At 42.8% G+C, this 72,089-nt stretch overlaps 2 long non-coding RNA genes across 2 annotated transcripts in view; both read right to left on the bottom strand.

Annotated features, from left to right (window-relative positions):
* Positions 1-1,226, bottom strand: part of LOC148147152 (uncharacterized) — an 8,883-nt gene extending 7,657 nt beyond the window's left edge. Inside the window, exon 1 of the long non-coding RNA XR_015760068.1 lies at positions 1,131-1,226. This is a non-coding gene — a long non-coding RNA (uncharacterized LOC148147152). The remainder of the gene's footprint in view (positions 1-1,130) is intronic.
* Positions 1,227-34,133: 32,907 nt separating this feature from the next.
* LOC148147151 (uncharacterized) lies at positions 34,134-68,554 on the bottom strand. The gene is made up of 5 exons (XR_015760067.1): positions 68,446-68,554; positions 54,664-54,771; positions 51,216-51,324; positions 45,840-45,946; positions 34,134-36,138 (listed from the first exon to the last, which is right to left on the bottom strand). It is a non-coding gene; the product is annotated as an uncharacterized LOC148147151 (long non-coding RNA).
* Between the last annotated feature and the right edge of the window lie 3,535 nt (positions 68,555-72,089).

Genomic DNA, 72,089 nt, shown 5'->3' with positions numbered 1-72,089 from the left:
GCTGATGGTGGCATCGGAATTCAATACAATCTAGAATGAAAAGGTGAATGATGACCATGAAACTATTGTCGATTGTTAGAAACCCACCTGGTTCACTAATGTCCTGTCGGGAAGGAAACTGTCATCCTCACCTGGTCTGGCCAACATGTGACTCCACACCCACAGCAATGTGGTTAACTCTCAACTGCCCTCAGGCAAAATACTTTAAAAACTGTTAACAAATATTCCGCAGGTATCACTTATAAACTGGCTGTTCACATTGGGACCATGTGAATATCGAGGAGAAAGTGAGGTCTGCAGATGCTGGAGATCAAAGTTGAAACTTTATTGCTGGAACAGCACAGCAGGTCAGGCAGCATCCAGGGAACAGGAGATTTGACGTTTCGGGCACAGGCCCTTCTTCAGGCCCTTCTTCATTCCCGAAGAAGGGCCTGTGCCCGAAACGTCGAATCTCCAGTTCCCTGGATGCTGCCTGACCTGCGGTGCTGTTCCAGCAATAAAGTTTCAACCATGTGAATATCTGAAGGGCCTGAACTAAAACTGAGTTTCAGCTTCACCTTCTCCCTGTCTCACATCAGTCTGTTTACACCCAACTCCAGAACACTCTCATTGAGCCAAGCAGCCCTCACAGTTGCAGCCCTGTCATCTTCATTGTCTGCTCATACCTACATTGCCCTCAGCCTCCTGTACTGTTCGAATGCATCTCAATGGGAGCTCAGGAACAGCACTTCATCTTTCAATTCAGCCCTTTGTAACCCCAGAGTCAACATGGACGTCAGCAGTTTCTGAATGAACAGACAGTTGTCAGAAGCTGGAACATTCCACCTGAAAAGGTACTGGAATTTGAGTCCAAAAGGATTTTTAATGGGAAGTTTGCAGGTAATTGAAAACATGAAGTTTACATGTTAGCTTCATGAAGTGGGTGGTTGGGTCTAAATCTGAGAGTTCTTACAAAGAGACGAGGTGTAATTTGGATAAATCTGTGCTCCCTCTCAGGCCAATATCTCCTTCCTCAGCTGCAGCGCCCAGAACAGAGCACACACCCATAGGGTGATCCAACCACGAATTTGTACATCTTTCTGCTCAACAAAAATATTGGAGATATCTTCCCACAAACAGAACAGACAAACCTTTCTCCTTCCACAGTTAAATGCCAATGATATTCAGATCCTGATGACTCTATTGACTGTAAAAACTTGCTTTTGAGATCCCAGCCTCAATTATTCTGATTTAATATCCTATGAAATGAATTCACAAAACAAAACTCACAGTCAGTACAGGAAGAATATAAAGACATACTTTTTTTCTTGGTATGTGCTTGATGTGTAAATGCCTCTCTTCAAGTTGCACGCCCCACCCCCTCCATCCTCGGCACATGCGCCTCACTGTACCTTACCCCCAATAAAAATGGCGGCCATATCCCAGGACCTTTCACCGCCTGAGGGCCGCAGCCATTTTCCCATCTGCTGCAAACGCGGGATTAAGAGTTTCTAATTCAGACTTACAAACCGCACAGAGTGTAATTAAAACTTCCCATTCTAAAGTGACTCATTATCTCCCTGTCTCTGAGGCCACTCTCCCCTTCCCTGTTTGCGTCTCCCACATTCACCAATGGCCGAGTCACGTGGCACAGCATCGGCTGAGTTACTGGTGACGTGTCATCCCACTGGCCACGCCCCACATTCACTCCCATTGTTTGGATGACCAGCTGGTTCCACTTGGTCCACCAGTCCCACCACCTTTTCCTATTGGCCCGAAGCTGCCATCAATCAGCTGGACCCCATTGTGAGGTCAGTGGTGGTATCCTCCCCCTGTCTGAATCACACCCAGAAGGTGTATGGATGATGTCAAATCAGGAACAACAAGCAGAAGGTGCTGGGAAAGCTCAGCAGGTCTGGCAGCATCTGGGAACAGAAATCTGTCCAGTGGCCCTTCCTCAGAACAGATGGGAGCAGGGAAAATTAGAATCTTGACAGCATGGCCCAAAATGTCCACAGAGTCCCTCCGAAGGGTATCCCACCCAGACCCATTCCCCTACCCTACTACTGTATATTTCTCCTAACTAATGCACCTAACCTACACATCCCTGAATATTATGGGAAATTTAGCTTGGCCAATTCAACTAACCTGCATATCTTTGTATTGCAGGAGATAGGGGTTAAAGTGTAAATAACAGGGAGGGACAGAACCCTAAGAGAGACTGGAACATTTGGAAAGAAAAATGAGTGGATTACGATCTGGCTGGGAGGGTGCATAGCTGTTAATGGAGGGGACAGAAACCTGTGTCTGGCAGCATCTCAGTGGAGGTGGCCGAAATGACAACTGATGATCTACGTTCTGCTGCAAAAACAGACCCCGAGCTTCCAGCTGCCTGCCACTTTAAACACACGAGCCTGTTCCCTGGCCAACATCTCTATCTCATGCTTAGTGCTGTTTCCCAGTGAAGCCAGAACATACCAAATGGCCCCATATTTCGAGGACTGCAATTTCCCCTCCCATGTGGTCAATACCATCCAATGTACCTCCTCCACTTCCTGCACCTCTGCCTTTGAAACCCACATCTCCAACTGCAACAAGGAGAGAACCCCCCCCCCCCCTCCACCAAGTCCTTACCTTCCACCCAGATACAACACATCATCTTCTATCATTTCCACCAGCTACAATCAGACTGCACCACCAGATTCTTCAGGGGTTTGACCGAATAAATACTGATGTGTCTGAGGGTAAATACTGAGGGGGGGGGGGGGGGGGATCTGAAACCAGATTCTGAGCCAGACACAGAATCAATGGTTCTGCTTTGGGTTCGTCAAGTTTAAGCAACACAGACACGGGTAAGGGGTTTCAGTAGCAATGGAGCCGAGATGAGGAGGAGATAAGCAACGGTTTAAAGATTGGAATTCCTGGTGTTTGGGATTGTGTAGATGTCTAATCAGAAGGTCAGCTTCGCGTCAGAGACAACAGCAGTATTGTGATGAGTCTAGTTCTGCTGCATAGTTCCCAGTGAGAGGGAGGCGCTCAGCAGTAAGGGAAAGGAACTTGTTAGGCAACGGGTTTAACCATTACAATGTTTTATTGGAGGAAACTGCACCTAATCGAGTAGTGGGAGCATGGTAAGCAGTTTGATAACTGAGTAACAGTGGAGTAATGGAGAGGGATGATGGGGAGGGAGAGCTGGGCATCGTCAGTGTACATGTGAAACCCAACATGGTACTTTTGCACAATGTCACCTCATGGCAGTATGTAGGTGTGATACAGGAGGGGCCAAGGATAGATCCACGGGGGACACCAAATGCAAGGAATTCAGAAAGGAAAGGCAGAGTGGAGATGAAGCAGCATTTTCCAACAACCGTGAGGTCAAATGTCAGTTTTTCACAGAATGGGTGAGAAGGACCATAACCAGAAAAGATAGAACAAGAAACAATATCTGTGAATCGATGAGGGGGACTGATGAGGAGGAGGAGAAAAGAGAGTTGGAAAGTCTATGGTTTAGTGAGATTAGGGTAAAGGGTCAAGATGAGCTCTGATAAGGCTTGACATGAGATGAGATTGGAGAAAGATGTAGGTTTGGACAAAAACCGGGAACACCACATGAAGCAGTTTGGCTCAGTGGGCTAGTGGGAGGGAGGGAAGCAGCAGATCGGATTATCTCAGTCTTAGTGACAGAGAAACTCCATGTGCTCCAAACTCTTGTTGTTAGAGGGGAGAGTGGAGGAGACAGGAGGATGGACAGTGTTTACAAAGAAACAAAACCTGGGTAAATGATATTTAAAGTGAGTGAACAAACCTAATGTATTTAAATTTTATCCAAAATATTAAAACAAACGACTGAAGTCCTGGTTCGAATCCCATCTTGGCAGATGGTGGAATCTGAATTCAAGAAAAAATAACTGGAATTAGGAATCTCCTGATCCATGAAATCATTGTCAATGGCGAAAAACATCCTGCCAACCTGACAGTGACCCAGCCAGCTACTCACTGAAATAATCACTGCAAAGTTTCAGCACAGGAATGAAACTGGATGGACCACTCTGCATCTAACAAGGCACCAGAAAATACAACCACAGAATCAGCCCTCTCGATGGTGCAATGTCTTCCAGACGAACATCTGGATTTTGGTACCAAAATGTCCAGAGCTGTCTCACAGACCAATCAAGGTACAGCCTGACATAGTCATACTCATGAAATCAACCCTTACAGACAATGACCAGACACCACCATTACCATCCCAAGATATTGAAATTGTGGTGATGGAAAAGCGCAACAGTCAGGCAGCATCCGAGGAGCAGGAGAATCGACGTTTCGAGCCTAAGCCCTTCATCAGCCTGACCTGCTGTGCTTTTCCTGCACCAGACTCTTGACTCTGATCTCCAGCATCCACAGTGTTCCCTTTCTCCTGAAATCTCTGGATATGTCCTGTCCCACCGGCAGGACAGACCAGGCAGAGGTGGTGGCACATTGGTGTACAGACAGGGAGGATTTGCCCTGGGAGTACACAGCATTGACTCCGGCGACCAGGAAATCTCATGGCTCCTGGTGATTACCACGTCCCGTCCTCCCTTGGCTGATGGATCAGTTCTACTTCATGTTGAACAACATTTGAAGGAAGCACTGAGGAAGTAAAATGGTGTCAAACGTACTCTGGGTACAGGATTTCAATGTCCACAATCGAGACTACCTCTGCAACAGAATTACTGACTGAACTGGCCAGGTCCAAAAGGATATAACTGTTCATCTAAGTCTGCAGCGGGTGGTGAGGGAACCAACAATAGAGAAAAACATACTTGATCTCATTGATATGAATTGACCAGCTACAGATACATCTGGCCATGACAGTTTCAGTAAGAGTGATTCCTGAAGAAGGGCCTGTGCCCGAAACGTCGAATCTCCTGTTCCCTGGATGCTGCCTGAGCTGCTGTGCTGTTCCAGCAATAAAGTTTCAACTGTTTCCCTGATAGCAGCTGTGGAAGTTAGCTGGGCTCTATCCGACATCTGGTGTTTATTCATTCAGTGGGACAATTATTCTTTCATTAAGAAAGTCAATGTTGGTCATTTTTCTGTATGCTGGCATTCTCTTATCACTGTCTGGAATATGACTGTCTGGAATGGCGTACTTCTGGACTTGGAGTAGGATTGGACAAAATGTTCTCTTTTTTACTTAAGACTGAAACAGACTGCTGGTCTTATTTATCTCCCATCCACCATTTGTGTTTTAATTCCAAGGCAGGCTGTTCGGGGCATCCCTACAGCAGCAAATCAATAAGGATTTCAGCACTAAAATAAAAATCAGCATTCGCTACCATTAGGAAACAGTACCATGCAATATGCTTTCGTCACTGTGTCTTAATTCCACACTTAAAGCCAACTATATTGGATTTGATCAATGATTATATATTAGATATAAGTCACAATTAGTGTTAAAACTGGTCACTGTAAACTTAAAATGATTAGAAATGTCATATTACTATCCGTAACATGTAGAATTGAACATTAATTATTGGAGTCTGAAACAATCAGACGTATCTTCATTTGCAAGACCGAATGTTAATCCAATGATTTCTGTGAACATTCAAATGAGAAGATATCAGATATTTCCTGTCAGTGTTGGATGAGGAATCATTGCTTGGTTTGTGGATATGTTGACATGGAAAAAAAGATCCGTTTCACTTTGTGAAATTGGCACTAAGAAATAATGATTTAAATTGAACTGTGAATCTCACGATTTTTGTTACAAAACCTAAACTGAATTACTGTGTGATTGTTGGACTAACAATGAATTGGTAATGTATTTTAGAACACTGACACATTAAGTGATTCAATATTTCCAAACGGGTTTGCTGTGATATTGATTACTTAATGATTGGTATCAGTAAAGTGAGAATTAGAATGCTGGCATGATGTTTTGGAAAATACATTCGATATGCAGTCATTATTGATCATTCAACATTCTCAGATACACTTTCAATCTGTACTTGGTGTCTCAGCTTTTCTTCTGTAGAAATACAATATATAATCCATGCAACTTTTCATGTCATCAATATTCAGACTTTTGTGTCAGCATTACAAAGAAAATAAATCGACAAGGAACATGGGTATCGTAGCAAAAAACAGTCAACAGCATTTATAGAGGAAATTCTTAAACATTGTCTCTGAGTAGATACATGGAAAAGTTTAATGGGGATCTGTTACAATGTACTGAGCCGCAATTACATTTTTGTCATGATGACTGGGGGAAACCTATCAGAAAACTCGCCTATACTTAGGAATTCCTTTGTCTCAAAACATGTTACTATCAGCATCCTTAGTCGCAAATAATGAAGTGTGATTATTGGTGTGGGAAAGATGTAGTGTGTAAATTATAAGAAGGCATCTGTTGCATACACTTGGGATGGTGTGAAAGCGTGATGTTTGCTCTGGTTATTCATCTTGAGAACAATACAATTCTACCAAAATGTTTTGCACTGAACAGTAATCCGGTGCCCTTGAATACCATCGTGTGGCTTTATGTGCAGTGATTACTTTAATTTCAAGAGTTTTTAGATAATTTCCATGATTTGTAAAATGATTAATAATTTTGTGGCAAACGTCCACATGTGGTCATGAGCTGGATTTAAAGAATCCAATGTGTTGGTGTGAAAACCCTTCATTGTTGACATTTGCAAGCGAGGTATTTCATGCTCAGGCACTGGCTGGAATTCAAGGTGTAAGAAAATCTGATTCATCTTGGAGCTGATTGATTCTAGCTGCTGTTTGACTTAGTTTGGTTAATTTTGTACTTGTCCCAATTTCTCTGCCTGTAGGTGAATTTAGAACGTTCAATTTCTGTCACTTCACATCACTGGAGAGTTAAAATATAATTCGCATATTGTGTTAACAATGAATTTTCAATTAAAGTTTGTGTTTTAACAAACAAAACAATTTGATGTTTTCCAGAAATTTACACTGACATTGATTAGATATTTATTAAGATAGATAAACTGAGCATTACAATCCAGTTGCAGGATTGTTGAATTGTTAAACCACAGACTTAAGACATTTTTTGGAATGATTTGGAGGCGCCAGTGTTGGACTGGGCTGTACAAAGTTAAAAATCAAACACCACCAGTCCATAGTCCAACAGGTTTATTTTGAAAAAGTAGCTTTCAGACCGCTGCTCCGTCATCAGGTGGTTGAAGGAGCAGTGCACCGAAAGCTAGTGCTTCCAAATAAACCTGTTGGACTATTTTTGAATTTGTGTTGTTGGAAGGAATGTTTTCTTTTATTCAAATATACAGACTGCTCAAGAATTCTATCTAGCCTTCTGTGATTTTCTTTTAGAGACCACTCATGTATAATTCATACAATTTTCACTGTAATCAGTGTTTCAAATTTTCATCAGATTTAAGATGAAAATGAGTACCAATTAATGAGTGCTTCCACGAATGGAAATACAAAAAAAATCAATTTACAGAGGCAAGATTCAAGTTTGATCTGAATAAGCAAATAAACACTTTGAATGGAAAATATCTGAAAATGATTACAGTTAAATTTGAACTAAGTCAAATTACATTTTTTTTTAAAATACATGGCCTAAAAACCTGTTTGAAAACATGAACAAATCAGGACTATCGATATGTCTTGCTGTCAGTGTCCTCGGCCAATTGTCATAAAGAATAAATACCACTTTCATCAACAAGTATCATGTGTAATTACTGAACTGAAAAGTAAGAGGATACCTCTTGTATTTATTGGCAAGAATGATAACCAGATGTTTCCTGTGGTTATTGCACTCAGTAAAAATAAGATCAAGATCAATGGCTGTTAGAATCATTGGCCACTCGTAATGAAGAATAGACACTGCTTTGAGCAACAAGTATCATGGATAATTACTGAAAAGAAATTTCAGATGACAACCATTGTATTTATTGGAGGGAATGATGACCAGATGCTTACTGTGGTGATTAATCTCAGAAACAATAAGACAATTACTCAGATTATGTCCTAACTGTAATTAGATGGTCATGAAGACCATTGTGTGGCTTTATGTATTGTGTTTTGTGTGAGCATTGCTTCGATTAGATTAGATTAGATTACTTACAGTGTGGAAACAGGCCCTTTGGCCCAACAAGTCCACACCGACCCACAGAAGCGCAACCCACCCATACCCCTACATTTACCCCTTACCTAACACTACGGGCAATTTAGCATGGCGAATTCACCTGTCCTGCACATCTGTGGACAGTGGGAGGAAACCGGAGCACCCGGAGGAAACCCACGCAGACACGGAGACAATGTGCAAACATTGATTTCAATAACATTTTGATAGTATACAAGTGTGCAGCTGAGGTGAGTTGGGCATGCTAAATTGCCCATAATGTTCATTGATGTTTAGGTTAGGTGCATTAGTTTTTGTTAGAGTGGTGCTGGAAAAGCACAGCAATTTATGCAGCATCCGAGGAGGAGAAAAATAGACGTTTCAGGCAAAAGCCCTTCATTCGGAATACAGCCTGTCTTCCTGATGAAGAGCTTTTGCCCGAAACATAGATTTTACTGCTCCTTGGATGCTGCCTGAACTGCTGTGTTTTTCCAGCACCACTCCAATCTAAACAATGGTTTCCAGTATCTGAAACCAGATCATTGTTTTTGCGTGGGTTAGGTGTGTTAATCAGGGGAAATGTTGAGTAATAGAGCAAGGGAGTGTCTGGGTGGGTTGCTCTTTGGAGGGTCAGTGTGGGCTGTTGGACCAAATGGCCTGTTTCAACACTGTAGGGATTCTATGACTCTATGATTCTATGATTTTGGAACGGTGAGTGCTAATGATACTACTTAAAATCAACAAAATCTTTACGTTTAGCAAAATGCATTGAAGCCATCATGCATGAAGTGAGATAAGTGAGAGAGAGACAAATTAAATATTCAAATGAAACATGTCAATTGTTTCACAGCATTTCAATCTTACATTCAATATGAATAGGTGAATGGAAAATAACAATTTCCTGACAATTCATGAATGACTAATAATTAGAAATTTAATTTGATCAATGCACGTACCAGTATTTAGATGAATTGCAATATTTAGTTACAAATGTAGGTGATCTGCTGACCAATGAATAACATGAAGTTGCATTTGGTTATTTTGCCGAAGAGGAATTTCGACTGTTAATATTTTCATCTTTATAATACCAGAGAATAAGGAATAATGTGCTTGAAATGTTTGAACTCCACAAGGAAACTTTATAATGTTCCCATCCGGGAAGGGCAGGACCATAGTCACATGCTTACGTTGGCAACTCAAATGAAAATTACTCAAATGTTTCTTGTAATTATTTGAATGTGAATTAATTACGCATTTCCTGTGTGTAATGAACTGACAAAACGAATTAGTAATTTACAGTAATGATGTAACAAAGCAATAATGATTTTAATTAAATATAAATCTCGTGATTATTCATGATAAGAAAAAACCTAATCATTTGATCACTGTACATTAATGAACGAAACTCAATCAATAAAATAGTTCCATATGTTCAATGCAGCTTGTCACAAAATGTAAAGAAATTTCCTATGCATTTGCAACATAAATGATTAGGAAAATAAATGAATTAGTCACTCAGTGTGTCTATTCATCTGAAGACAACTTCCCTTTTTTCCAGAAATGTTCAACTTCCCAAAGTTTAAAATGTACTGTGACTATTTCATGAAACAATAAAGATGTTCGTTCCTTTTGTTGTACTTCAAACAGTCTCAAAAATTTTAAATGATTTTGTTCCATGAAAAGTGATTAACTTGTATTGTGTTTATAAATACAGTAAATGTTAACATTGAAGTTAAACATAATTAAATCAATGCAACTGTTTCCACGTTTAAAATAAAAATTGATATTCAGAATGCCCACTGCAACATCTATACATTATTTAACTTATGAGCCGTAATTTCGTAGTCATACCCTGAACTATATTGAGCAATGAATAGAAAATAGCAACAATTGAATTGTCAAAATTATATGATTTCATTTCAGAATACAGAGAAATCTATTAATTATTTCACTGAGCATTGTGGAGAAACGACCAGGAATTATTCAAATGAAAAGTAATTACAGTTCTCTGAATGCTTCAGGCTGAGATTGCCGCGATCATTCAAATAAGCAATCATCAGATATTTACAATGAGGCATCGAATGGGAAGTCATTGGTTCCATTATGGGATCGTTCACCTGAACAGTAAATTGATTTTTATGTTGTTGCGTTCGAACTAAGAAACAACCGATGCAATTACAATGCGAATAGCACTGTATTTGTTAGAACGACTAACTCCAATAATTGTGCAATTATTGTCATGGCAGTGACTGGAAAATTACGTTGTAATCTAAAAAAGAGATTCAATATTTTAAAAGCACTTTGTTGTGATGATGATTGGATATTCATTAAGATCGGTAAACTGAGAAATATAATATGGTGGCTAGCTTTATGATTCACAAAAATGAGCAATTCGGGGATTATTCAGCAGAATTGCTTTTGATTCAAAAATGCAGGATTACAAGAATTACATGTTTCCATCCATTGGTTTGCTTATTGAGATGTCCCTTTAATTTACAACTTTTTTTTCATGACCAATGTTTAGACATATATGTCAGACGTAGGAAGTAAATAAGTAGATCGTGCAAGTGCATATTGCGGTGAACATAAAATACAGGGATCTTCCATAATTGTGATTATTGCACATCGACAAATAACTCGGGAGTAAAAAAAAAAATAGAAATCAACATGGAAAGCAGTTTTTTTCTTATAACAAATTGAAAGAAATCCTTATGCGTTGCACATGGTTTGAAAACACATCAGTCACAAAAACACCAGTCAGAAATAAAATCAAGGTTATAAAAAGCATCGGTTGAAGACAATAAGACGCTTATGAAGAGTATTCTGCTGAACAGTAATTAGAGGAGCTTGAACATCTTCATGTCGTTCTTGCAGAGAAAACTATTCATAAAGAGTTAATATCGTAAACATTTTGACATGTGTATCAGAACTAGGAAGAAAATGAGAAGCAATTCACATAATTGTTTGCGTGAAAGAAACTCACAAATAAATTAAAGTTACAGTGCTACCTTTCATTATTTTCTCTGAATAAGCAGATAAAGGTTTTTAATGCGCGAAATCAACATGTTTTCACCTACAGTTGTACTAAGCCGAAATTAAATTATTTTATTTTGCAATAATTCAACTGGAACCTTGATTGGCAAGCTGCTACATATGTTGATGTTAGCATCCTCGGGCATTTGTATTAAAGCATGGTTTTTGGTTACAGCTAAATATTTTGTGTGCAATTACTGAACTAAAATGTAAGAAATCAAATGCATTTATTAGATGGAACTGCTCACCAAATGCTTATTGTGGCTCTTGTTCTCAGGAACGAGAAGAGACTTACTGCGGTTTTTCTCCTGAGCAGTAATTAGATGACCAGGAAGATATTTGTGTGGCCGTGTGTGCACTATTGTGTGGGCATTGATTTCACTTACATTGAGATATTTTGCTTATACAGGAAGGGATTAATAATCGCGTTAAAGTTCTTAATTAAAGTCATATTTTCCTTTTGAAAATTAAGAGAATTACTTTGTGAAACCACGATTTAGAGATGCCGGAGTTGGACTGGGGTGAGCAAAGTTAAAAATCACAGGACACCAGGTTATATTCCAACAGGTTTATTGGGAAACACTAACTTTCAAGGTGCTGCCTCTTCATCAGGCGATCTTCATCTCTTCATCTGCTCGGCCAAGAGATTAAGGATTGGTGCCCGTGAGGTGTTGAAATGCACAATAATGAGGTGTTAAATGTTTATTGAAACTCTTCTGCAGAATGAATTTCACAGAATAAACAATATTTGAACAGTCTTGAGCTGACTGGAACTAAAATCCTGTTGCCCTCCATATGGATAACACTTGCATGCATTTTGATTAAATAAAATGATTTTCATTACTTAGATACTTTAAAATGTTAAAAACCGCAGTGTTCTCAAATCTAAAATTTAGATATAATGTAATATGATAAATAGTGTTATTAATGACTTGAAGATAATAAATTGCAGATTGAGAGATTGTTGGAATGAACAACAGGCAGAAGCAGATCCAAAACTGGATTGAAAATGAATTCAAACTCTACCTAGATATTTTCTAATCACCATTCTAAACTGCTCTGGCGTATCTCTGTTGGAGAAGGGAACTGAACCCACACCTCCTAGTCTCATTGGAGAGACACTACTAGAGCTCCACAAGTGTCTTTCATTATGTTCCTAACAAGGAAGTTCGTATTATAATCAATTGTGATTACTCAAATGTAGCTAATCAATATTCATTCCGATAATTCGGCTGGGAATTAATTCGACTGTTTCTGAGTGTAATGGAGTGAGAATGAAATGGTAATTCACAATAATGATGGTACTAAGCACATATGCTATACTTAAAAATTAAAGTCATGGCAATTGAAAGAAAGATAAATACACACATCATACACTTATTGTAAATTCATGAAAAATACAACTGCGGAATATGATTAAAGCAGTTTTTCTTATAATGAAATGATAACTGGAATGATTAGCAGCAGGATTTAATCGCAAAAAAAATCATTCAATGTGACTATTCTGCTGCAGGCAGCTCCCCTTCCTTACGCACATGTAAAACTTCCAACAATTCAAACTTTACTCTGATAAAGGAAAGAACGTGCGCATGTAAATTCTTTTTTATGTTGGCAAAAAAATCACAAATTTGAATTTGTTTTAGCTATAAAATATTTAAATATTACTGTGATCAGAAATACAATAAATCTTCACATTGAAGAAAAATATAATCAAATCAAATCGAATCAATATTCACAATAATTGGCAGAGTGAACACAACAATATCTTTCCATCAGTTAATGTACTGAGCCATAATTGCACTGTTATATCCCTTAATGGATTGATCAATTTTAGATGTTAACAATAACTAAATTATTAATATGCTGTCAGTGAACTGAAAATTAATGAGAAATCTCATTATTGTTTGAACGAGCAATGTGTCAACATAAACAGTAATTATTAGTGAAATGTCTTAGATATCTCTTAATCGATGAGGCGGTGATTACTTTGATTGATGGAACGAGTAGCATTCAGATATTTATAATGAGCATTGGTTGGAAAATCAATGTTTTTTTTGGTGTATACCTGAAATATTTTGTTATTGCAGCATAGGCAGTAAGAAATAATGGATTAAATTATGATGTGCATCTCACCTTACTAAATATTTTCGAGTTTTCTAACAGGTTTCTGGTCCAGTCTTCAGTTTAACAAGGGTAATTTTGGGTCAGAACATCAGTAACTGCAAACATTTTCAACACATCTCCATCGAAGTTGCTAATCTGATAACTCAGAACAAATATCAAAAAATTACCTCTGTAAATTTAATTGACTATATTTTTAGATTATAGTCAAGTTCGTTCGCTACTTATTTCCTTCCTATTTCTGACACCAGTAGCTAAATATTGATTAGATTAAGTGTCATATGAGTTCGATATTAGTTTTCTCTCAAAGACCTGTGCAGCACAGAAATAGGCCATTTGGCCCATAACGTTGTGCTGAACGTAATGCAAAAGAAACTCATCCCTTCTGCCTACTCTTGGTCCATATCCTTCCAAATTATCGAAACGAACATTAAAGAGCCTTAATATATCTGATTCCACCACCACCCTTGGAAGTTCATTCTAGACACCTACCTGTGTACAAAACAAATTGCCCCTCACATGCCCCATGAACTTTCCTTCTAACCTTAAACGCATGCCACATAGTTTTTGACGCTTCAACTCTGGGAAAAACATTCTGACCGTCAACCATATCTATGTATCTCATGATTGTACAGACTTCCATCACGTCTTCGCCCAATCTCCACCACTCCATAAAAAAAGCAATCTGAGATTTTCTCGCCTCTCCGAATCCAGGCAGCGTCCTGGTAAACGCTTTGTGTACCCTCTCCAAAGCCTCCATACCCTTCCTGGAACATGGTGAACAAAAGTGAATACAATAGTTTAAGCATGCCTTAACCAATGTCTTATAAATTTACAACATTACTTCCTGACTCTTGTAAACAGTTCCCTGACCAATAAAGGCAAGAATGCCATTTGCCTCCTTACCACCTAATTACTTGCATGGTCACTTTCAGGGAGCCACGGTCTTTATCACCAAGATCCCTTTGAACAATAAAGCTGTTCAGGGTCCTGCCATTAACTATCTACTTTTCCTTAACATTTGAGCTTCCAAAGTGAGACACCTCACACTTGCATGAATTAAGCGTCACCTTTAATTTCTCTGCCCATATCTGCAATTTATCTTTTTTCCTGCTGCATTATTTGACAACCCTCTAGATTGTCCCCAACTGCAATGAACGCTATATCATCTACAAACTTATTAACTCACCCAATTAGATTTTAATCCATGTCACTTCTATATATTTGTATCGCAAACAGAAGAGTTCCAGTAAAGGTCCCTGTGGAAAAAAGTCAGAAAATGGGGGAAATGCAGAATTCTTGAAGAAATGAGTTTTTTTTCAATGACAGAACGATTCCGATGAATAATCTTGTAAGGTGTGATTTTTGTTTTTAAATTAACCCAATATTATAATTCTCAGTTTACTGATCTTAATACATACCCAGTACAAACTGCTTTGAAAATGTTGAATCATGTGAAGTGTTGAGTTTTAACATTAATTATTATTTAATTGTCATTTCAATTCACACACCATCATGAAATTTACATTTTAGTTCAATCCATTATTTATGAGAGTCAGGATCATAATGAAATACTAACATTCTTTTCAGATCAACACACCTGCAATCAACCAAAGTTTTCTCACCCAACACTCATTATAACTATCTCATTCTCTTTCATTTGAATTCTCGAATTAATGGAAGGATCATTAATCAGTCTTATCAATTAAGAGATGGCTAACTATTTTTCACATAAATATTTCAGTTTTTTCCAACATATTGCACAATTACATTGCAATAAGAGTTTTCTTACCATTCTTAAATTTGTTATCAGCAATTTTAAAACTAATTATTGGCAAAATCTAACCGGTAATCATTGTTGAAATCCAATATCTCCAGCTGTATATGTGGAACTATATCTCAGTACATCAATATTGCACTCTACAATCTCTTAATGTTAGCAAAAATAATTCTAAGTGTGAAAGTTTAGCTGGATTGAATTGGTTGTGAGCAAAAATACATTCTGAGGACGGGTTTTCTCCACAGATGCTGCCAGACCTGCTGAGTTGTTTTCCAGCCATTACTGATTTTGTTTGTGATTTCCAGCATCCACAGTTTTGTTTACATTCTTATATTGATTGTATTTCACTTCAATTCTAACATTTCTATATTTCTGATTATTACAATAGGAGATAAGTATTTTCATGTGAAGCATTATTTAAATTTCACGTGTTTCTTGTGTAAATAAACCAGAATTAACAAATGTTTGTTCTATGCTATTAAAATAAATCTTTAATTCTTAGAAATCACAAATTTTTGAAAATGAGAGAAGTTGTCTTTCGCTGAGTAGTCGCATTGAATGACTAATGCTTTCGTTCCAACTCATGTGCATTACAAAGCAGGTTAATTTTAATTTATGCAGACGAATAACTGCTTCAAACATGTTGACTTACTTGATTATCATGAGATTTATTTTTGTTTAAGATCACTGTTGCTTCGTTCCATCATTATTAGAAATTACTAATTCTTTTTTATCAGTCCATTACACACTGGAACTGTCTAATACAATCCCAGTCCAATTATAACAATAAATTATAACAATAAATTTCTGAGCAGTTTTTCCTGTGAATAAACACAGTAAGTATGCGATTATAGTCCTGCCATTCCTGCATGGGAATATTATGGAGGTAATGTCTATACTCGTAGACCAGGAGCCATGGGTTCAATTCCCACCTTCATCAGAGATGTGTCAAAACACCTCAGAGTTGATTAGAAAATATCTAAGTGTCTATTGAATTGCTTTTCAACCAACATTGTCCCGCCTTGTAACTGTTGTTCATTATAATGATCACAACATCTTGAATTTATTTGCTTCACATTAGTTAATAAAGTATGAATGTTATTACGCTGCTTCTAAATAGCTCTCAACTTTTAATAACTTTGCAGTCTTAATGATTCTACGATGTAAATAATATTTAAGGTGAGGGGGAAATATTTAAAAGGGTTCAGAAGGGCAACTTTTCCACACAGTCTGTTTCACATATTGGGATGAGCTGTGAGAGGAAGGGCAGTGCCTGGTACAATTACAACATCTAAAATACTTTTGGACAATTTATTGGATAGAAAACGTCCAAAGGGGTTTGGGACAAACACAAGGAAATGGGACTAATTTAGTTTAGGAAACCTGGCCGGAATGCCAAGTTAGGCTGAATGGCCTTTTTCCGTGCTGTATCAGTCTAGCATTCTACAATTCAAACTTCACTGTGATTGGTAAAGGAAAGAACAAACGGGTGTTAATTCTATTTTGAGTCCATAAAAAAGTGACAGGAATTTTAAATAATTTTGTCACATGAAATAGTTTACTATTATTGTAATTAGAAATACAATGAAAGTGAGCATTGAAGTGAAATATAAGAAAATCAATTCAACTGTGTTTCCATGGTTAAAATAAAAATTGATATTCACAATCATTGTGACTTTGTACATTGCAATATCTTCACATTACATCATGTACTGAGTCATTAGTACACATTTATACCCCCTACTGAACTGAATAATAAGTAGATATTAGCAACACTTAGATTTTCGAAAATCTATCAGTTCACTTAGAAGAAGGAGAAATTTAATTTTGTTACATTACTGTGCAGTGTGCAGACATGAACAGGAATTATTGCAGTGAAAAGTAGTTATAGTTCTTTGAATTCATAAGGCTGAGATTACTGTGATTATTCAAATGAGCAAAAGTCAGTTTGCAAAGCGTGTTGGATGCAAAATGATTGGTTCCATTGTGTGATAGTTGACCTGAAAACAATAGCATTGTTGCAATGGATTAAATTCAAATATGGATTAAAATAATATATGGATCTGACGATACACGTTAGAAAGACAAACAAATTATTCTACAATTATTATAAGGATAATGAATTCCTAATAAATGTTGTATTCTGAACAAATAAATTGACTCAATATTTTAAAAACACTTTGCAGACAATACAGAAGTAATGTATTTCATTCAATTAGTTTACTTGTAGAAACATGTGTTTTTAATTTATGACATTTTATTCTGATCGATGTTCAAACATTTGTGTCTGAATTAAGAAGAAAATAAAAAGATAATGAACGTGAATATGAGAGTCACCACAAGATACAGTCCATGACATTTGATAGTAAAAGGAATTTGCATAATCCCATGACTATTTAATATTAATAAATAATTGACTCCTCAGGTACTGAAACAGTCCAAGTCCAAGTACAACACGATCTGGACAATCTCCAGGCTTGGGCTTACAGGAGACAAGTAACATACATGGCACACAAATGCAGGCTATCACGTATAAGACATAACCTAACCACCATCCCTTGACATTCGATGGTGTTACCATGACTGAACACCCACTATCAACATTATCCTGTGGATAATCATTGATCAGGAACTGAATTAGTCTCACCACATAAACACAGTGGCTACAAGAGTAATTTAGCTCCTGGCTCCTGAAATCCTGTCCAAACGCTACCAGGCACAAGTCAGGAGTGTGATGGAATACTCCCCACTTGCCTGGATGATTGCAGCCCTAACAACACTCAAGAAACTTGATACCATCCGGAATAAAGCAGCCCGCTTGATTGGCACTGCTGCTACTGAGCATCAGTGGTGGTGAGGGTGGATGCCTGTGGATGTCCTAGCTTCAATCTCTGCCTCTTCTTATTAACAAAGATAAACCAATCTTACATTGCTCAACTTTCTCATCAAAACCGAGTACAGTATTCACCCCAGCCCTCTGTTATACCAACCAGCAGCACTTCCACCACCAATAGCAGTTCCTCTTAAAATATTTTGTCAGGAACTTGTAAATAACTGGTTACTACAATTACAGCTGAAAATGGGTTGCTAGAAAAGCGCAGCAGGTCAGGCAGCATCAAACGAGCAGGAGAATCGACGTATCGGGCATGAAGGTCCTGAAGAAGCAGTGAACCAAATTTTGAAATGATCTTTCTGAACATAATATAGATCATGTTAAAGCTGAAGTAGATGTCTTTCACAATTGCTGCAAGGACACAGACAGTAGAATCTGAGGTGATCATGAGTATGTGGAGGTAGAATGTGGGAGACAAGCTGGGACTGTATTGGATTAGTCATGGTGAGACAGAACAAATGATGGATGCAGGGTTTCAGCAGCTGATGGACTGACGCTCAGGTAAGCCATCGGAAATTGAGCAAGTGACCACCATCTAATAGGACAGAGAAACTGATCCATCAGCCTGAAACTGACTGACCACGTGGCTGTCAGTGACTCCAACACAAGTGAATGAAAACATTGCTCAGAGCCTGTTACTGTAACATTCAACACAACCAGGAAATGGAAAGTGAATAATTAGCTGAATACAAGGCAACTGCTCTGTTAGAGTCTAAACCATTCAATGTTCAGTTATTGAACATTACTGACTCTCAGAATATTCCAACCTGCAGAATCACAGTAAAAGGGGAAAGTAAACAACATTCTTGGCAAAGACATAATGAACCAACTGCTTGTATAAAAACAGCTCAGCACAAAGGGGCTGAATCCTCCACAAACTGACAAACACAGATACCATCAGATTTATAGATAGAGATTGGAATTCTTTAGAAAAACACTTTCCTGCGTTTGGTGTGTGGTAGAAACCATTCTCAGAGTGAACTGCCACTTATTTCCTTTGAAAAGAGTCTCTGTTTCCCCTCAGAAAGGCAGGTGTGTCGCGCACTTAGAGACTGACTTACAGACAAAAGAAACCTGATCAGGGACTCGCAGCTTAATTAAGCTATTAGTGACAGTCCATTGCACACAACAAGAGCTTATATCACAACAGATTCTCGTGAAACCAACAATGCAATGAAAAAGGTGAATTAATCTTTATAATCATGCAGCCTCTCTCAATCAAATAATTCCAGTCAACTTCCAAACATTTTAAAACTATTAATACCAATGTATACATATTTATTTCCTTTCCTAATTTCCTCAAAACATATATCTGATTAGTCTCTTCAAAATATATTTTAAATGGTTAATTCATAATCACAATTCATTTCCAATTATTCTTCGTACAAAACAACTTGCAAACTAAAATAGTTTTCATGCTAATAATGACACTGGAAACTTTGTTATGTAGTTTAACCATATGTCCAAATATTGTTTTGGTTCATTATTGCTGTGAAGCTAAAATTAAAGTCTATTTATTTTCTCTGATATCCTTCCATTACTTTATTCCCTAATAACAATGCCCATGACTATTTAATATTAATAAATAATTGACTCCTCAGGTACTGAAACAGTCCAAGTCCAAGTACAACACGATCTGGACAATATCCAGGCTTGGGCTTACAGGAGATAAGTAACATACATGGCACACAAATGCAGGCTATCACGTATAAGACATAACCTAACCACCATCCCTTGACATTCGATGGTGTTACCATGACTGAACACCCACTATCAACATTATCCTGTGGATAATCATTGATCAGGAACTGAATTGGTCTCACCACATAAACACAGTGGCTACAAGAGTAATTTAGCTCCTGGCTCCTGAAATCCTGTCCAAACGCTTTAAATAAAGCTTGAAATAAAAATGAATTTTCATTGCAAGAACTTGGACAAATAATCACATATTATTCAGTTCATTCATTGTCGTTGATTATCAGTTATTTCCACTGTATGATCACGTTAAATTCACTTAAATAATCACTGTAGAATTTTCACCTCTATATATATGTAAAGTGAATGTCAAATTATTAATGTTTCAACTCAAACCAAATTCACATTTTGCTCTGTTTTATTCCAGGAATGACAGGATGGGTTACATTATTATGGGAAACAGGGACAAGTGAAGGTGGTGGCTTTCAGGCGTGAGGCCTTAAAGCCAAAGGGCCAGGTGGTAGTTACAGTGGGGGAGGTACCTTGTGCCCCGCTCTCCTCAGAAGGCAGTGAGGATGGTGACACTGACTGGAACAAGTTAGATGACAAAGCGCCCACGTATGGACAGAGGGATGGCAATGGGTGGGATGACCCACCGCCCTGTAAGGCCCAGAAGGCCGTGTCTATGGCACCGCAGTGCATCAAAGCTCAAACTTGGACAGACAGAAGGGGGGCACGAAAGGGAACTGACGGAAACCAAACTGAACTGTTTACCCGGCTGTTGGTGAATGAATACCCAGCCTGATAGAGAAATGGTAATAATGGGCCTTATTGGGAGAATACATAAATTAGTTGAGGTACCGATGATGGTGTCAGGCTAAAATCTTTTCGGCCAAGATGCCCCGACGTGTACAGCAGAACCTGTCTCTGCAATGAGAGGGTGAGGGTGTGAGCCGGTACCCCCCCCCCCCCCACCCCCCCCCAGTGCACAGCCGATCAATGTCTCCAGGCATTTACAGATATTACAGGGATACACTGGGGAGGGGACAGGCTGAATGGGCTAAAATAACCTTGGTTACTCAGGGAGCCAAGGGTAGTATCGAGGATCATACAGAGAGGAGGCCTGAGGTGTGTAAGGACCACGGGGGATTACCAAACCCCAACCTGTGATGATGGAATAGGTTTGATGTATTTTAAAGATGACATGAGACCCTATTTAACTGTAATTATAAACATGGGATTCCCAGTGGGAGATAATTCTAACCATATTCTGAATTGGGCCATGAGAACTTAGGCAAACTCAGAAACACAGGGGAATAGCTGCAGTACAGGGAGGGTAACCAGACCCACAATGTTACAAGTGAAGCATGAAAGGGCACATAGCCAAGGAACGTAGGCAGAGAGAGGGAGATAGATGTTCACATTGTGTGTGTGTGCATGAGTTCACGTAGGCACATGAATATTCATTGATGCTGTGTTTGGGAACCAGCATAACATAATATTAATACAGGAGCATCTATATCAGTTACCGATACGGATTTGCCCCTCACCCCTCAATTACTAAAATGAGAGCAGTTGGAGAGGGAATCGAGGAAGCTGGGTGAAATAAACCTGTCCCAATGCAAATCATGGATATGGCAAAATATATTCAGATATGGGAGTGTGAAACTGAGGGAAGGACCATTCTGGGAGTTGCCAGTTTAGAACAGTTCAGAGCAACTATTGATGTAGAGACACAAACTCTAATATGGGAACAACCTGGACAGGCCCGGGACAGGAAGCAAAGGAGAGGCGACATCTCAAGATTAGTTACCTTGCAGGGAGACTGGAACTGTCAGAGAATCTGGGGAGTTATATCTAGGGCCCAAACAGCAGTGTGCGTAACTCAAACAGGAATGTTGATTATTATCTGTTGTTCCTGTAAAGATCGAGGGCCTTCTCACTCCCCACACAAACCGGATCCCATTAAAGCTGAGGCTGAGGAGGCAATAATTGTGAGAGAAGCAGGGAATAGTTAGACCAACAGTATCCCAGACTAACTCACAGAAGTCGAAAGGCTCAACCCAGCACCTGTTTGATTATACCTCCCTCAGTAAATCCGCCACGAAAGAGTATCCTACAGTCGTGAACCACACCACTGTATTTAATGGATTAAAATTGCAATAGGATACAGTCTCAGCCCTTGATATTGTGAATGGGTTCCTGTGGACCTGGAACGGCAGAATAAGCTAGTATTTACTGTCTGAGGAAAGCAGTAGACCTGGATCCAGTTACCTCAGGGATCCCATAATATTCCAGTATATCCCACCGATACATGGCTGATGGAGTTCGTCAATTTAATCTTGCCAACACCTCAATATCTCAGTTGGAGAGAAAGAACATATCCAGATATTACACAGAGTATTGGGTCAGGTCAGGCAGGCCGGGCTTCAAATTAACCCACAGAGCGTGGGAAGGTAGGGAGAGATGTACCTGGGACATCACATCAGGGAAATCAAATCAGGAAAGGAGGGAGACAATCCCAGTTGAACGAAAGACCATGATTTCAAAACTATCACCCGCAAACCGTGAAGGGGATAAGGCAAACTTTAGGATTGTTTAATTATTGGAGGACTTTTGTGGAGAATTACCCAGAAATGGCAGAACCATCACGAGCCCTGACAGAAGCACGGACATTAGCCAGGGGTCAGAGAGTCAACATGTACACAGACAGTCAGCATGCCTTTGGTATAGTTCATGACCAAGTGATGGCCTGGGCTCGGTGAGGGTACATCACCTTGTCTAGGGGCCACATAGAGCATGAAGAACAGGTCAAAGACTTTGTGGAAGCAGCTAACTTTCCCAGTGAAGCAGCAATAATGAAGATTATAGCTCACAGGAAAGTAGAAACCTCACACCAACAGGGCAGTGAGTATGTGGGTAAGGCAGGTGAATAGACAATAGGTCCAGGAGTAGGCCCTTCTGCCCTTCGAGCCAGCACCACCATTCATTATGATCATGGCTGATCATCCTCAATCAGTATCCTGCTCCTGCCTTATCCCCATAACCCTTGATCCCACTATCCTTAATAGCTCTATCCAACTCTTTCTTGAAAGTATCCAGAGACCTGGCCTCCACAGCCTTCTGGGGCAGTGCATTCCATACACCCACCAGTCTCGGGGTGAAGGAGTTCCTCCTCAACTCTGTTCTAAGTGGCTTACCCCTTATTTTTAAACTGTGTCATCTGGTTCAGGACTCACCCATCAGTGGAAACATGCTTCCTGTCTCCAGAGTGTCCAATCCTTTAATAATCTTATAAGTGAAATATTGACTGAAACAGTGCAGACATTTAAGGAGATGGCAATGGGCGTAGCTACAGAAGTGAGAGAGGAGGTTTAAAGATATTCCCAGAAACAATCCCACAACGGGAGAAACAGGAATGGGAAAAGGGTGGGGCAGTAATAGGACACGACAGAGTCTGGGTGATCCAGCAGTGCCATTACACTGTATAAGACAAACATTATTAAAAACATATCATGGGAGGATAAAATGCAATATCAGATGGTCCACTACAATCCTTGCCTGGAACAGGGAGAAATACAGCAAGGTATTGTCGAAGGTGTGTAGTGTGTTCACAGTGTGAGCCAGCGAAAGCAATCAGGATAAAATGGAGGCAGCAGCAGGGACCCAGGGACCCATGGGAACAACTACAGATGGATTTTACACACAAACCCATCCCAATCCCAGGGATGGAAGTCCTACTGGGTTTTAATAAATAGGTTTACTCAATGGATGGAAGCATTCCCCTGCAGATTATGACCAAGGGACAAATGTTACAGGGAACATAGCCAAAGAGCTATGTGCCCTGTTTGGTACTGAACAGAAATCCCATCCCCCATACCACCCCCAGAGCTCTTGGACAGTAGAAGGAATGACGCAGACACTGAAAGCTAGTCTGACTCAGGCTCTCTCAGAGACAGGACAGCGATGGGTTACTCCCCACCAGCCTAATGAAACTGAGGACAACCCCAGCAAAGGGGACGGGGCTGTCCCCCTTTGAATTAGTGACTGGATGGACTATGCAGATGCCACAGGGTATGGTAGTGGAAGGGCCGGAGATGAGTGGTATTGGGAGGACTGGAGATTTGCAATGACAAAGATAGGGTTAAACCATTTGTGAAAGAACTGGCAAAGCAGCTGCATGAGCTGAGAGAATCAGATACTGAAAGGGAACTCGGGAATATCCGAGCTGACATTCCAAACACTGGAGTTCAGGTCAGGGGGAAAATATTACCGGAACGTATGAAGTAAACACATCAAAATGCTGGACTTATCTGGGGGAGTCAGAGAGGGACCTCTCCCATCATGTATTAATAAGCAGCTCTGAATAAACGTTGGTCATGCTGGTCAACACAGAACTCAAAGCTCCTCTTTGATATTTGTCCCAGCAACAGTTGAGAAGGGGCATGTTGCTGGCTGGAGGTCTCTGGCTAGTGCTGTTCCACAAGGATCAGAACTGGGACATCAGTTGTTTGTAATGTATATAAATGAAAAGTTTGAAAATGTAAACAATTTAATTAGCAAGTTTGTAGATGGCACAAACTGTTGAAGTTGTGAATCGTGAAGAATGATGTCAAAGGATACAGCAAGAAAGAGATGAGTCAGAAAGTTTTGTGGAGAAATTGCAGATATATTTTAATTCAGACAAGTGTGAGGTGATGCATTTTGGAAGACACATAGCAAGAGGAATGTATACAATAAACGGAAGGGCCATGACCAGCACTGATATACAGAGGGGTCTTCAGTTGCAAGCTGAAAGATTCTGTCTTTAGCAAACAGAATAAAGGATAACCCTGAAAATTTCTATAGGTACGTGAAGAATAAAAGGATGATTAGGGTAGGAATAGGGTTAATAAAAGACAGAAGTGGGAAGTTGAGTGTGGACCCTGCAGAGATCGGAGAAGTGCTAAATGAACATTTCTCATCGGTGTTTACACAGGAAAAGCAGAGTATTGTAGAGGACAAAAATGTGGTACGAGATATTAGACTAGAAAGGATTGAGGTTAGTTACACACAGGTGTTATCATTTCCAGAAGGAGTGGAAGTCGACAAGTCCCCAGGCCGGATGGGGTTTATCCGTGGATTCTCTGGGAAGCTAGGGAGGAGATAGCAGAGCGTTTGGCTTTGATATTTGAGTCATCATTGTCTATGGGTTTAGTACCCGAGGACTGGAGGATTGCAAATCTGGTGCCCTTGTTCAAGAAGGGCAGCAGAGATGACCCAGGTAATTATAGACCAGTGAGCCTTACTTCCATTGTAAGAAAGATTTTGGAAAGGATTATAAGAGATAATAGTTATAATCATCTAACAAGCAACAATTTGATTTCAGATAGTCAACATGGTTTCGGCAAGGGCATGTCGTGTCTCCCAAACCTCATTGAGGTTTTTGAGAAGGTGACCAAGCATTTAGATGAGACTAGGGCAGTTGATGTGGTATACATGGATTTCAGTAAAGCCTTTGATAAGGTTCCATATGGTAAGTTGATGGAGAAAATGCAGAGGCATGGAGTTTAGGGTGATTTAGCAATTTGGATTTGAAACTGGCTTTCTGAAAGAAGGCAGCGAGTGGTGGTTGATGGAAAATATTCAGTTTGGAGCCCAGTTACTTGTGGTGTTCCACAAGGATCTGTTTTGGGACCACTGCTGTTTGTCATTTTTTATAAATGACTTAGACGCAGACATAGGTGGATGGATTAGTAAATTTGCAGAAGACACTAAAGTCTGTGGAGTAGTAGCCAGTTTGGAAGAATGTTACAGGTTGCAGGGGGATTTAGATAAACTGCAGAATTGGGCTGAGAAGTACAAGTGGAGTTCAATGCAGCTAAATGTGAGGTGATGCACTTTGGGAAGAATAACAGGAAGGCAGAGTACTGGGTCAATGGAAATATTCTTGGTCGTATGGATGTGCAGAGGGTTCTTGGAGTACATGTACATAGATCCCTGAAAGTTGCCACCCAGGTGGAGAGTGCTGTTAAGGCGGCATACGGCGTGTTAGGTTTCATTGGAAGAGGGATTAAGATCTGGAACCGCAATATCATGCTGCAACTATACAAAATGCTGGTGCGGCCACAGTTTTAATATTGTGTACAGTTCTGGTCGCCCCATTTCAAAAAGGATGTGGAAGAATTGGAAAAGGTGCAGAGGAGATTTATCAGTATGGTGCCTGGTTTGGAGGGAAGGTCTTATGAGGAAAGGCTGAGAGACTTGGATCTGTTCTCATTGGAAAGAAGGCAGCTAAGGGTGGATTTGATAGAGACATACAAGATGATCAGAGGATTAGATATGGTAGACAGTGAAAGTCTTTTTCTTAGGATGATGATGACAGCTTGTACGAGAGGGCACAACTACAAATTGAGGCGTGATAGATTTAAGACAGATGTCAGAGGCAAATTCTTTACACAGAGAGAGTGGTAAGTGTGTGGAATGCTGTACTAGCTAAGGTAGTCAACTCAACGACATTAGGGAGTTTTAAGCAATCCTTAGATAAGCTCACGGATGATTTTGGGATAGTGTAGGGGGACAAGTTGAGAAAATTCCACAGGTTGGCGCAACATTGAGGGCAGAAGGGCCTGTTCTGCACTGTATTGGTCTATGTTCTATGTTCTATAATCTGAATCTTTTTCCAAGGTAGAAATGACAAACTCTAGAGGCCATAGATTTCAGGGGACAGGGGGAAATTTAAAGAAAATAAAAACCGAGAGAATAGTAGATGCTGTAAATCAGAAACAAAAACAGAAGCTTCTGGAAATGCTCAACAAGTCTGGAAGCATCTGTAAAGAGAAATCAGAGTTCACGTTTCTGAGGAAGGACCCAAAACATTAACGGATTTTTATTTTCACAGATGCTGCAAGACCTGCTGAGCATTTCCAACAACATGTGAAAGTTTAAAGGGAGTTATGTCAGGCAAGTTTCTTATGCAAAAGGTGGTAGATGACTGGAATGTACTCTCCTGGGAGGTGGTAAAAGCAGAAACAATCACAATGCTTAAGAGGCATTTGGACAGGCGCATACGCTGGCAGGGGTTGGCAGGAATATGGATCATGTCCAGGCAGGTGGAATTAGTTTGGAATGGCATCATGGTCCGCACAGACATGTTGGGCCAATGATTCCGGTGCTGCACTGTTCTGTTTTCCAGGGTGTAAAATGTGTGGAGCGAGAGATAATATTTTGAGTGGAATATGCCTCTTCTTGAGAACACACAGTAAGTTGATGCATTTTGAGAGAAGCAATGTAGAAAGGGAATATATATTTGAATGGCACAGACACAGAGAGCAGGACAGCAGGAATGGGGGACAATGTGGACCAATCATTAAAGGAGAGAAAACATAAAGTGTTTTTAGTAAAACAAATGGGATGCTGGGCTTCATTGATCGGGGGAATGATAACAAACTCACGGAAAAGATGCTGACCGTTGACAAAGCTCTAGTTAGGTCTCAGTCAATCATTGCATTCAATTCTGATCAACTGGTCAGATTCCTGGTCAGAACGAGGAAGTTAAAATACCATAGAGGGACCAGTTCCATACCTTTTGCTTCTCTTTCAGGACACCGTGGGGTCTCAAGGGTTAAACATTCCCTTGCCAAAGGCCTTGTTTCATCAACTGAAGGCCTGTACTCTTAGAATACAGGCAGAACACCTCAGAAGGGGGGAGGCTGACAGTATCACAAAATAGAACCTCTTGCAGCCGCACATGTGGATTGCCCGTTACCCCAGACCCAGGAATTTGCCCTTTCCAGACAAGACTGAGTGCCCTGGGCAAAACCCTGTTAAACTGCCTCCCGCTCCCATTGTCTTACCTCCCCTCCATATGAGCATAGGTAAGTGAATCCCCCATTTACGGAAGGAAGAACCCTTCTGCCTTAATCTCTTCCCATCAACACATAATCATGAATAATACGATAATCAGTTTCTGTAATCCATCACACGTTATCACAGGACATCGTCTTTCATCAAGCTTTGTAAGGTCATAATTACCTACTTTAAACTATATAATGACAATCGTCTATGTGACTGATATGCCTTTGTCTAATTCCTATTAAATATACTGTTTCTGTGGGTAAGGCAGAGATTCGTGAAGAAGAGTCTCTACAAGTAGACACTTGGCTACTTTCGAGAGGCTTTGAAACACTCGCCGGCTGTCCAATAATAAAGCTACTGCTGTTGTGCAGAAAACTTGCGTCGTCTGGATTGTGGAACAAAATAGGCATCAACAATGAAGGATATGAGTGATCTTCAGAGTGTGGAGTACAGACTTACTGGAGTGGTTCACTGATGAAGAAAATGCAGTCACGGGATTGATTTGAAGGAATTGCGATTTTCTTTGAAGTGAAGTGAAGATGTATTTTTGATAAAGCTGTATAAGATTATAACACCTACATATAACAGACAAAAGTATCTGTATTTGATAGGTGATGGCACAAGAGTTAAGGTCAGATGTAAGGTTTTGAGACAGCGGGAGATGAGCAAGTGTTTCTGCTGACTGTATTGGCTGGAAATATGCAGAACATGTTTCCTATTATGATGGTGCAAGTAGAGAAGATCAATGATTGATAAAAACAATTAGATCAGTTCTGAGGGAAATAAACTTGCAGAGTTTGGGGTACGTAGGGGGAATGAGAATATTGGATTCTGCTACAGAGAGCCAGCTTGGATTTGATGGACCTCTTTCTGTGCTATAATGCATTTTACTTGGACTTGCTTAACTTGCTCTGGTCACCGATTAAGTTTTCATTTAGGTAATTCTGCTCAGTGTTCCTACTCAGACCAAAACAGGCTGTCCCTCCAGGTGATAATGTTTACTGTTTTTTACTGGGTTCTTGGGGGTTGGAGGGGGTGGTGGTGGCGGGCTAATGGTGTGTGTAACAGTCTGCCAGCATTTATCTGAAATGTGGGGAATGCCAGAAGGGAATTCTTTACCGATCCCACCTGGAAACTGGCCAAACCAGTCAGACTGGTCTGTGTGTGTGTGTGTGTGTGTGGGGGGGGGGGGGGGGGGGGGGAGGGAGGTGTGGGGAGGGGGAGAGATTCACTCAGGCATCCATCCTGCTGAGATACCAGTCAATTTACTGATAGCCACAGTTCAAGGATTTTTTTTCTCTTTTTCACGCCAAGTGAAAAAGAGAAAAATGGTTTTGGCAGCTCATGAACAATGGTTTTGGCAGCTCATGAAGTTGTGCACATCGAGATCTTAGCTTTGGAAATGTTCACAACATCGTTGAACATGCACAGATTCACACTGGGTACAGACTTTTATTTTCCTTTATTCATTCACAGGATGAGGGTGTCGCTGGCCCAGCAGCATTTACTGCCCATCCCTAATTGCCCAGAGGGCAGGTAAGAGTCAACCACAATGTTGTGGGTCTGAAGTCACAATGTAGGCCAGACCAGGTAAGGATGGCAGCTTCCTTCCTGAAAGGGCATTAGTGAACCAGATGAGTTTTTCTGACAATCGATTAATGGTCATCATTAGACTCTAAATTCACAAGTTTTTTTATGGAATTCAAATTCCCCCATCTTCTGCAGCAGGCTTTGAACTCAGGTCTCCATAACACTATCTGGGGTTTTAGATTAACTGCCTCGCGACAATACCACTCGGCCAATACTTCCCTACATCGCTGTCCATCTGCACAGAGTGAACAGTGATTTTCTGGTTCATCAGAACAGAGTAATCACACATACGTTTGCTCAATAATTGCAGGAGTTGGATGTTGATTGGCTATTGACATCCATCTCCGAACAATGTATTCTGGGGTTTGTTTCTAGTGATGATTGGAAGCACCATTAGTCTTGTTATCTTTTGGGGATAAAAACAATTTCAGTTAGCTTTCTGTTAAATGCATGGCAATCAATACTTTCTCACAACTCACAGGCAGATTAGTTTCTTTTGAAGGGCTCTCCAACTCCCCAACCTCCTCCATCCTCACCCCCAACAGTACAATAATCTCATAGAGTCTCTTTATGACTATGAATGAGAAAATCTGATCAGCTGCTTCTTTCCCTACTCCTATGTCAAGTTGGATCTTAAACTCCGCCCGCTTACTGCAGTTGTGATCCTGCATCATTGTGGAGTGTTGCTCGTATTTCATGTCTTGGCCTATCAGTATTCATGATACTGCATGTAGTATATGGGGCCAACAGTGTAAGAGTTTAGCTCTTTCCTTCCAACAACAGCAGTAGAATTGTACTCCAACAAAACTTACAGAATCACGGCCAAGCATATCCCCCAACTTACCTCTTACAATCAAACCAGAGTATCAATCCTCATTCAACTGAGAGAATTCAGGAGGGCATGTCAGTCACAGCAGCATGAATACCTAAAAATGAGGTGTTGACCTGATGAAGTTCCCAAAGAGGACTACTTGTGTGCCTAACAGCATAGGCAGCAAGTGATAGACAGAGTGAAGCAATCCGGGAAACAACAGAACAGATCCAAGATCTGCAGTCCAACCAAATCCAGTTGTGAATGAAGTCAGAGCACAGCTGGAGTTCTGAGGACAGTTCTCTTCTAGATATTACCCAACAAGAATGTCAGACTGGATTAATTATCATAAAACTCAAGTCCGTTTGATATTCATATATTTACAATCAGTGTTCAATTCACCAAATGTAGAGGAAAGGTAAAGATAATCTTCAAGTGATTGTAACAGTGGAGACATCTGAATACTTGATCAGCAAATTAAAGCCTGTTGTGTTTAGATAGTAATAATTTGAAAGAGATGTTTAAAACGTATGGTGACTTGAGTACAATGGAAGAAGTTGATTGGTGGGTAGCTGATAATGTTGTTTTAATCTGAAGTTAATTTAGGATTAGTTAACAAATAAGCACATGGTAGGGAATCCCAGCACCATGGAGTGCACATCCAGTTCCATGTGGGAAAGTCAGGGCAGTTCTTGTGTGAGCGACAACCACAAGAACACGAAGGTGACACGGGAAATGACAGGAACACTCGTTTGACTGCGGTTAAAATACTGCACACATTTCTGATCCCCACATTCCAGGGTTGATGTAATCACACCAGAGAGGGTACAGAGGAGATTGATCAGAGTGTTTCTACAATTGGAAAATTTCTGCTCTGAGAAAGGTTGGATAGGCTGGGGACGATTTCCGAGGAGGATGAGCTGAGATTTAATTGAAGTGATAAAATGCTGAGGAATCCAGATCGAGTGGATAGGGAGGAGCTATTCATTAACTGAGAGGTCAGAAACTGCAGATTTTATATTGAAACTCATTCCCAGAAAGAACGGGAGGGGAGAATTCATTTCACTCGGAGATGGTGGGGAGCAGGAACTCATTGATGGGGTGGCAGAGGCAGTAACCAGCATCACATTAGAATAAAAGGACATGCATGTAACTGAGATGCTTGAACATGCAGGGCTGCGGACTAAAGTCTGCAGAATGGGTCATTGTGATTTATTTAACAATTCTCCAGAATATTAAACTCAAGTCCAATTTGAGAATTTATGAACATCTTCCGACCTGAATTTCAAATGTCAGAATACATTTATCAGAAAGTTACAGCACAGATCGAGGCCACTTGGCCTATCCTGCATGTGTTGGCTGTAATATAATGACCCAGGCTTTACAGCGTTCTGTACTCACCAATGAGAGCAACAATTTCAGACTGCGTATTCTGCCCTCTATGTTGTTATAATCTGTTTTTTCCAATGTATTTCTTTGACAGCTGCTCACCTTGTTTCCTGGTTTCTTTCCCAGTCCTAACTCCATTCCCCATGGCCTTGAAGGACTACCATTTCTGGAATTTAAATCTCTCCTGCCTTCCCCCATGTGACAGACTGTCTTTTTGTCCTTGTCTCACCCCCACCTTTCTCACAACTTGTGATATTTCTGATGGTTCCCAGACCTCTGTGACTTCACTGCGCCCCCTGGGTCAGTGGCACGAGTTTTGAATTCTCTTCCTTATGAGATAATCGGAAATCTTTCTGGCTGCAGTTTCCCCCAGATTTTATTTTGAAAAAAAAAGAGGATTTGCGTCAGAGTCAAGTATTTGTGAGCCTTCATCCACAATCCTGAGCACTTAGACATAATATATGACCCTCCCACAGATGTGCAGGTTTGATGGATTGGCCGTGCTAACATGGCCTGTAGTGTATAGGTTAGGTGGGTTGCGTTAGCCATGCTAAATGTGGGGTTATGGAGGTAGGGTGGGACAGCAGGTCATTGCAGACTCGATGGACCGAATAGTCTCTTTGTGCGCCTAAAGGATGCTGTGATTCTAACTAGTTGTGATTGTTGTCACATTTTCCTAAGTCCAGGTTCATTCAGCTCAGATACACATGCTGCCTTTTGTGTTTCTGTGGGTGCTCACTCAATCCTTTCCTTCTGTTTTACATCAATTTCACACTGTATGTAAGGGTGGGAATGAATCTGTAAATACTCCAACCGAAACCCGTCAAAATCAGGAACTGTTTCTGCTACTAGCATCACTCACAACAGGAAAATAAAGGTTCCATCACAAATCTGACAGAAACACAAAAGTTATACTCATCAGGAAAGGCTTAACAGCTTAAAACTCTTTTCTTAAGAAAGGAGGAGGCTGAGAGACAACCTGGTACAAGTAAGAAGCTTTGTGTCTGTGTTTTCAGAGATTTGAGGTTGAAATCATTGGGTTGGAAGCATATTTCATTGCCCCAGGTCATCAAAGGTGCTATCTAAATGTGCATCTTTCTTTCTGCTTATCTGTCTGAGTCAACAATCAGATGGATATGTTATTGTCTGAGTGTTTTCCCAAATCCCTGATTGAATTTGCCTCCCCCCCCACAATCTCAGGTGCCAGCTGCCTCTAGCCCACCCACATGGGCATGTTGAAGAGCATGTCAGGAGAATGGATTGAAACCGAGAGTTCAATGTCAGAATGAAGTAGGAAGAAGGAAATAAACGGGATTTTTGGATCCCAGGGGATACAGACTGCAGGATTAGTCCTTGTGGGCATTCCTGCAGTAACATGAGACAGCATTCCATGATGAGAGTGAAATCCGGGTGGCAGTAGAGGGAACCACTGAACATGTGCAGGTTTAGTTCAAACACAGGAGGTTTGTTCAGTCAGTAACAGTGTGTTAGACATGGAAGTGAAGTGACCATTGAGGGGAAATGTTACCACAAGCTGCAGATCGATAACTTTCATTGGAACAGGAGGAAGCCATTCAGCCTTTCAATCCTGCTCTGCCATTCAATAGATCATGGCTGATTTATGGCCTAAGTTGCAATGTTCAAAACTCTCCAAACTCATCAATAAACTCCTCTGCAACAGACAAGATCAATATTCAAAAACGAAACATCTGCAAATGCTGGGAAATCAGGAACAAAAATAGACATTGCTGGAAAAAAATCAGCAGATCTGGCAGCATTTGTCGAGAGTGAACCTTTGGATCCTGTGACCGGTCAGGTGACCACCTGCAGCTGACCATTCTGTCTTTTCTGTAACACTCTCTGGAACAGGTTCTGGTGCGAGGGGAATGAGACTGTCAATAACAACTGAGAAAATAGGAGGACGTGCTCAATCAGAATAAAACACATTTTGGTCTTCCACTTTTAATTCAACTGCAAAAATTATTCATGATCATTTCAGAAATAAGATAATAGGCCAGAAATCAACTCTTCATGTCATTGGGTCTCCGAAACTGTTAGTTCTGACCTGATCCAGCCGACATGTGAATCCAGACATTGAATAATATGATTGATAACCATCTCTTGGGCAGTTAGAATGGATGACAAATGTTGCCCCAGTCAGTGATGCCGTGATCCCATGAACAAACAAAACAAATCCAATCGCTGTGGTTACTTGTGAACTGGCTGGTGTTATTGGAAGAGAATGAATAGGAAGGTTTATGGGGTAAAGGGAGAAGAATGGCATACAGTGAGGTGATCCTTTGGAGAGATGATGAGCCAATCAGCCTCCTTTTGCGCAGTAACAATTCAGTGAATATTTCATTCTGAGCCATCTAAGGAAATATCAGGGCAGGGTTTGTAAAGAGGTCAGATTGTATGAGTGTCTCGGTGAACACAAGTGAGACACAGGTACAGAGAGGTTTTGGGATGGATTAAATTATATTTTATACATTTGCATAGTCATCAACTTTACAGCAGTTAACACTGGGAGTGTAATTAGAGCAGCAAATAAATCTTAAACATTTATGCAGCTAAAGGGGATGCTGGGTGAAGATACCGTAGTTAGTGCTTATTTTATTCCAGGCACACCAGCCTAGGAGCACATCCTTCCTGTATCTATCCTCTCGAGCTCTTGAAGATTTTTGATCCTTTGAAGGGTTTAATTTTAGAAACTCCAGAGAAGACAGCTTCAAGCTCCTCAATCTCTCCTGCCAGGGCAATGCTGCCGTTAGAATTCAATTCACTGGTGCAGGTTACTGGCTGCTTCATGGACTGGAAGTGGCAATTGAGAATGAAAGGTTACAGTATAAAATACCTTCAATGGTATTGGCAGACGGAAGTGGTTTTAGGAAAATGACCTTGACGTACGGGCATTGAGTGTCAGAGCACTTCCTGTTGTGGGGGATCCTGTTAAGATACAATCTATTGCTAACTATTAGAACTGACTTACACTGGCTCCGTCAAAGTGGTCAGAGCATTATGGCTGTCATCGAAGCTGGTAACAAACATCCCATGGGTTAAAAATCGTAAATGATAGAGTAGGTACGAGGTCTGATGACACTGTTGGAGTATTGATTTTGTTGTTCATCACATTAACTCGGCTGGAGTTGACTGAATTTATATTGTCTCTTTCTGAATCTCAGGATATCTCTCTGGGCAATAAGTCTCCACAAACAGCAATGTGATATTGAGCAGGGATCATCTGTTTTGATTTAAATTGGGATTATAGCACTGCTGCTTCACAGCACCAGGTACAAGGTTGGAGTCCAGCCTTGGTCAACAGCCTGTGTGGTGTTTGCACATTCCCCTATGATTGTGTGGGCCCCCTCCAGGTGCTCTGGTTTCCTCCCACAATTCAAAGATTTGTGGGTTAGGTGGATCAGTTGTGCGAAATTGTCCACAGTGTCCAGAATTGTGCAGACTCGGTAAATCAGCCATGGGAAATGCAGTGTTACAAGGATGGAGTGCTCCAGGTGGGATGCTCTTTAGATGGTTGGTGGGGTTTGATGGGCCAATTCTCTCATGCCACACTGTTGGGATTCTATTCTATGATTGAGGATAAAGGCTATTCTATGATTAAGGATAAAGCAGGGTGTCCTTGGAGAAGGAGCATGTGGTATGTATCAATGCTCCCGATGCCTTTAGGTAGAGGTGGGCATCGCAGGGGATACAGTGCTTTATCTCCATTGCTGCCCCCTCACCCCTAACCCTACTTTGATTTGGTCCATTCCCACTCTGTCATTTGTAATGGTTTGCTTTGCCCGTAATGGGCTTTGTTTGTAAATATTCAATTGGTTACACGGGTGGATTACTGCTGGTAATTATATATTAACAAAACCCAAAATGGTGTAATGATGAACGTGGGAATGTTGCCCAGCTGTGTGAGATAACACTTCTGGGTAGGAGAAATGGGGGGAAAAAGAACACTTCACAGCTCACAGAAGGAGAACTGAAAAGCAGTTCAATCAAACCAAAGGTTCAGATAGGGAGGGAATACTTCCCTGGAGTTTAAGTAACTGGAAAGTGATGGTGTCCGGGAATAGACAGGATTTTGTTTTACAGTGCGTTTGAAATTTTTAAAAACTGTCATATTCAGATAGTTTCATTTCTTTTCTTTTAGTTTTATTTATTGTGGAATAAATAGCTACAATATTTTAAAACCAAATTCATAAACCTTGTGTTAAAGACAAATGTTAAATAAAATCCATCAAACCATTCCTCACTGAAAACTGATGTGGAGGTGCAATCTCCTGGAGAATCCCTGCCCTGCCGACTTCTTTCTACCCGGGCTCCATAGCTATTTACCTACCTGGGAGATGGCAGCAGTAGGCCATTCGGCCTTTCAATCCTGCTCCACCATTCAAAGGGAAACAGCTAGCCATGAAGCTCAATGTCCTGATCCTGTTGTGTTCCAATCCCCTTTCATGAATTTACCTCAAAGAACTATATCTAAGACCTTCTTTGGCTTCACTGCATTTTGTTCCAGTGGCGTTGTTTTGTTACTGTGTTGGTGTAGGCAGGGGTAATGTGATGGTGCTGCCTCCTGGAGGATGCACTCAGCGTCCCTCTTCATCCTGCAGTAACATCAATTGGGTTTCAGCAACTAGAGATAGAAACCATTTCCAGGATATGGGCATCACTGGCTCAGCCAGCATTTATTCCCCATCTCTAGTTACCCTTCAGAAGATGGTAGTGAGCTGCTGTCTTGTACCATTCACAGTCCATTTGGCACAGAGAGACCGACAATGCTGGGAGGGAGAGTGTTGCAGGATTTTGGCCGAGTGATTCTCCATCTTTGGTTCTTCAAATTCTGGTTAACTTAATCACGATCGGCACATGATGTTGAGATTTCAGTCTACAAATCTTCACTATCTAACACCCTGTATAAAGGAATATGTACAGATTAGAAATTCAGAACAGACAATTCTCGTTTCTCTGGAATATCTTTTTCCCCTTTCTTCCCCCAAAGCTGTAAGCCTCCAGCCCACTTACTCTCTCCCACCATTCTGACTCTACTACCCCCTAATGTACACCCTCCCCATTCTCATGGAATTGTTGATAAACAGGTCTATGCCACCACTTCCCGTCCCTGGTTAGACTCTTCACCCTTTCTGGGTTCACTTCCTTTCCCTCAGTTGCTGCTAGTCAATAATGTAACAGCAGAATGAATCAAAAGGAAACAGAAGGAGGTGGCAGATCCTGGACAGAACAGGAGCCTGCAGTCTGGGAAAATGGGTGACATCCTTTGTTTATCATTGGTTGACTCCAGTGTTATGATAAGTTGGGAATGTAATTTGGTCCCATGTAGGTGTGGTGACACTTTGATCCTCCAACAGATCAATACTACAAGCAAATACGTTCCTCCTCCAGCCAATCACAGTGTGAAATACTTTACAATAGTTACCCCAAAGCACATGTTCCAAAACTCACCCACATTCTGTACCTGTGCAGTGCCAGGTTTCCCCACAGACGTGTGGTCCCTGCCTCGGAATTTGGGAGTTGCAGTCCTCATGCAGGCACTGGAGCCCTGTCTCTGGAACATGAATGAAAAGTGTGGGATGGAGGATGTTGTGTATCGGATCCCCATTCAGACATACGGGACATGTGGGCTGTCACTGGGATTTACTGAGACATCTGCTTAGACAACCTGATTCCTGACGTAAGGAACATAGATTCAGCCAATTGGGGGATAGGGAGGTTATTAAGGCGCAGTAGGATTTAAGAAGAGATGGCTCAGTGGCTAGCACTGCTGCCTCACAGCGTCAGGGACCTTAGGCGACTGTGTGGAGTTTACACATTCTCCCCATGTTTGCATGGTTTCGTGCAGTTCTCCAGTTTCCTCACACAGTCCAAAGATGCGCAGGTTAGGTGGATTTCCCATGCTAAATCGCTGACAGTGTCCATGCACGTGCCGGTTAGAGAATTAGCCATGGGAAATGCAATGCTACAGGGAACGAGTGGGTCTGAATGGGATGTTCATCATAGGGTTGGTGTGGACTCGATGGATGAATACTCTGTTTCTGCACTATAGAGACTCTGTTCCTGCACAATAGAGACTCTATTCTATTTTCATGAGGAAGAATGTACTTGTCTCGATGTGTTGCGAATCTGTGGAATTCCCTATTCAAAATGCGGTGGATGCCAGGACAATGAGCCAATTTAATGAAGAGATACAGATGTTGAATTTGCAATGAGATGAAGGGTGAGAGAGAGCAGGCGGGAAAATCCAGCTGAGACCGATGTGAGCTCAATCATCACCGTATTAAATGGTGGGGCTGGTTCTCCTGTGCCCAGTGCTTATCTTCTTACGGTAATAACTGGAAAGCTGAATCCAAAAATCACCACCTTCACCAAAGGAGATTTTCGGAAAATGACAGATAGTCAGGTGGATTAGCATTCCAAGCTTAGATAGTGTGGAAATGTGTAGGAGATAATGATTTTGCAATTTTAAACTGAGGGGAGACAGTGATTTATGGTTTTAGATTGCGTCGTACATTGGCAGCGTCCAGAGTACGCTGTTGTGAATATATATCCTGTACTTTATTACAAAGCTAAGGTCACTGACAATTAAAACCAAAACACACAGGAAACATCGCCTCCCCTCGTAATCTGATAAAAGACTTCTGATAATTCTGATTGAACTTAGAACACAGATGGAAAGCTGGAAGATTAGATCCGCTCCCAAGATCCTGTGCTTAAACAAAAGGAGACTACAATAAGATGAGGCAGGAGTTGGCTAATGTAGACTGGAAACAAAGACTTTCCGGTGGGAAAGTTGACGGACTGTGCGGGAATATCAAAGCAATTTTTTGAAGTGCTCAGCAAAAGAATATATCAGGGAAAAGGAAGGACTGTAGGAAAAGGAATAATCTGCCATGGGTGGCTCAGGAAATAAGAGAAGCTTCAGCAAAATCGACGTTTCGGGCAAAAGCCCTTCATGATTCCTGATGAAGGGCTTTTGCCCGAAACGTCGATTTTGCTGAAGTTCCTCGATGCTGCCTGAATTGCTGTGCTCTTCCAGCACCATTGATCCAGAATCTGGTTTCCAGCATCTGCAGTCATTGCTTTTACCCACGAAATAAGAGAGTCTATCAAACTGAAATAAAATGCATACAATGCCAAAGACCAAGGAGATTAGAAAAACTTTAAAGATCAACAGAAAGCTAGATGGGATTGGGGGAGAAAAGTGATTAATACCTATCCCCAGGGCCAGAATAGCAGTTTACACTGCTAGAGGGGAACCTATTGTGTGGGGAACATATGGTCTCTGTAATTGTTGAAGCACTTAACTGTTACCATAGAGATAATCCTGATCAAGTTACAAATCACAGCACACCCCAAAAGCTTGTTCTTCCAAATAAACCTGTTGGACTATAACCTGGTGTTGTGTGATTTATAATTTTGTTCACCGCACCCCAACACTGGCTCCTCCACATGAGAATCCTGATAGATACCCCACTGAAACTGACGCACCTGTCAGATACTTGAGGGAGCCACGGGAGCGTGGGGGAAGTGCGTGTGGTTTAACCACAAAGTGCTGAGCTGAACTCGACTTTCTAACTGCCGTTGCCATGGAGATAATACTGAGAGACAGTCTCTATTCAAAGTCCCAAACCACAAAGGTACAAGAATGGGAGCGGCACATCGGACAGGCGGGGAGTTACCTGATGCTGCCTGGAGGTGTTCTGCATGTACACTATCCAGGTAACTGCCATGTCTCATCAATAAAGACTCAAAAAAGACCTCTCAGAGTTCTGTGCCCAGTTATTCCTATCCAGCAGGGTTCAGGAATATGGGTACACAGCAGTCAGTCTTCACAGTGGAGGATACGAAGAACATTCCAGTAATTGATAAGGAGACTGAGGAAGGTGAGGACCTAGATAATAACCATTATCGTGAAAGAGTTAGTGCTGGGCAAGCTAATGGAGCTAAATTGCCCTGATGGAATACATCCCATGATACCAACAGAGTTAATGGGAGAAATAGCAGATGCACTTAGAGTCATAGAAGCCTACAGCAGAGACAGGCCCTTTGGTCCAAACTGGCCCATGCCGACCTGAATGTTCATTCACACTAACCCCATTTCCCTGCACTTGGCCCATTTGCTTCTGACCCTTTCCAATCCATGTATTTGTCCAAATGTCTTTTACCTGTTGTGAGTGTTCCTGCCTCAATCACTTGCACTGGCAGCTCATTTCATATACATACCACCCTCTGTGTAAAACAGTTGCCCCTCAGCTTCCCTTTTATTCTTTCTCCTCTAACCTTGAACTGATCCAATCAATCCGTCCAATCCTTGAGTTCCTGGGAAAAAGACTGAGTGCATTCACCTTTTCCATGCCTCTCATAGTCTTATACACTTCTTGAAAAGAGCCCCCTCAGTGTCCTCTGCTCTAAACATAAATCCTCACTTGTCCAACCTCTCCCTATAACTCAGACCCCTGAGCCCTGGCAACATCCTTGTAAATTGTTCTGCACCTTTTACAGTTTAATAACTGAAACCAACATTACATTCATTATATTTCAAGTATTTCCCCACGGCGCTGGAACCGACGTGACAATGCCAATGGATTATAATCCATGATCGAGAATGAACTCCTTTACAACAATCCCGTTTTCATAGTGCTTCCCATGGTGCAGGTATCCTTGTGTCTTTCTGGTTGTATGGTTAATTAAAGACTTCTCCTTCTACAAAGCAAAGTTGTGGCTTAATTGTTCCTGGGAAATGTGCCATGATTTTCCAGACTTTCAAAAACAAATGAAATCTCTCTCCCCAGTCACCACGCTGACATGGACTTGGCTGTGTCTCAGTACTTTTGCAGTCACACTGAGATTTGGAATATTCGCCCACGGACAGAGTGCACACCTTTCCTTCCAGATGAAAAGGCCAATGATATTCAGATCGGCACGGATCAAGTAACTATCACATCTGAACATGAAGGTCAATTTGTATTTCTCATCCGCAAATCCACCCTTTCAGTACCTTACAACAGAGCACCCAAGTTACCACTGTTAATACAGGATGGACATTCATAAGACAATTGTAGATTAAACTGTCGTTTCCTTGTTCCCCCAAAGCTTTAAACCTCAGTCTCACAATTTCTCTCTTCTGTGAACTGAAATCCAAACCAATCCCCCACTCCTTTCCTCCACACCCAGTTCTCACACACTCTCTCTTCGAATTCAGTTTCCTAGCTCCTGATGAGGACCATCCTGCATACACTGTTTCCTGCACACTCTGGCCAAGACCCATCTTACTAAAATGAGCCAAATTAGAATTCTAATTGCAGACCCATCCTTGTCCCTTTCCATAACAACCCTGAATCTTCACAAAAGAGTTCTGATAACTTTCTGCAAAACGCTGCACCACTGATAGTCTGATCACATGTCAGGGTAGCAAGAAAAGGGCCATTCCTCTGGGTCCTGCTCCCAGAGGGATAAAGCTGCTAATGATAGATTAATCCCTCACACCCACAGCCTCCTTCCCAGGCACTGACCTATACTGCGCATACTCCCACAGTTGCCAGCACTGCACCCATGCATTGGTCTCCCCTCCTACAGCACGTGCTCCCGATCATACAGGAGTCCGGGTGATTGACAGCAGCTGCTGCCCAATATATCAGAATCCCTACAGTATGGAAACAGGTCCTTCGGCCAAACAAGTCCAGACCGACCCATTCTCCCTAACTAATGTAACTAATACTATGGGCAATTTAGAATGGCCAATTCACCTGACATGGGCATCTTTGGATTGTGGGAGGAAACCGGAGCACCCGGAGGAAACCCGCTCAGACACGGTGAGAATGCGCAAACTCCACACAGACAGTCGCCGTGGCCGGAATCGAATCTGGGTACCTGGGGCTGTGAGGCAGCAGTGCTAACCACTGAGCCGTCTCTATCGACGGGAAGGGGCGGGGCTGGAGGACTGGGTCAATGGGATTGTTAACAATGAATGAATGCGGAGGACACTGAGGGATGGACAGGTCAGTGAGGGACAGGATCAGTGCAGCAGCAGGAGGGGATACTGGACAAACTAAGCAATGGGAGAGTCTGACAGGACAGAAACTACAGGAAGGTTCTGTTTGGAGGCTCAGGCAGGGACAGCTGGGAGACAGTATGGCCTGGTGGCTTGGGCAGGTTTACTAATCAGCCTCTTCAAAGATCCTGTTACTCAACTCTGAGCCTGATCCTCCTAGTCCAGAGGTAAGGACACTTACATTATTTCCAGGTGGGCAAGGGATACAGGCACTGCCTTTCAAAAGGAACTCACCTGTATTGGTGACATTAACAAGACTCAATACAGACTCACTGACAAAATGCTGGTGTACTTGAACTTCATCCAGAATATTAACACCTATAACTGGGCAACGCAGACCCCAATGTACAGAGTTCAATCCTAGATACTAATAACAGCTTTGTGCATGGGAAATCATATCTCATGAATTTGACTCAGTTTTTTTGAAGAAGTAACAAAGAGGATTGCTGAGGTCAGAGCATGGATATGGTCTACATAGACTTCAGTAACGTGTTTGACAAGGTTCCTCATGGGAGACTGGTCAGCAAGGTTAGATCGCATGGAGTACAGAACTGGCCCGAAGGTAGAAGGCAGAGGGTGCTTTTCAGGCTGGAGGCTTGTGACTAGTGGAGTGTCACAAGGATCGGTGCTGGATCCACTACTTTTCGCCATTTATATCCATGATTTGGATGTGAACATAAAAGGTATTGTAAGTACGTTTGCAGGTGACACCAAAATGGGAGGTGTAGTAGACAGTGAAAAGATTACCTCAGAGTACAAGGGGATCTGGATCAGATGGGTGAATAGACTCAGGAGTTCAGTTTAGAAAAATGCGAGCTGCTGCATTTTGGAAAAGCAAACTTTAGCAGGATTTATACAGTTAATAGCAAGTTCCTGGGGAGTGCTGCTAAATAAAGAGTCCTTGGAGTGCAGGTTCATAGTTCCTTGACAGTAGAGTAAGCAAGTAGATAGGATAGTGAAGGCAGCAGTTGGTCTGCTTGTCTTTACTGGTCAGAGCATGGAGTATAGGGGTTGGAAGGTCATATTGCGGCTGTACAGGACATTACAAAAGTTGCTGAATCAATATTCCATATCATTCTGTTCTCCTTCCTATCAGATGGATGTTCTTAACCTTTAAAGAGATCAGAAAAGAATGATAGCATGTTGCCAGGGTTGGATAGGCTGTTTTCCCTGGAGCGTCAGAGGCTGAATGGTGACCTGAAAGAGATTTTTAAAATCAGGCTGGGCATGGATACGGTAAATAGACAAGATATTTGCCCTGCAGTGGGGGAGTACGGAACTAGGGGACTGGGAGGGAGGGTAGGCAGACAGGGGGTGTGTGGATCGAGAGGGGTGAGACAGAAATGGCTGGGGAAAGAGGGGGGGTGACAGAGAGGGCGGCACAGAGACGGGTGGGGACAGAAAGTGGGATTAGAGAGGAGGGGAACAGACAGGGGGAACGGGGGGAGGCTGACAGAAAGGGGGAACAGGCCGACGGGGGTGGGGTGGTAGAACAGGCCGACAGAGGGGAGGGACGGACAGAGTGGGGGGAGATGGAGGGGGGGAGCAGACAGAGCGGAAGAGACGGGGGGAGCAGAGGGGGAAGATGGAGAGTTATTTTATAGATCTAAAACTCAACCCTGTTCCTGTTTTCTCCTCCTCACCTTAATTCCCTCTGGAGGGCTCAGAACAACTGTATAGTTCTTGGATAGTAGAGTTTCAGGGAGATCAGGTGCTGAAAGTGGCATTTGGGTCACTAACATTGAATGGAATGTGTTGATTCGATTCGATTCCACTCTCTGTGTGGTGTTTGCACATTCTCCCTGTGTGTCTGCGTGGGCTTCCTCTGGGTGCTCTTAATTTCCGCCCACAAATCCAAAGACATGCAGGTTAGCTGGATTAGCTTTGGGTAATGGTAGGTTACAGAGTTAGGGTGGAATGCTGTTCCGATGGTTGGTATGGTCTCATGGGCCGAAAGGCCTGCTTCCACACTGTAGGGATTCTATCACTGAGTATAGGGATTAGGAGGTCATGTTGTGGCTGAGTAGGGCATTGGTGAGGCCAGTTTTAGAATACTGCATTCAATTGTGGTCTCCCTGATTTCAGAAAGATGTTACCAGAATAGGACTCAACCTCTTAATGACAAGTTCGTGGGAAGTGTTGACAGACAAACAGACCATGCAGTGTGGGTGGATAGTTCCTTGAAAGTGGGGTTGAAGGTAGACAGGTCAGTGAAGGTGGTGTGCGGTATGCTAGCTGTTTTTGGGTAGTGCGTTGAGTATCGGAGTTGGGAGATCATGTTTCGGGTGTACAGTTGATCGGCTCGGCCACTTTTGGAATCCCATACTGCTTTCAATTCCAGTCTCCCTGCTATAGGAAAGATGTTGGGAAACTTGCAAGAGTTCAGAAAAGTTTTTCCAGGGTGTTGCCACTATTGGAACATTTGAACCATAGGGAGAGGCTGAATAGGCTGAGGCTATTTCCCTGCAGCACTGGACATTTTAGGTGGCTTTATCGAACTTTATAAAATTATGAGGAGCAATGATAGGGTGACTAGTCATGGTTTCTTTTTTCCCAGGGTAGGGGAGACCAAACAAATATGAATCTTTTTTCCAAGGTGGAAATGACAAATTCTAGAGGAGAGACGGCAAGTTTAAAGGATATGAAAACCGAAACAACTGAAGATGCTGTAAACCAGGAAGAGAAACAGAAGTTTCTGGAAAGGCTCAGCAGGTCTAGCAGCATCTGTGAAAAGAAATTAGAGTTAACGTATCTGAGGAAGGGTGACCAGACCCGAAACTTTAACTGATTTTTTCTTCACAGATGTTGCATGATCTGCTGAGCATTTCCAACAAAATCTGTGCAAGTTTAAACGGAGTTGTTTGGAGTATATACCCGAGAGTAACTTTATAAAGTGCGACGGAGACCACATCTGGAGTAATGACAGATGTTTTGGTCCCTTTATTTAAGGAAATGTGTCATTTCATCAGAGGCATTTCACAGAAAATTGACTGGGATGAACCCTGGATTGCAGGGATTATCTTTTAAGAAAAGGCTGAAGAAATTGGGTCTCTACTTACTGGATTTGGGAAGAATAAGAGGTGATCGCATTGTAACATGTAGGATTCTTAAGGGGTTTGACAGGGTAAATACTGAGCGGATGTTTCCCATCATGAGGGAGTCTGGAACCAGATTCTGGGTCACTCACGGAATCACGGGTTCTGTTTTGGATTCGTCAAGTTTAAGGCAACACTGACACAGGTCAGGGGTTTCAGTAGCAATGGAGCTGGGGTGAGGTGGAGATAAGCAACATTTTAAGAGTTTGAAATTCCTGGTGTTTGTGATTGTGTAGATGTCTGATCAGAAGGTCATCTTGGGGTCAGATATGAGAGCAATATTGTGAAGGGTGCGGTTCTGTCTCAGATAGTTCCCAGTGGGAGGGAGGGGCTCAGCAATAAGGGAAAGTAATTTGTAATAGCAACTGAAGACAATGGCTTTAACCATTGCAACGTTCCTTTGCAGGAAATTGCAGCCAATCGCGTAGTGGGAGTGTGATGAGCAGTTTGATAACTGAGTAATGGAGAGCGATGATGGTGAGGGAGAGCTGGGCATTTTCAGTGTACATGTAAAACCTAACACGGTGCTTTGGGACAATGTCACCTCCTGGAAGTATGTAGATGAGAAACAGGAGGGACCGAGGAGAGATCCTTAAGGGACACCAAATACAAGGAATTAAGAAAGGAAAGGGAGAGTTGGGATGGAGCAGGTTTTTCCAACAACGGTGGGGTCAAATATTAGTTTTCAGCAGAATGGGAGAGAAGGACATAACCAGAAAAGACAGACAGATAGAACAAGGAACAATATCTGTGAATTGGGGAGGGGGAGTGATGAAGAGGAGGAGCAGCCCAACTCCAAAAGCACTATTCCTACATTAGTGACATCACCCAACTCCACCCTAGTCTCAGCTCATTTACTGAAATACTCGTCTATCCCTGTGTTATCTCCAGGCTTCATTATCCAAACACACTCCTGGCCAACCTCCCACATTCAACTTACATGTAATCTCAAGAGTATCTAAAACCCTACTGCCCTCGTGCTCACTTGTACCAAAACTTGTTGATCCATCCAAAGGCTCCTATTAACAAGCAACAATTTAAAATTCTCACCTTTGATGTAAATCCTGGCTGTGAACATCCATGTCTCCCTGCACCACACAACCTGTGAGACCCCGACAGCTCATTTTCTTTCAGACTCCCAACGATGTGTTTATTCATTGCTTCACCTGTCTGGCTGTTTCTACTGTTGCCAAGGCAACACGGTCTGGAATTCCCACCCGAACGCCCTCAGACCTGCTTTCCTCCTTTAAGGTATTCCTGAAAACCTGCTTATTTGGCAACTCTTTTGATTACCTGACCTAATATCCCCATCTGTGGCCTTATGTCAGAAGTTCTCAATAGTATTTCTGTGGAATTATAAACATGATAAAAAAAAAAAACTATTGATGATTTGCACATACATTGTGAACTCTTCACTGTCGCTGAGTGAATAATCTAAAACAGCTCTTACCCAAACACATTGTGGGAGCACCTTCACCACACGAACTGCAGCTGTACAGGGAAGTCAAACATCACCTTCTCCACAGGCAATGGGGCTTTGGCACTGATCATTGGTATCTGTGGAGGGGGAAACACACAGTTGATATTTCAGGGAGTGCAAAATGCATTATAGGGAGGGAAAATGGTGCAGAATTTGGAATTTTCAAATTTGCGTTTTAGAATGTGCACTAAGTTCTGTAAAACCTCTCATCCCATACCATGAAAATTTCCTCCTCTTCCTGGTCAATAGGTCTTTCATTTCCCCTGCCCTGCACCTTCACACATTGCCAATGCCTTGGCCACAACAACACTGTGCTGTCAGTGAAGTTTATCATGTGGTTGAGTATAGTCCCGCCCCTCATTCACTCCGATTGGTTGAAGGCCCAACTAGCACCTCTAGCCCCCGTTCCCCCACTCTTATTGGTCCTGCGCTGACATCAATAATCCGAGGCCCATTGTGGGCTGGATCATGCTCAGTGCTTCCTGCTTTTGCTGTTGTTCATCAGGTGTAAGAAGGAGAGGGCTCATCCCTGTTTCTCCTGATGTCAGACAATAACAACAACTACCTGCATTGTATGGAGCCTTTCACACTGACAAATCTCCAAAAATGCTTCATGAATGATGGAAACGTTGATTAAAGAGAACGATTTTTAGATACATCTTTAAGGCGGACAGAGGGGGTTCGGGAGGATATTCCAAAGGTTTGTGTCCTCGGCAGCTTCAATTGTGGAGTGATATAGGTGGGCAACAGCTTACAATGGAGACAGTTAGTGGCTAACCATAGGTTAACAACGTCGTGTCGTAGCCCCCTACCCCACACACCAGGCCTTGTTCTCACAGCCTGCCATTACACATGACCTATGGTTAGCCACTAACGGTCTCCAGTAACAGCTCGTCACCCTCCCCCAGCCAGATGGTTATCCTTTATCCAACTGTTCTTCTCACTCTATCCCCATCTATCCTTTACTCCTTTTATCCTTCCCCCACACTATTTCCTGCACATAAACTGACTTTTATTCTCAGTAACATCTGTTCTGTGGAAGGGACACCGGATCTTAAACTTTAACTCTGATTTCTCTTCACAGATGCTGCCAGACCTGCTGAGCTTTTCCATAACCTCCTGGTTGTTGTTTCTGATTTACATCTTCCGCAGTTCTTTTTGTTTTAATTTACCGGGAGTTTGTAATTCAGGTCCAACAGCCTCTGTCCCAGTCTCTGCTGTCTCTCCCAACCCCAAACAGTGACACTGCACCTGCACAGCTCATGGACAGGTGTTGTCTTGCTGGCCACACCCCTCATTCAATCCCATTGGCTGCAGGACCACACAGACTCTCCTCCCATTGGTCTAGAGCTGCCATCAATCAGCCGGGCCCCATTGTGATGAGAGTGGAGGGCTAATCGCTCTCTCTGCCCTGGGATGAGCTTCATAATTCACAGTGAATGGGGCAGTATCACAGAGCACAGGGGCTGGGGGCTATTCAGCCCATTGGGGCTGTACTCTCCCTCTGGAGATGCTGCAAGTCTGTCCCAAGTCCCCTCCCATGTGCCCACAGCCCCCCAAAATCTTTCCTTAAAACGTAAATTCCAAGTCTGCTTCAGAATACCTGCTGAATCTGTGTCGTTCAGACTGTTCCAGGTGCTCAGAACTTACTGAGTAAAATAGTGTTCACATTTTCACCTTGTATTATTTGCCAATTACTTGAAAGTAGTTACTAAAAATTGTGACAGTGTTAACAATCCCTCTCTCTCTCTGCAAATTCAAGATCTTGGAACCTAATCTGCACCAGATCGAAATCACTGCTTCACCTTCTCAGCTCCAAGGATAATTATCTGTGCTTCAGCTAGCTCTCCACAAAATAGAGGAATGCATCTTAATTTATTAAGATCAAAGAAACAGACCTTCGGTCCAATTCGTCCGTGCCAACAAGGAATCTTAAACTAATGGATTCTCATTTACCATCTATTGGCCTGTATCCATCGAAACCCTTCTTATTCATGTACCCAATTGGAAGCCTTTTAAATGTTGTGATTTGATCAGCCTCCACTACTTCATCTGGTAGCCCCTCCCATACACACACCACACTCAGCTTGAAAACGTTGCCACTTATATCCCTTTTAAATCTTTGCCCTCTCAACTTCAACCCATGTGCTCTCGTTTTGGACGCACCTAACCTGAGGGAAAAGGACGCCAGCTGCTCACCTTATCCACGCCCCTCATGATTTTATAAATCTCCATGAAGTCACCTCTCAGTCTTTGACTCTCCAGATAAAATAGCCCCAGCCTATTCAGCCTCTCCCTGTAGGTCAAATCCTCCAATCCTGGCAACGTTTTTGTAAATCTTGTCCAAACCTTTACAGGTTTCACAACATCCTTCCCAGAACGGGGAAATTCAAACTGAAAACGGAATTCCAGAAGTGGCTCATTCAACGTCCTGTCCAGCCACAGTATGACGTCCCAGCTTCTGTATTCAATGCATTGACCAATAACGGAGTGTGTTAATGAAGTCCCATTTGCCAGCGGTTCACCCTTATCCCTCTAAAACCTTCCTCTTCATGTACCCAATCAGATGCCTTTTAAATGCTGCAATTGTACTAGCCTCCACCCCTTCCTCTGGCAGTTCATTCCATACTTGCAATGCCCTCAACATGAATAAGATGCCCCTTAGATCCCTTTTACATCTTTTCCATCTCACCTTAAGCCTGTACCATCTAGTTCTGGACCCAACGAACTTGGGAAAAAGTCCCTGACTGCTCACCTTATCCATGCCCTTCATGATTTTATAAGATCACCTCTCAGCCTCCAACTCTCCAGGGAAAATAGTCCCAATCTATTAAGCCTTTTCCAATAGCTCAAACCGTCCAACCCTGGCAAAATCCTTGCAAATATTTTCTGAACCCTTTCAAGTTTCTCAACATTATTCCAAGAACGGGGAGATTGGAACTGAAAATAGAATTCCAGAAGGGCTTTAATCAGTGCCCTGTCCAGCCACAATATGACGTCACAACAGCTGCATTCAATGCATTGACCAATAACGGGGGGGGTACCAAATGCTGCATTCACTACCCCGCCTACCTGTGACTCTACTTTCAAGGAACTATGAACCTGCACTCCAAGGTCTCTTTGTTCAGCAATGTTCCCCAGGACTTTACCATTAAGTGTATAAGTCCTGCCCTGATTTGCCTTTCCAAAATACAACAGCTCACATTTATCTAAATTGAACTCCGTCTGCCATTCCTCGCCCCAGTGGCCTATCTGATCAAGATCTTGTTGTATTCTGAACTAACCTTCTTCACTGTCCACGACACCTCCAATTTTGGTGTCTTCTGTAAACCTACTGACCATACCTCATATAGTCACATCCAAGTCATTTATTTAAGGGCCCAATATCCATCCTTGCAGCACATTGCTCCTCACAGGCCTCCAGTCCGCAAAGCAACCCTCCATCATCATCCTCTGTCTCCTACCTTCAAGGCAGTTTTGTAATGGCTTGCTCTCCCTGCATGCCATGTTATCTAACCCTGCTAACCAGTCTGCTTTGTGGAACCTTGTTGAATGTCCATATAAACAACGTTCACCGCCTGGATTAATCAATTTTCTTTGTCACTTCAAAACATTCAGTCAAGTTAGTGAGACACAATTGTGCACGTACAAAGCCACATTGACTCTCCCTGTCATTCCTTACCTTTCCAAAATAGATGGATATCCTGTCCCTCAGAATCCCTTCCAACAACTTGCCTGCCACTGACTTCAGGCTCACTGTTCTCTTGATCCACGGCCTCTCCTTACCAGTTTTTTAAAATAATGGCACCTCACCTGTCGCTATCAACGATACAAATACCACAGGAGAGCTGAAAATGTGTTGCTGGAAAAGCGCAGCAGGTCAGGCAGCATCCAGGGAACAGGAGAATCGACGTTTCGGGCATAAGCCCTTCTTCAGGAAGGGCTTATGCCCGAAACGTCGATTCTCCTGTTCCCTGGATGCTGCCTGACCTGCTGCGCTTTTCCAGCAAAACATTTTCAGCTCTGATCTCCAGCATCTGCAGACCTCACTTTTACCTCAGGAGAGGCCCAACAATCACCACTAGATTTCCAGAAAGTTCCAGAATACACCTGATCATTTTCCAGGGCTTTATCCACCTTGATGCGATTTAAGACATCCAGTACCACCTCCTCTGTAATATGGACACTTTTCAAGTTATCACTGTTGATTTCTCCAAACTCTCGAGCTTCCATATACTTCTCCAGTAAAAATGACTTGAAATATTTGCATATCTTTCCCACTCCCTGTGGTTCCATAGACAGCCTTGTTGACCTTTAAGGGGTCCTATTCTCTGGTCCAGCTAATCTTTTGTCTGGCATATATTTGTTTAATCTCTTTGGATTCTATTCCAGGACATCCCAGAAAGGCCTACTTCACGGACTGTAAATTTCCTCTGACTTGATCAACACATACCCTCCACTTCCCACACCTCCGCCTTTACCCCACCCCTCCAGCCATAATAAAGAATATAACCCTGCGGTCTTCACCTTCCACCCCACTCATCTCCAGATACAGCACATTAACCTCTGTCATTTCTGCTACCTAAAGTCAGACCCCACCACCAGAGACATATTTCCCTCCCCACCTTTATCTGCGTTCCGCAGAGACCATTCCCGCTGCGCCTTCCTTGTTCGGTCCACACCCTCCCACCAACCCACGCTCCACATCCTTGACCCTCCCTTCCTGCCATGGGAGATGTAAAACATGCGGCCACACCTCCCTCTGACATCTGTCTAAGTTCCCAAAAGGATCTTTTCACATCAAGCAGAGATTTGCCTGCACATCCCAAAACCTCATATACTGCATCTGGACACTATGGGAAGAAGGGCTTATGCCCGAAACGTCGATTCTCCTGTTCCTTGGATGCTGCCTGACCTGCTGCGCTTTTCCAGCAACACATTTTCAGCACTGGGGAGAATGTGCCAACTCCAACACAGACAGTTGCCCGAGGCTGGAATCAAACCCAGGTCCCTGGTGCTGAGGAAGCAGCGCTAACCACTGAGCCACAATACTGTGGGATCTTTGGTGCTGATGCGCTGCCCCACTGATACCTCAGTCACTCACCCTGCCTCATTTCCTAAGAGGCAGTGATGACGGAGTGAAATTATCGCTAGACAGTTAATCCAGAGACCCAGATAAGGTTCTGGGGACCCGGGTTTGAATCCCATCACGGCAGGTTTTGGAAAGTGAATTCAATAAATATCTGGAAAAAATAATCTAGTGACAACAAGGATTCCACTGTCAATTGTTGGAAAAACCAATGTGGTTCACTAATGACCTTTAGGGAAGGAAAATGCCATCCTTACCTGGCCTGGTCTGCATGGGACTCCAGACCTATAGCAACGTGGTTGACTCTTAACTGCCCTCTGGGTAAACGCAGCAATAAATGCTGGCCGAGCCAGTGACAGCCTCATCCTGTGAATGAATAAAGAAACAGGTCAGGTTTTGTTCCTTCTCTAGTAGGTACATCCTACAAACTGATTCTGAAATGTTCTCGTATACACTGAACAAATACCTTTCCATCCAAGCCCTTAATACTACAGCACTCCGAGGCTATGTTGGTAAAGTTAAAACCCCTTATCATTGCATCCATAATATTCTTACAGATAACTGAGGTCGCCTGGTAAAATTGTGTCTCAATTCCCCGCTGACTATTGGGAGAGAGTCTATAATACCATTAAGATGGTCATCCCTTTCTTATTTCTCAGTACCAACCAAATAACTTGCCTGGATGTACTCCCAGGAATATCCTCCCAAAGCCCAGCCATAATGTTATCCCTAATCAAAAACACCTCTCCTCCTGCTCTGTTGCCCCCTTTCTATCCTTGCTATAGCATCTATACCCTGGAACATTAAGCTGCCAGTCCTATCCATCCCTGAGTGAAGCATCTGTAATTGCTGTAATATCCCAGTGCCATGTGCAAAACCATACCCTGAGCCTGCCTCCCTGACTTGTAAGGCCTCTTGCACTGAAATAAATGCAGTGCAACTGGTCCGTCGCACCTCATTCTATGACTTGCTCTTGCCTACCTTGACAGTCTGACTGGTGAACAGTACCAGCCTCAGACTCACCTCTTTTCTCACTATCTCTTTAGGATTACCCCAACTTCCTCACTGGTTTAATGCCTTCCGAGTGGCAGAAACAAATCTCCCTGCTCGTCGGGATCCCATGCTTTCCCTTCCTATGCCATTGCTACCAATGTCCAATGACCTCTCACTGGTTATTTTCCCTTTTGAAAATACTCTGCTCCCTCTGTGAGACATCCTTGACACTGGCACCAGGGAGGCACCACCCCATCCTGATGTCTCACTGTCAGCTGCTGAAACAGCAGACTGTGCCCCTGACTAGAGAGTCCCCTATCACCATCGATCGTGTGGAACTGGATATACCTCATATTATGTTAAAAGCCAGTCTCAGTACCAGTAACTTGACTGTCAGTGCTACATTCCCCTGAAAGTCTATGACCACCTACATTTTCCAAAACAGTATACTTGTCTGAGATGGGGATAGCCACAGGAGACTCCTGCAGTACCGACCTACCCCTCCTAGCTTTCCTGGCCGTAACCCATCTCCCTGACTGTATCTGCAGTATCCTGCATTCCTGACACTGCCACCTATAACACCCCCCGGCTCCTGTCAATTTCTCACTGCCTTTAATCACTCCTCCACCAATCCATGCGATCCAAAAGGATATGCAATCACACTTGCTACAGACATAATTATCAGGATCATTGAAACTCTCCCTAATCTCCCACATCCAACAGGAAAAGCACGCCACTCTACAAAGGCCATCTCTCCGCCTTAACAATCTACAGACCAAAACAAAGGCACAGTCTTACTGCTCGAAAAATACTGCCCGGGAATAACTTAATGCTTATGTTTCATATCTTAAACATTTAATCAAGAGACCCTAAGACATTAAAAAGAAATCCTCACCTTACTCACGATTGTAGATTGAATAAAATAAAACCGACTAAGATATTTGAAGAGACTGAAACTCACTGAGCCGATCCCCGGCTCGGAGTACTTCCAAGGGCGAGGTCTCTCTGAGGGCAGCTGTGAAATGTCACTGTTTCTCTTCTCTGCCCACTCCATTTCCAGAGAGGTTTTTAACTTCACAGCAAGTCAGCTCAGAGGGGTCACTGTTTGGTTTTATTCACTGGGGGTTGCCTTTGCTGCCCAGACCAGTATTTATTGGCCACCTTTACTTGTCTTGGAGAAAGTGGTGGTTAACCGCCTCCCTGAAATGCTGCAGTCCATGTACACCACAGTGATGTTTGGACAACAATCCCCCTCTGGGCCCACAACACTCCCTGTCTCTGTAATCACCCTCCGGCTTCAGAAATTACATGTCTGTGGCAGAAGATTTTTACTTGGATTCATTTTTGTTCAATAAACCCCCCAAAAAAAGTGAAATATTTGGCCCCAAACAAATTTCTGTTGATTGACCTTTCGGAGAGGCTGACACATGGACGTTGCAGTATTTTATCTCACATTGTACACCGAGAATGATGGAACTTTCTTTTAAACATTGCTAAAGAGGGAGGCAATGGCTTAATGGTATTCCTGCCAGATGAGTGATATGTACAGTGTTCCGAGGATTAGGGATAGAATCCCAACATGGCTGATGGTGGCATCGGAATTCAATACAATCTAGAATGAAAAGGTGAATGATGACCATGAAACTATTGTCGATTGTTAGAAACCCACCTGGTTCACTAATGTCCTGTCGGGAAGGAAACTGTCATCCTCACCTGGTCTGGCCAACATGTGACTCCACACCCACAGCAATGTGGTTAACTCTCAACTGCCCTCAGGCAAAATACTTTAAAAACTGTTAACAAATATTCCGCAGGTATCACTTATAAACTGGCTGTTCACATTGGGACCATGTGAATATCGAGGAGAAAGTGAGGTCTGCAGATGCTGGAGATCAAAGTTGAAACTTTATTGCTGGAACAGCACAGCAGGTCAGGCAGCATCCAGGGAACAGGAGATTTGACGTTTCGGGCACAGGCCCTTCTTCAGGCCCTTCTTCATTCCCGAAGAAGGGCCTGTGCCCGAAACGTCGAATCTCCAGTTCCCTGGATGCTGCCTGACCTGCGGTGCTGTTCCAGCAATAAAGTTTCAACCATGTGAATATCTGAAGGGCCTGAACTAAAACTGAGTTTCAGCTTCACCTTCTCCCTGTCTCACATCAGTCTGTTTACACCCAACTCCAGAACACTCTCATTGAGCCAAGCAGCCCTCACAGTTGCAGCCCTGTCATCTTCATTGTCTGCTCATACCTACATTGCCCTCAGCCTCCTGTACTGTTCGAATGCATCTCAATGGGAGCTCAGGAACAGCACTTCATCTTTCAATTCAGCCCTTTGTAACCCCAGAGTCAACATGGACGTCAGCAGTTTCTGAATGAACAGACAGTTGTCAGAAGCTGGAACATTCCACCTGAAAAGGTACTGGAATTTGAGTCCAAAAGGATTTTTAATGGGAAGTTTGCAGGTAATTGAAAACATGAAGTTTACATGTTAGCTTCATGAAGTGGGTGGTTGGGTCTAAATCTGAGAGTTCTTACAAAGAGACGAGGTGTAATTTGGATAAATCTGTGCTCCCTCTCAGGCCAATATCTCCTTCCTCAGCTGCAGCGCCCAGAACAGAGCACACACCCATAGGGTGATCCAACCACGAATTTGTACATCTTTCTGCTCAACAAAAATATTGGAGATATCTTCCCACAAACAGAACAGACAAACCTTTCTCCTTCCACAGTTAAATGCCAATGATATTCAGATCCTGATGACTCTATTGACTGTAAAAACTTGCTTTTGAGATCCCAGCCTCAATTATTCTGATTTAATATCCTATGAAATGAATTCACAAAACAAAACTCACAGTCAGTACAGGAAGAATATAAAGACATACTTTTTTTCTTGGTATGTGCTTGATGTGTAAATGCCTCTCTTCAAGTTGCACGCCCCACCCCCTCCATCCTCGGCACATGCGCCTCACTGTACCTTACCCCCAATAAAAATGGCGGCCATATCCCAGGACCTTTCACCGCCTGAGGGCCGCAGCCATTTTCCCATCTGCTGCAAACGCGGGATTAAGAGTTTCTAATTCAGACTTACAAACCGCACAGAGTGTAATTAAAACTTCCCATTCTAAAGTGACTCATTATCTCCCTGTCTCTGAGGCCACTCTCCCCTTCCCTGTTTGCGTCTCCCACATTCACCAATGGCCGAGTCACGTGGCACAGCATCGGCTGAGTTACTGGTGACGTGTCATCCCACTGGCCACGCCCCACATTCACTCCCATTGTTTGGATGACCAGCTGGTTCCACTTGGTCCACCAGTCCCACCACCTTTTCCTATTGGCCCGAAGCTGCCATCAATCAGCTGGACCCCATTGTGAGGTCAGTGGTGGTATCCTCCCCCTGTCTGAATCACACCCAGAAGGTGTATGGATGATGTCAAATCAGGAACAACAAGCAGAAGGTGCTGGGAAAGCTCAGCAGGTCTGGCAGCATCTGGGAACAGAAATCTGTCCAGTGGCCCTTCCTCAGAACAGATGGGAGCAGGGAAAATTAGAATCTTGACAGCATGGCCCAAAATGTCCACAGAGTCCCTCCGAAGGGTATCCCACCCAGACCCATTCCCCTACCCTACTACTGTATATTTCTCCTAACTAATGCACCTAACCTACACATCCCTGAATATTATGGGAAATTTAGCTTGGCCAATTCAACTAACCTGCATATCTTTGTATTGCAGGAGATAGGGGTTAAAGTGTAAATAACAGGGAGGGACAGAACCCTAAGAGAGACTGGAACATTTGGAAAGAAAAATGAGTGGATTACGATCTGGCTGGGAGGGTGCATAGCTGTTAATGGAGGGGACAGAAACCTGTGTCTGGCAGCATCTCAGTGGAGGTGGCCGAAATGACAACTGATGATCTACGTTCTGCTGCAAAAACAGACCCCGAGCTTCCAGCTGCCTGCCACTTTAAACACACGAGCCTGTTCCCTGGCCAACATCTCTATCTCATGCTTAGTGCTGTTTCCCAGTGAAGCCAGAACATACCAAATGGCCCCATATTTCGAGGACTGCAATTTCCCCTCCCATGTGGTCAATACCATCCAATGTACCTCCTCCACTTCCTGCACCTCTGCCTTTGAAACCCACATCTCCAACTGCAACAAGGAGAGAACCCCCCCCCCCCCCTCCACCAAGTCCTTACCTTCCACCCAGATACAACACATCATCTTCTATCATTTCCACCAGCTACAATCAGACTGCACCACCAGATTCTTCAGGGGTTTGACCGAATAAATACTGATGTGTCTGAGGGTAAATACTGAGGGGGGGGGGGGGGGGGGGATCTGAAACCAGATTCTGAGCCAGACACAGAATCAATGGTTCTGCTTTGGGTTCGTCAAGTTTAAGCAACACAGACACGGGTAAGGGGTTTCAGTAGCAATGGAGCCGAGATGAGGAGGAGATAAGCAACGGTTTAAAGATTGGAATTCCTGGTGTTTGGGATTGTGTAGATGTCTAATCAGAAGGTCAGCTTCGCGTCAGAGACAACAGCAGTATTGTGATGAGTCTAGTTCTGCTGCATAGTTCCCAGTGAGAGGGAGGCGCTCAGCAGTAAGGGAAAGGAACTTGTTAGGCAACGGGTTTAACCATTACAATGTTTTATTGGAGGAAACTGCACCTAATCGAGTAGTGGGAGCATGGTAAGCAGTTTGATAACTGAGTAACAGTGGAGTAATGGAGAGGGATGATGGGGAGGGAGAGCTGGGCATCGTCAGTGTACATGTGAAACCCAACATGGTACTTTTGCACAATGTCACCTCATGGCAGTATGTAGGTGTGATACAGGAGGGGCCAAGGATAGATCCACGGGGGACACCAAATGCAAGGAATTCAGAAAGGAAAGGCAGAGTGGAGATGAAGCAGCATTTTCCAACAACCGTGAGGTCAAATGTCAGTTTTTCACAGAATGGGTGAGAAGGACCATAACCAGAAAAGATAGAACAAGAAACAATATCTGTGAATCGATGAGGGGGACTGATGAGGAGGAGGAGAAAAGAGAGTTGGAAAGTCTATGGTTTAGTGAGATTAGGGTAAAGGGTCAAGATGAGCTCTGATAAGGCTTGACATGAGATGAGATTGGAGAAAGATGTAGGTTTGGACAAAAACCGGGAACACCACATGAAGCAGTTTGGCTCAGTGGGCTAGTGGGAGGGAGGGAAGCAGCAGATCGGATTATCTCAGTCTTAGTGACAGAGAAACTCCATGTGCTCCAAACTCTTGTTGTTAGAGGGGAGAGTGGAGGAGACAGGAGGATGGACAGTGTTTACAAAGAAACAAAACCTGGGTAAATGATATTTAAAGTGAGTGAACAAACCTAATGTATTTAAATTTTATCCAAAATATTAAAACAAACGACTGAAGTCCTGGTTCGAATCCCATCTTGGCAGATGGTGGAATCTGAATTCAAGAAAAAATAACTGGAATTAGGAATCTCCTGATCCATGAAATCATTGTCAATGGCGAAAAACATCCTGCCAACCTGACAGTGACCCAGCCAGCTACTCACTGAAATAATCACTGCAAAGTTTCAGCACAGGAATGAAACTGGATGGACCACTCTGCATCTAACAAGGCACCAGAAAATACAACCACAGAATCAGCCCTCTCGATGGTGCAATGTCTTCCAGACGAACATCTGGATTTTGGTACCAAAATGTCCAGAGCTGTCTCACAGACCAATCAAGGTACAGCCTGACATAGTCATACTCATGAAATCAACCCTTACAGACAATGACCAGACACCACCATTACCATCCCAAGATATTGAAATTGTGGTGATGGAAAAGCGCAACAGTCAGGCAGCATCCGAGGAGCAGGAGAATCGACGTTTCGAGCCTAAGCCCTTCATCAGCCTGACCTGCTGTGCTTTTCCTGCACCAGACTCTTGACTCTGATCTCCAGCATCCACAGTGTTCCCTTTCTCCTGAAATCTCTGGATATGTCCTGTCCCACCGGCAGGACAGACCAGGCAGAGGTGGTGGCACATTGGTGTACAGACAGGGAGGATTTGCCCTGGGAGTACACAGCATTGACTCCGGCGACCAGGAAATCTCATGGCTCCTGGTGATTACCACGTCCCGTCCTCCCTTGGCTGATGGATCAGTTCTACTTCATGTTGAACAACATTTGAAGGAAGCACTGAGGAAGTAAAATGGTGTCAAACGTACTCTGGGTACAGGATTTCAATGTCCACAATCGAGACTACCTCTGCAACAGAATTACTGACTGAACTGGCCAGGTCCTAAAGGATATAGCTGTTCATCTAAGTCTGCAGCGGGTGGTGAGGGAACCAACAATAGAGAAAAACATACTTGATCTCATTGATATGAATTGACCAGCTACAGATACATCTGGCCATGACAGTTTCAGTAAGAGTGATTCCTGAAGAAGGGCCTGTGCCCGAAACGTCGAATCTCCTGTTCCCTGGATGCTGCCTGACCTGCTGTGCTGTTCCAGCAATAAAGTTTCAACTTTGATCTCCAGCATCTGCAGACCTCACTTTCTCCTCAGTAAGAGTGACCATCACACATTCCTTTTGGAGACACAAGTCTTGGCTTAAAGTTGAGAAAGACCTCCATTGTGTTGAGTGACATTATCACCGTTCTAATTGGGACAGACTTTGAAGAGATGTAGGATCTCAAACTGGGTATCTCTGAGGCACTGTGGACATCAACAGTAGCAGAACTGTACTCCAGCACAATCTGTAATTTCATGGGTTTGTAAATCCTGCTCTCACCCATCACAATGGACAGGAAAGGAGGGCATGCCATGAGCAGCACCAGGCAGACCTAAAAATGAATTGCCAACCTGGTGAAGTAACCAAACAGGACCATCTGCATTTCAAACAGCATCAGTAGCAAGCAACAGAGCTCAACGATCCCACAACCAATGGAACAGATTGGAGCTCTGCAGTTCTGCCACATCCAGTTGTGAACGGAGATGGACAATTAAACAACTCACTGGAGGAAGCATCACAGATATCCCCACCTTTACTGATGGAGGGGCCTCACACATCCATGCACCAGATAAGATGACAGCATTTGCAGCAATCTGCAGCCAGAAGTGTAAAGTGAGATGATGCATCTCAGCCTTCTCCAGTGGTTTCCAACATCACAGATGTGAGTTTTAAGCCAGTTTGATTCAGTTTGAATAAAATCAAGAAATGCTTAAGTCGTGCAAAAGCTACGGGCCATGTCAATATTCTGGCAATAATACTGATGGCTTGTGCTCCAGAACTTGCCACCAACCGAGCCAAGTACCACTCCAGCACTGGCATCTACCGACAATGTAGAACATTGCCCAGGCATGTTCAACACAACAACGCAGGGCAATCCAACCTATGTGGCTGCTTTTACAGTTGCCAAAGCAACATTTTCTGAAATTCGCAGCCAAAACCTCACAGGTCTGCTTTCCTCCTTTAAGACATTCCTCAAAGTCTGCTTATTTGGCAATGCTTTTGGTCACTTGACGTAACATCATCAGTCTCTGACCTTATGCCTAAAGTTCCCACTAAATTTTTGTGAAATTATAAGCAGGATAATAAAACTACAAACTGTTCTTGATTTGGACATTACCTTCAGATCATCACTGTTGCTGTAATGAATACTCTGTAATGTCTCTTACCCAACCACATTGTGGGAGCACCTTCACCACACAAACTGCAGCTGTACAAGAAAGCCAAACATCACCCTCTCCACAAGCAACAGGGCTTTGGCATTAATCACTGGTATCTGTGGAAGGAGAAACACAGTCGATGTTTCAGGGAGTGCAAAACGGATTACAGGGAATGAAAATGGTGCAGAATTTGATAGTTAGAAATGGAAGGAAAATGCATTTGCTTATTGGAAAAAAGAATTCTTGACTGTCAAAGATTTTCCAGAAAAAAATTAATAAGCAGCACATGGTCAGGGGCTGGGCGGCAGTGAAAAATTAACTTACAAAAATGTCTGTAAAAGTAATAGTAAAATACTAAACAGAAAAATATACACCCATTGTTTGAGACTGAGGAAGCTAGATATTGACAAAGTGGTCATGAGGGAGCCCAGAGATAAAGCAGAACAGTGTAAGCTGTTATGATCCCACAGTCATAGAGATGTATAGCACCGACACAGACCCTTCGGTCTAACTTATCCACGCCAACCAGGTATCCAAGCCTAATCTATTCCCATTTGCCAGCACTTGGCCCATATCCCTGTAAATGCTTCCTAATCATATCATGTGTCTATTTAGATGCCTTTAACATGTTTTAATTGTACTAGCCTCCACCACTTCCTCTGGCAGCTCATTCCACCCACTGCATGAAAGAGTTGTCCTTTAGGTCCCTTTGAAATTTTCTCCGTTCACCCTAAATGCCCTCTACATCTGGACACCACCACTCCAGGGAAAACACCTTGTTCATTTACTCTATTCATGCCCCTCATGATTGTATAAACCTCCACCATATCACCACTCAGCCTACGGCACACCAGGGAAAACAGCCCAAGCCTTTTATGCCTCACCCTACAGCTCATATCCTCCAACCCGAACAACATCCATGTAATTCTTTTTTGAAACCTTTCAAGTTTCACAGCACCCTTCTGATAGGAGGCAGGCCAGAACTGCACACAATATTCCAAAAGTGGCCTAACGAATGTCCTGTACAGCAACATGAACTCCCACATCCTATACTCAATGCTCGAACCAATAAAGGAAAATATACTGAACACCTTCTTCATCATCCTATCTACCTGCAACTTGGCTTGCAAGGATTATGAACCTGCAATCCAAGATCTCTTTGTTCCGCAAACGTCTCCAGGGCCTTGCCATTCAGTGTACAAGTCCTGCCCTGATTTGCTTTTCCAAACTGCAGCACCTCACATTTATCTAAATTAAACCCCATCTGATCAATATCTCATTGTAATCTGAGGTAACCTTCTTCATTATCCACAATATCTCCAATTTTGTATGACCTGCAAACTCATTTACGATACCAAATCATTTAAATGAATGGCGAAACAAATCCAGAAATAAACATCCATTTCTCTGAGTTTGAATGTGTTCTGTGTAAATCCTGCCCAATGACTCTGTACCAGAGAAAGGCTGAACATGCGCCTGACTGCATCTTGCCCCCTACAAAGCTGGCGGCTCCGCACGTGTCCAGTGAATTCTTGCCCTGAATAAAGATGGCGGCGTGCACTCATGCCTGCAGCCACACTGAGGCAATTCCCCATTTACTGAAAACACGAGACTGAAACGTTCAAATTTGTGTATTCCGACATGCACATTTTGTTTGTAAAACCTCTCCGCTCATACAGAATCGCTCTCACCTCCTGCGGTTCCACAGACAGCCTTGATGACTTTTGCGGGTACCTATTCTCTGCCTGGTTACTCATTTGTCCTTAGTGTATTTGTACAATCACTTTGGATTCTCCTTAAACCTATTTCCTAAAGCTATCTCATGTCCCCTTTTTGCCCTCCTGGTTTACCTCGAGTATACTCCTACTGCCGCTACACTCCTCTAGGGATTCACACAAACATAGCTCTCTGTACCTGCCATATCCCTCCTTCATTTTCTCGACCAGGCCCTCAATTTCTTTCGTCAGGCAGCACTCTTTACACCTACCAGCCTTGGCCTTAACAGGAACATACTGTCTATATACTCTCATTGTTGCAGGCCTATGGAGGCAATGGCAGATGAGGATACAGAAGCAATCATTCTCAGTAAAGAGGTAATGTTGGGAAAGATAACAGCCTAAAGGTAGATGGGTCTCCTGGCTCTGATGGAATGCATCCCAGGGACTAAAAGAGATGTTGGGAAAGGGGGCGGGGGGGGGGGGGGGGGAGAATAACAAATGGACCTCGTGATAATTCACTAAAATTTGTTGGATATCTGGTTTTGACAGACTGGAAGCTGCAAATGTGGTGCCACTATTTTTCAAAAAGGATCCGTTAGCTTAACTTCTGTAGTGGAGAAAATGCTTGAACCTCTCAAGGAAGTAGTGGTGAGATATCTGGGTAGAAATTGTCTCATTGAGCAGACACAGCATGGATTCATGAACGGCAGGTCACGTTTAACGCGTTTACTAGAATTACTTGAGGATACGACGAGTGCGTTGGACAAGGGGGACTCGGTGGATGTGGTGTACCTGGATTTCCAGAAGGCATTCGATAAGTTGCCACATAAAAGGCTGCTGAATAAGGTAAACATGCATGGCATTATGGGTAATTATCATTGATACAGGATCGGTTAACCAACAAAATGTAAAGAATGGGGATAAATGGGTGTTTGGATTTGTGTTGGCACTGCAACTGTTTGCAATTTACACAAATGTTTTGGAGTTGAGGACCAAGTGTACGGTGTCAGAGTTCACATTTGATACAAAAATGAGGTAGAGCAATGTGTGCAGAGGCCACTGTAAGTCTGCACAGGGATACAGATCAGTTATGTGGGTGGGTAAGGATCTGGCAGATGGAGTTCAATGTTGGGAAATGTGAGGTCATCCATTTTAGTCGGACTAACAGCAAACTGATGACGAAATGGTGAAAACGTGCAGCATGCTGCTGTACAGAGGGAGCTGGGTGTCCTTGTGCATGAATCACAGGAAGCTGGTTTGCAGGTGCAGCAGGTAATTAAGGCAGTGAAGGGAATATTGTCCTTCCTTGCTAGAGGGATGGTAATGCTGCAGCTGTACAGGGTGCTGGGGAGGCCACACCTGGAGTACTGTGTACAGGTTTGGTCTCCTTACTTCAGGAAGATGTACTGGCACTGGAGGGAGTATAGAGGAGGTTCACTAGTTTGGGTTAGGAGTTGAGGATTGGTGCATGCGGAGAGATTGAGAAAACTGGTTCTATAGTCATTGTAATTTAGAAGAATGGGAGGTTGGATAGGAAACAATAAAATTATGAAGGGAGTAGATTAGACAGAAGCAGGGAGGCTATTTCCACTGGGGGTGGGTCAAACTACAGAGCATTACCTCAAAATAAGGGGGAGCAGATTTAGGACTGAGTTCAGGAGCAGCTTCTTCAGCTAAAGGGTTGTGAATCTGTGGAATTCCCTGCCGAGTGCAGCATTTGACGTTATCAACTTGAATGCCTTTAAGGCAAAATGTAGATTTGTGAATAGGAAAAGAATTAAGGGTTATGGTGAGAGATCAGGAAAGTGGAGCAGAGGCCATGAGAAGATCAGCCCTGATCTTATTCAATGGTAGAGCAGGCTTGAGGGGCCAGATGAAAGTTCTTGCCTTGTGCCATCAAAATTGGCCTTTGTCCAATTCAGAACCTTAACTCTTAGATCTGGTATATTATTTTCTGTAACTATTTTAAAACTTGTAGAATTATCAGAGACTCCCAACAGTGTGGAAGCAGGTCATTCAGCCCATCATACTAATACTGACCTGGAAAACCTCCTAACCTCCTCCTATAACATTGCACTTCTCAGGGCCAGCCAACCTACACATCCCTGAACATTATGGGCAATTCATCCTGGATAATCCACCCAACCTGCACATCTTTGGACTGTGGGAGGAAACCAGAGCACCCGGACAAAATCCATGCAGAAAACCCCAATAAGGTGATTATCCCTTTCTTATTTCCCAGTTCCACCTAAATAACTTCACTGGGCGTACTCCCAGGAATATCCTCCCTAAGCAAAAACATAATGCTATCCCGAATCAAAAATGTCACTCCCCCTCCTCTCTTGTCCCCCTTTCTATTCTTCCTATAGCATCTATACCCTGGAACATTAAGCTGCCAGTCCTATCCATCCCTGAGTGATGCCTCTGTAATTGCTATAATATCCCAGTGCCATGTTCAAAACCATACCCTGAGCTCCTCTGCCTTCCCTGTCAGGCCTCTTCTATTGAAGTAAATGCAGTGCAACTGCTCAGTCCGACTTCATTCTGTGCCTTGCCCTTGCCTGCCTTGACTATTTGACTTCTGAACTGTACCAGCCTCAGACATATCTCTTTCCTCACTATCTTCTTGGGTTTACACCCACTCCCTCACTGGTTTAATGCCTCCCGAGTATCACCAGCTAGTCTCCCTGTCTAGACATTAGACACCTTCCAATTCAGGTACAATCCATCCTTCTTACGCAGGTCAACTCTACTCCAGAGGAGATCACAATGATGCAAAAATGTGAATCATTTTCCCCTGCACCAGCTCCTTAGCCACTCAATGAGCACCTCCTCCTCCTCTGTAATATGGACATTTTCCGAGATGTCACCATTTATTTCCCCACATTCTATATCTCCCATGTACTTCTTCACAGTAAACACTAATGCAAAATACTTGTTTCCTATCTCGCCCATCGCCTGCAGCTCCACACAATGGCTGCCTTGCTGATCTTTGAGGGTCTCTATTTTCTCCCTAGTTAGCCTTTTGCTCATGTATTAACAAAAGCCCTTTGGATTATCCTTAACCCTATTCGCCAAAGCTATCTCACGTCCCTTTTTTGCCTCCTGATTTCCCTCTTAATTATACTCCTACTGCCTTTATACTCAAATTTTTTTTGGATTGGAATAAATGCAAAATATAACATCCTGACAAAACAAACGAGAGTAGGACTTACACTCAATAAACGTAGGGCCTTGAGTAGTGATATGGGAACAAAGAGACCAAGGGGTTCACGTCTTTGAAGTCTGTGTACATGTAGAAAGGGCGGTTAAGAAGATACTTAGCACACTTACCTTCATTGTTCACACCTTTGAGTACAAGAGTGGGGACGTTGCGTTGGAGGATGTACAGAACGTTGGGGAGGCCTCTTCTGGAATACTCTGTCCAGTTCTGTTTGTGCTGTTATAGGAAGGATATTATTAAATTGGAGCATGTTGCCATGAATGGAGGGATTGTGTTTTCAGGAGAGGCTGGATAGGCTGGGAATTTTTTTCACTAGCATGCACAAGGTTGTGGGGTGACCTTATTAGAGGTTTACAAAATCAAAAAGAGTGTAGATAAGGTGAATAGCCGGGGGAGAGAGGGATTCAAAACTCGGGTGCATTCATTTTGAGAAGAAATTAGAAAGATTTGAGAAAAGACATTAGGGTTTTTATAAAAAAAAAATATATGTGTGAAATGAACTTCCAGAGGAAGTGGTAGCTGTGAATACAATTACAATATTCAAAAGACATTCAGATAAGTACATAAATAGGAAATATTTGGATGGATGTGGACTAAGCGGAGGCAGGTACAATTAGTTCAGTTTGGAATTATGGTTGGCATGGACTGGTTGGACCACAGGGCCTGTTTCCTTGCTGTATAACATTATGATTCTAATCCTCACTAACTCTAAATTCATCCATCCTCAACTCTCCCGATCACTGTCACTTCATCCAGCCTCATAACTCTTCCTTATTTATATACTTCCTCACCAGCCACAGAACGCTCCCTATCTCATGTCCTCCAGTTTCTCAAATCTCTGCGATATGTGCCTTTCTTTAGTTCCAGCCTTGAGGATGCCCTCATTCACTCCGATTGGTTGGAGGACAAACTGGTCCTCCAGTACTGCCCTCTACCCCCTATTGGCCTGTGCTGACATCAATCATCGGGGCCCATTGTGAGGTGAGTGGTGGGATCCTCCCTCTCTCTGCCCTGGGATGAGTTACAATATTCACAGTCAATGGGGCAGTATCACAGAGCACAGGGGTTGGGGCTATTCAGCCCATTTGGGATGTACCCTCTCCCTATGGAGATGCTGCAAATCTGTCCCAATTCCCTTTCCCATTTGCCCATAGACTCCCAAATCTTCCCTTAAAAAGTAAAATTCCAAATCTGTTTATGAATAACTGCTGAGTCTGTGTCCAGCTGCCATTCAGACTGTTCCAGATACTCAGAACTTACTGAATAAAAAAATGTTCACATTATTTGCCAATTACCTGAAAATTGTTACTAAAATTGTGACATTATTAACAATTCCACTCTCTCTGCAGATTCGATATCCTAGAAACAAATTTGCACCTGGTCAAAATCACTGCTTAACCTTCTCAGCTCCAAGGACAATTATCTGTGCTTCTGCTAGCTCTCCACAAAAGAGGAACACATCTTATTTTAATTTATTAGTGTCATAGAGATGTACAGCACAGAAACAGACCTTTGGTCCAATTTGTCCATGCCAATTAGGAATCCTCAACAAATGGAGCCCCATTTGCCAGCTATTGGTCCGTATCATTGGAAACACTTCCTGTTCATGTACCCAATCGGATGCCTTTCAAATGTTGTAATTGTATCAGCTTCCACTATTTCATCTGGCAGCTCATTCCACACATACACCACACACAGCTTGAAAACTTTGCCCCTTAGATCCGTTTTTAATCTTTGCCCTCTCAACCTAAGCCCATGTGATCTTATTTTGATCCCACCTAACTGGGGGGAAAGGACCCTGGCTGTTCACCTTATCCATGCCCTTCATGATTTTATAAATCTCCATGAAGTCACCCCTCAGTATTCGACTCACTAGGGAAATTAACTCTGGCCTATTCAGCCTCTCCCTGTAGTCCAAATCCTCCAACCCTAGCAAAGTCTTTGTAAATCTTGTCTGAACTCTTTCAAGATTCACAACATCCTTTCCAGAACAGGGAATTTCGAACTTCAAACAGAATTCCTGAAATGGCTTAATCAAAGTCCTGTCCAACCACACAATTTGACGTCCCAGCTTCTGTACTCAATGCATTGGCCAATAAATATAAGCATACCAAACACCACCTTCACTAGTCTGCCTACCTGCGAGTCTATGTTCAGCAACATTCCCAAGGACTTTACCATTAAGTGTACAAGTCCTGCTCTGATTTGTCTTTCCAAAATCCAACAGCTTACATTTGTCTAAATTGAACCCAGTCTGCCATTCCTCGCTCCAATGGCCCATCTGGTCAAGATACTGTTGCATTCTGAACTTGTCCACTTCTTCATTGTCCACTACACCTCCAATTTTGGTGTCTTCTGTAAACCCACTGACCATATCTCATATTCACATCCAAGTCATTTATTTAAGGACCCAATATCCATTCCTGCAGGACAATGCTGCTCACAGGCCTCCAGTCCGCAAAGCAACCCTCCATCACCACCCTCTGCCTCCCAGCTTCAAGCCAGTTTTGTATCCAAATGGCTCGTTCTCCCGCCATTTCATGTTGTTATCTAACCTTGCTAACCAGTCTGCTTTGTGGAACATCGTTCAGTGTCCATATAGACAACGTCCACAGTCTGCCTTCATCAATCATCTTTGTCACATCTTCAAAAAAACTCAATCAAGTTAGAGAGAGAGAATTTCCCACACACAAAGCCATGTTAACTATCCTTAATCAATCCTCGTCTTTCCAAATACATGTAAATCCTGTCCCTCAGAATCCCTTCCAACAACTTACCTACCACTGACGTTAGGTGGACTGTTCTCTTGTTCCCTGGCATTTCCTTACCACCTTTTTTAAATAATGGCCACCCATCTTCCAGCACCTCACCTGTCACAAACAATGATATAAATACCTCAGGGAGGGGCACTGCCATCACCTTCCTAGCTTTCCACAAATTTCTGGGATACACCTGATCAGGTCCCAGGGATTTATCAACCTTGCTACTGTTTAAGACATCCACTACTTCCTCCTCTGTAATCTAGACATTTTTCAAGTGATCACTATTTATTTCTCCAAACTCTCTAGAATAGAATAGCATAGTATTTCTCCCACCTCCTGTTGTTCCATAGATGGCCTTGTTGATCTTTAAGAATTCCTATTCTCCGTCTGGTTATTATTTTATCCTTAATGTATTTGTAGAATCTCTTTGGATTCTCCTTAAAAACTATTTCCTAGAGATATTTCAAGTCCCCTTTTTGCTCTCCTGATTACCCTCGAGTATATTCCTGTAAAAACGTGATCCTGTACTCCCAATTCCTCTGCTTCTGTCATATCTGCTCCCACAGAAGCAATTCCACTCCAGGACATCCCAGAAAGGTTTCCTCGTTCAAGGACCGGATTTCCCTCCCACTTGATCAACAATGCACTCCAACGCATATCCTCCACTTCCTGTACCTCCGCCTTCCACCCACCCCTCCAACCACAATAAGAATATAATCCCCCGGTCCTCACCTGCCACCCACTAATGTCCATGAACCTCTGCTATGTCCGCTACCTACAGTCAGACCCCACCACCAGGGATATATCTCCCTCCCCAGCCCTTTCTATCTTCCGCAGAGACCATGGGATCTTTGGTGCTGATGTGCTGCCCCACGGATACCTCAGTCACTCACCCTGCCAAATGGCCTCGTGAGATTATCACTAGATGGATAATCCAGACACCCAGATAACATTCTGGGGCCCAGGGTTTGGATACCATCACGGCAGAGAGTGGAATATGAATTCAATAAAAATTTGGAAGTAAGAATCTATTAAAGACCATGAATCCATTGTTGATTATTGCGAAATAAAATCTTATCAGATTCGCTAATATCCTTCAGGGAAGGAATCTGCCATCCTTACCTGATCTGGCACACATGTAACTCCAGACCCACAGCAATGTGGTTGACTCTTTACTGCCCTTTGGGCCCAGCCAGTGACACCCTCATCCTGTGAATGAATAACAAAGAAGGTCAAGTCTTGTACACAACCATACTATTCTTACAGAGAAGTGATCTCTTAGTAAATTTGCTTCTCAACTCCCTGCTGACTATTGGGGAAGGGGGGTCAATAGTACCATCCCAATAAGGAGATCATCCCTTTCTTATTTCTCAGTTCCACCTGTATCACCTGCCTGGATGTACTCCCAGGAATACCCTCTTGAAGCCCAGCTGTAATGTTATCCCTAATCAAAACTATCTCTCCCCTTGCTCTGTTGCCCCCTTTCTATCTTTGCTATAGCATCTATACACTGGAACATTAAGCTGCTGGTCCTATCCATCCCTGAGTCATGCCTCTGTAATTGCTATAATATCCCAATGCGATGTTCAAAACCATACCCTGAGCTCCTCTGCCAGACCTATCGGGCCTCCTGCATTGAAATAAATGCAGTGTAACTGCTCATTCTGTGCCTTGCCCTTGTCTGCCTTGACTGTTTGACGTCTGAACTGTACCAGCGTCAGACTTAGCTCTTCCTCACTCTCTCTCTGGGTTTACCCACATTCCTTTACTGGTTTAATGCCTCCTGAATAGCACTAGCAACTGTTCCCTTCCAGTGCCAGTACAATCCATCCTTCTGATGGAGGTCAATTCTACCCCACAAGAGATTCCAATGATCCAATAATGTGAACTCTTCTATTCCTATGCCATTGGTACCAATAAACAACAGCCTCCCCTCAAAATGGTTATTCTCCCCTTTAAGAATATTCAGCTCCCTCTCTGAGACATCCTTATACAAAAATTACACATTCGAATAATAAACCTTACACTCATCACGTCATCATAAAAGGATTACATGACACATTGAAGGTTTGGGGAGACCTTTTACGAGAATGCGATGATTCAAAGGAGAATTTTTAAGCAGCAAATGGGATTTATCTGGAACACAACACCCACTCACACACAACGCGAATATCCAGGTCCTGATATACTGAGTAATTCAATCAGAGTTTAGCAGAATATTTACTGAGATTACCATCTGAATGTCCACCTGTAATATCCTGTAATACAAGTTTATAAAATCTGTCACTACCAGTTCAAGTTAGAAACCCACACCATTCCCTCCTCGTGTCCCAGGATTACTGTACATATTACCCTTGAGGACATCAGCACTCAACTCAGGGAAATCTGTGGGTTTCTAGGAGATTCCAACTTGAGATCTCATGTGACTGAACACAGCAGTTCTTTGACACGTTGGAGAAAATGATCCAAGCGTCAGTGAGATATGGGGAACAAGAATTACTTTCTTTTCTTTTATTCCGTGCTGCCGCTCTGCCTCATCAATAAGACATGGGTGTGAAAGGCTAACGATGGGCAAGTTGTCTCCATCCTGACCAATGGGTAGGAAGATCCTCCCAATCACTCCAAAGCGTATCCCTAAAAAGATAGCAACTCTGCCTGCTTCCCACTGCCCAGTGCTCCCAGTAAATGTTTGGAAGAATGGGAAGGGGGGATATCTCCTAGAAAAGGCATAATTGTAAAGGTCTAAGAGGATTATGAAAAGAGAGAGATGCTCAGGAGAAGGGGGCAACAAGTTGCCAGATGGGGTATAACTTGGGAAAATGGGAAGTTGCTCATTTTGGAGGAGATAATAAAAGAACAAAGTACTATTTAAATGGTGGAAACTGTAGAAAGCTGTACCACAAAGGGACCAGGGGTAATTGTTCAGGAAACACAGAAAGCTACCACATAGTTACAACAGGGAATGAGGAAGGGGAATCGAATGTTTTGTTTCAAAGGTTCTCAGTACGAGAGTTTGGAGTATATACCTGAGAGTACCGTGTGGAAGTGCTGGTGCAACCACCATATCTGCAGTAATGAGAGCAGTTTTGGTCCTTTAGATAAGGAAATGTGTCACTTTATTGGAGGCATTTCAGGGACGATTCAATGAGATGATCCCTGGTTTGGAGGGATTATCTTTTAAATAAAGACTGAAAGGTTTGGGACTCTACTCACTGGATTTTGGAGAAAGAGAGGTGATCTCATTGAGACAGATGGGATTCTTAAGGGGTTTGACAGGATAAATACTGAGAGGATGTGTCTGAGGGTAAATACTGAGAGGGGAGTCTAAAACCAGATTCTGAGTCACGGAATCAAGGGTTCTGTTTTGGATTCAAGTTTAAGGCGACACAGACGCGGGTAAGGGGTTTCAGTGGCAATGGAGCTGGGGTGAGGTGGAGAAAAGCAACGTTTAAGAGATTGGAATTCCTGCTGTTGTGATTGTGTGGAAGTCTGTTCAGAAGGTCACCTTGGGGTCAGATATAACAGCAATATTGTGAAGAGGGTCATTCTGCCTCAGAGAGTTCCCAGTGGGAGGGAGGGGCTCAGCAGAAAGGTAAAGGTAAGGCAATGGGTTTAACCGTGACAATGTTTCATTGGAGGAAACTGCAGCTAATCGAGTAGTGGGAATGTGAGAAGCAGTTTGATAACTGAGTAACAGTGGAGTAATGGAGAGGGATGATGGGGAGGGAGAGCTGGGCATCGTCAGTGTACATGTCAAACCTAACACAGTGTTTTTGGATGATATCACCTCCTGGCACTATGTACGTGAGATACAGGAGAGACCAAGGATAGATCGTTGAGGGACACCAAATGCAAAGAATTCAGAAAGGAAAGGGAGAGTGGAGATGGAGCAGGATTTTCCAACAACGGTGAGGTCAAATATTAATTTTTCACAGAATGGGAGAGAAAGACATAACCAGAAAAGACCAACAGACAGAACAAGGAACAATATCTATGAATTGGCGAGGGGGAGTGATGAGGCGGCAGCGGAGGAGAGAGAGTTGGAAAGTGAGTTTAGCGAGATTAGGGTAAAGGGTCAAGGTGAGCTCTGATAAGGCTTGACAAGAGACTGGAGAAAGATGTAGGTTTAGGACAAAAACCAGGAACACCATGTGAGGCAGTTTGGCTCAGTGGGCTAGTGGGTGGGAGGGAGGGAGGGAGGGAGGGAGGGAGGGAGGGAGGGAAGCAGCAGATCGGATTATCTCAGTCTTCGTGACAGAGAAACTCCATGTGCTCCTCACTCGTTGTTGGAGGGGAGGATGGAGGAGACACGATGGTGGACAGTGTTTCACAAAGAAACAAAACCATGGTTAGTGATATTTAAAAAGGGTGAACAAACCTGATGTATTTAGCTTTTATCCAGAATATTAAAAAAAAAGACTGAAGTCCTGGTTCGAATCCCATCTTGACAGATGGTGGAATCTGAATTCAAGAAAAAAAAGTATTAGGAATCTCCTGATCTCCATGAAACCATTGTCAATGGCGAGACAAATCCTGCCAACCTGACAGCGGCCCAGCCAGCTACTCACTGTATTAATCACTCCAAAGTCTCAACAAAGGAATGAAACTGGATGGACCAGTTGGCAAGGAACAAGGCACCAGAAATTACAAACACAGAATCAGCCCTCTCAATGCTGTAACGTCCCACTCACAAACATATGGTTTTTGGTGCCAAAATGTGGAGAGCTGTCTCACAGACCAATCAAGGAAGAGCCTGACATACTCAT

Source organism: Chiloscyllium plagiosum, unplaced genomic scaffold, assembly GCF_037043375.1.
Source record: "Chiloscyllium plagiosum isolate Xiang-an unplaced genomic scaffold, Cpla_swu_hap1 HiC_scaffold_18, whole genome shotgun sequence".
NCBI lineage: Eukaryota > Metazoa > Chordata > Chondrichthyes > Orectolobiformes > Hemiscylliidae > Chiloscyllium > Chiloscyllium plagiosum.
This window is presented reverse-complemented; position numbering and strand designations above follow the sequence as displayed.